We start from the raw sequence: 72089 nt of genomic DNA, 5'->3' as shown, positions 1-72089 counted from the left end.
CCTGTCGCACTCTCATATTTCACATTTAATGAGACTTACGGTTTCATTTGTCAAAAAAGTTAATGTGACATGGTTTCAAAGTGTATACATTATTAGTACTCGTTACCGTACGCCTGGGCGTTGCTCTTACAGCCAATCCACTTACACCCGTATCATAAATATTTTTCTTAACTCTACATTCTCTCTCCAGTGAGCATCCCAAAAAACACGTCAATTCGTCGCTCCGTTTTGTCGCGAAAGACGGACAAACAAACAGTCAGACACACACATACACATTCGCATTTATAATATTAGGATGATATTAATAAACTAATCTCAGCTGAGACTGCCCTCAAAATCATGCTCAAGTTCCTGTTTTAATATTAAGGATGGTATTAATAAACTAATCTCAGCTGAGACTGCCCTCAAGATCATACTCAAGTCCCTGTTTTAATATTAAGGGTGGTATTAATAATCTCAGTTGAGACTGCCCTCAAAATCATGCTCAAGTCCCTGTTTTAATATTAAGGATGGTATTAATAAACTAATCTCAGCTGAGACTGCCCGCAAGATCGTACTCAAGTCCCTGTTATAATATTAAGGGTGGTATTAATAAACTAATCTCAGCTGAGACTGCCCTCAAGATCATGCTCAAGTCCCGGTTTTAATATTAAGGGTGGTATTAATAAACCAATCTCAGCTGAGACTGCCCTCAAGATCATGCTCAAGTCCCGGTTTTAATATTAAGGATGGTATTAATAAACTAATCTCAGCTGAGACTGCCCGCAAGATCATACTCAAGTCCCTGTTTTAATATTAAGGGTGGTATTAATAATCTCAGTTGAGACTGCCCTCAAGATCATGCTCAAGTCCCGGTTTTAATATTAAGGATGGTATTAATAAACTAATCTCAGCTGAGACTGCCCGCAAGATCATACTCAAGTCCCTGTTATAATATTAAGGGTGGTATTAATAAACCAATCTCAGCTGAGTCTGCCCTCAAGATCATGCTCAAGTCCCGGTTTTAAATTAAGGATGGTATTAATAAACTAATCTCAGCTGAGACTGCCCTCAAGATCGTACTCAAGCCCCAGTTTTTATATTAGAACTGTCATGTTGACATAATCTTGAGGGCAGTCTCAAAGCTGAGATTAGTTTATTAATACCACCCTAAGAACTGTCACAATGACATTATCTTGAGAGCAGTCTCAAAGCTGAGATTAGTTTATTAATACCACCCTTAGTATGGAAACAATATTCATGAGAAATCAACCCATTTCCCACCTCTTAACTAACCCCATTCGTACTAAGCTTTCAATATTATTTTTTAATCTGCAAAGTAGGCTGTCGGAACGGTCGTTTAGGTTCAAACCCGTCCAGACCTAATGAAATAAGCTATAATAGATACAGGGACCCACTCGACGGTCAAAATAAATTAAGGACGATCACGAACGAAAGTTGAATAAAAAGTATAAAAATGAGTTGAATTTTTATGAAAGTGGATTGACGCCTATAACGGCAACCGTGGTCCAGTGGTCCGCTCAAGCGTTGGTTCGAATCCCGGTAGGGACATATCACAAAAATCACTTTCTGATCCCTAGTTTTGTTAGGACATTACAGGCTGATCACCTGATTGTCCAAAAAGTAAGACGATCCGTGCTTCGGAAGGCACGTTAAGCCGTTGGTCCCGGTTACTACTTACTGATGTATGTAAGTAGTCGTTACATGAGCTATGTCAGCGGCTCAATAGTAACCCTGACACCAGGGTTGATGAGGTTGGTACTCCACCTCACAACCCACACGATAAGAAGAATGATCAACGCAAATGGAATTCCATAGTCTCTGTTTCTGCTCTCTGCGGTGGGAAGTAGGCGTGACACGAACGAAAGTAAAGCCAAGTAAGTATTGTAATTTAGAACCATGTCGCATTAGCTTCTTTGACAAATTGAAACAAAGTCTATCTAAACGTCAAATATGTTAAAGCGTCAGGGTTCTAAACAGTTGTAAGCTTACTCTACTAAGTCTGTAGGTATACTTGTGTTCGTACATTTACTGTATACACAACACGTGCTTTTGTTGTAACGTGACTTATGGTAGATTTGCCGCAGAAGGCATTAACTACTTGGCCGGACAAATAGGGAGCGCTGAAGGTACAACATTTAAGACAACAGGCCTGAGGGCGCCCAGTTAGGCGCGAACCACGGCTCAGGGCGTCGTCTGAGAGGAAAAATATTTGAAAGAATTAATCGACCCTTGCGGGTTGATAGCGATAAGCGCTGATTGAGGGAAATTGTCGACCACGCCGGCGGGGTCGGTATCGGATTTACCCCGCCTCCGCTCGGTTTTACTTTAGAATTCAATCGTATGGGCGTTAGACGTCATAAACACAGATGCGCGTGGTACGATGACGTGAATGTGTAGTGTCTGTGTAAAACGAGGTGCTTTGTAGGAACTGTCCCGGGTATTCTATCGGCCTCCGTTGTAATTTTTTTTCGACTTATGACCCCCACTCCAAATCTAAATCCGTGCCTGTGCAGAGGTCCCACAGCAATAACAGTTTTAATTACGTTAAAAATTACGCCGGGAACTTTCCCCTATCTTCCACTCCATTCCGGTTTACGATTATGATTATTTCTTGGTACGGATCGCCGCCATTTTTATAACGTACACTAATTGATACACCCGGATTCGCTTACGTGAAACTGCTAATTGTTCGAGAAAGAGACGTTGAAGGTTGTCTTATTAAACCTTGGCGCTTCGTCCCCGCTAAGCGACAGCGGCATATGTCCTCGGGGACATCGGACGACGTTGCCAGACTGCACCCATTTAATGAGGTACTTTGCAGGCCACATTCCGTAATAAAAATATAGATGGCGCTGCATAACGCTGCCTTCGTTTAACCTTCTAATTTCATGGATTTCAGACAATTTTTATCTTTGTTTAAAAGGATGACCCTTGTTATTTACACAACACATCTTTCAACCACTATTCTGATAAAAAAAAATAAAGGTAGCAAAATAATGAGGGACTTTCCAAGCTCTCTCTCTCTCTCTCTCTCTCTCTCTCTCTCTATTTAAGAGCTGCGCTCTAGTCGAAGGAGTAATCGCCATTACTCCATAGATAGGCGTGTAGAACGGTGGTTGCCCCAATCGCCTTCCGTTCCGCAGTACACCGATCAATTTCTCAATCGATGATGTTCTAGCTAGAGCCCTACCAGAATCCATTTCCTCGCTACTTTCTTAGGGACGGTACTGAAAAGTATCGGTCCTTCGGCCGCAATATACGATCCCGACGACCCGATTACTCTAGCCATAGAGGCAGCCAATCAGCTCGCGACACCAAACACTTCAGGACCCCGATACCGACCCCGCCGGCATGGTCGACGATTTCCCTCATTCAGCGCTTATCGCTATCGACCCACTAGGGCCCATTAATTCTTTCAAATATTTTTCCTCTCAGACGACGCCCTGAGCCGAGGTTCAAGCCCAACTGGGCACCCTCAGGCCTGTTGTCTTAAACGTTGTACCGGGTGAGAGCCTTCAGCGCTCCCCATTAGTCCGGCCAAGTAGTTAATGCCATCTGCGGCAAATCTACAATAAGCCACGTCAAAAAAAAATCGCTACTTTCCAAGCTACGTTCCTCAAATCAATATAGATGGCGTACGCAAAATTGCGTATCTCCAGGAATGCCGTGTTCATCTATTTGATGACTGAAATTTATTTACTTACTACTTTTTCGAAGAATTGGGAAGCGCTAACAGTTCTCAGTTTTTTTACCGGCTGAGAACTGTTAGCGCTTCCCATTCCTTAGAAAAAGTAGTAAATGAACGCCAGTCATGAAATAGATCTAAAATACTCAAGACTATACTGTCAAAATATTATCTCCCTTGCATTATCCCGTTTTTCACAGGCTCCGTTTGCCTAACCTGAAGATTTGACAGGTCCGGTTTTTTACAGAAGCGACTGCCTGTCTGACCTTCCAACCCGCGAAGGGAAAACCAGCCCAATACAGTTTAGGTCGAGGTATGTACCTCGGAAAATGCATTTCTCGGGAATGTGGGTTTCATCACGATGTTTTCCTTCACCATGTTGTCAAAATATACTGTCTATGGTTATTTCATTTGTTTTATAAAATACAGGTATCGATGCCTCTGAATCATACCGAACAAGTCTGCAATCTTCGTATCAGGGTTGGTACAAGAAGGCCATTAGAGACAAGATTACCATCTGAAGCGAGCCACGTGCCAAATTCCAGTTTTTAACGTAATTTCCGGCCCGCAATGATCTTGGCAGGAATACCGACGATACTGCGGAGCTATGTGCTCTGCCTTGTAATTTAACGTGTATTTTTTTAAAATAATTATCATTAGTCAAATCAGTTCTTCAGTTGAGGAGCTCGGTGGCGCAGCGGTAAACGCGCTCGGTCTGCGATTGTTGAAGTTAAGCAACTTTCGCAAAGGCTGGTCATAGGATGGATAACCACAAAAAAAAGTTTTCATCTTGAGCTCCTCCGTGCTTCGGAAGGCACGTTAAGCCGTTGGTCCCGGCTGCATTAGTAGTCGTTAATAACCATCAATCCGCACTGGGCGCGCGTGATGGTTTAAGGCCCGATCTCCCTATCTATCCATAGGGAAGGCCCGTGCCCCAGCAGTGGGGACGTTAATGGGCTGATGATGATGATGATGAGTCAAATCAGTTACTTTTTACGAAACGTCAAAACACAAAATCACTATGGAATTTGTATGAAAAAGCGACTGTGTGCGCATATACGCATCCAGTGACCACGGAAGCCGTATATGATTGTCCCAGTTGATACCAAGTGCTAACGTAGGTGCTAACCGTATGGTGGGTGAGGTATGTGAATACTTTCATACTATTGCATACGTTCTACTTTTGGTCCTGTCTTGTACAGTCCTGTCCGGCCCGACGACTGAACGCTTCCTCAAAATAACATTAGTAAGGATAAACAGTAGCACACAACCATTGTATCTCTATAAGTACTTTATAATATAATGTCCATATTGTCCGTCAATTGGTAAAAAATAAAAAAGTATCAAGACGTTTTCATCCAATTACCTGAGTGTTGCTTACTATAGAAATTTTATTTCCCCATTTGCCATCAGATTCTGGTACACCTATAGTCAATTCCATGCCTTCTGACTATCACCAAACCGCTGTTGATGACACTCGAAGGGCCAATGTTGGTGGTGGTGTTAGCTCCGGTAAATAAAATTCCTTCGAGACGGTGTTAAAGTGGACTGTAATGGAACAAAAACTATTTTTTTTTTACATAATTTAAAGAGACAATAAAAACATGCCTAGTCGCCAAAGTCCATTGCGTAAGGTAATAATATATTGTCACGGCAAAATATAATATTACTATAAAAAATATATAGGTATTAAAACTTTGATGTTGCCAACACCCGCTCTGGAGCAGACGTGGTGGAGTATGCTGTAAATCCCCTCCGGTTAGTTTAGGAGAGAACTGTCCTCAACGCAGTGGCACGTATATAGGCTATTTATGTTTATGTATATGTATGAATGTTTTACGTTTATAAATAGCTTAATAAGATTAGATTTATTAAACTTGTCATGTAGTTATTTGAATACGCGCTTGTCGGGTGATATATGGCTTGAAACAGAATATTTAGTTAAAAATTTCTACGACTCCACAAACATTCTGAAGAAAAACACACACGCATCTTGGCTTACGAGTATATTTTGACACTGAATTGACTTTGGAAGCAATATCAAGTCTCAAGAAGTAAAATTAATAAGCCCAGGGATAAAATACGAAATTATAAAAGTTCTTACGTGCTAAGAGCAGGGGTGGTCCGAACTTAGAGGATGACACCCACAGGTGACACCTGCGTCAAAAATCTCTTCCAGGCAATCTTTGGATAGAGGAGATATTTAATATTATGACCGTATTATCCATGCTATTGTACCTATGTAAATACATAGGTAAGATGTGTATTTATTGTGTCCTATGTATGTGACCTAACCTGTATTGAGCTGGCTTTCCCTTCTCGGGTTGGAAGGTCACACAGTAAAAAACCGGACCTATCGAATCTTCAGGTTAGGTAAGCGAACCCTGGGAAAAACGAGCTGACGCTTATTGGGATGACGGGGTGACACTCCAACGTCTGCACCGGGTGACACCCACTAACTCCGTCGCTTAGGTGGAGCTAAATCCGCCGATTCCGTGGAAAATTAACTTCCTTCGGCAACGACTGTTAATTGTAGATAAGTTGGGAAAAGTTGCGCATGTTGATTGTTTCTTGATGGAAACTCGTTTGGAGTTTATCACTCGTTCGACTTGGTGTTTAGGACAAGATGAGACATTATGCGTTTTAGGTATATATAATTGAAGAAGACGTAACGACCTCCGTGGTCCAGTGGTTGAGCGCTGGGCTCACGATCCGGAGGTCCCGGATTCGATTCCCGGTGGGGACATATCACAAAAAAATACTTTGTGGTTCCTAGTTTCGTTAGGACATTACTGGCTGATCATCAGATTGTCCGAAAGTAAGATGATCCGTGCTTCGGAAGGCACGTTAAGCCGTTGGTCCCGGTTACTACTTACTGATGTAAGTAAGTACTTAGTCGTTATATGAGCCATGTTAGGGGCCTTTGGCGGCTCAATAGTGATCCTGACACCAGGGTTGATGAGGTTGGTACTTCACCTCACAACCCACACGATAGAAGAAGATTGAAGAAGAAATAACGCTAGAGAGATGATGATGGTGAATATTAATGCTTCATTGTCACTTAAGCCCCCTGGGGTCTAAAGACCACATTGAAGCAATGAGGATAAAAACTAGAAGCTCAAATGTAGCTAAATGCGGCAGCGCTGTTGAGTTTTCCTAAATTTTGACAGTTCTCCATACTGTTCAGCTAAAATGAGGAGCGATATGGGACGTAGACTGTATCCCGTCTGAAAGCTGAGTTACAAAAAGAAAAGCAGCTAGTTAGAGAAAGGCAGTTTTGATTGAAAATAAGTTTTTCTAAGCTTTCTTCTTCTAAATACAACACTATGATTTTGCAGCTAAACGCTTTACAAAGGGTTATAGTGTAAAAATATTACCAAAACAATATGTTTCTGTACTCAAATAGTATTGGGAACTGTAAAAAATTAAGAAACCTCAACAGTAGCGACACCTGAGGAGAAATAGGCAGTTTTTATCCTCATTTAAAAGCAATATTGCAATTTGATATTTGCGCACACGAAAGTAAGCGCGATGTTAATAAATAATGGCGCTGATTCCTGTAGACACCTTCTAATTTTATTTTAAGTTATACCTATCATTTTCTTATCCCCCGAAAAGAAAAGAGACGGATAATCGACAGGTATAAAATTTATAGAACACAAATGAATTACTTATAGAAAGAAATTTAAACTACCATCTCAAAATTTTACTGTGGCCAAATAACCCTACAGAATTAAGTTGGCAGCACACGGCAAACGAGTTGCATATCAGCGAGATGCCTATTTTGATTCCCCCGTTTTACGAGTATTCATTCATACACTCATTCCTTTTAACATTAACAGCAGCTGTCAATCACTGTCACTTTCATCGGATAAAAATACGACGAGTATAACTTAAAATAAAATTAGGAGGTGTCTGCAGGAATCAGGGCCAATAAATAGCAAAATTGTTTCACGCGGTTATTATCATAATTAAAACACATAATGGTGCTAATTCCTGTAAATACCATCTAATTTTATTTTAAGTTATATCTGTCATTTTCTTATCCGCCGAAAAGGAAAGGGACGGGTAATAGACAAGCATAAAATTTATGGAACACACGTCAATTTTAAGCACAAATCTAAACCAACCGTCTAAAAATTTTACATCAGTCAATAACCCGACACATTCATTTACTCATTCTTCCTAAAATTAAGAGCTGTGAATCATCCGTCCCTTTCCTTTTCGACGGGTATGAAAATGACGGATATAACTTAAAATAAAATTAGGCGGTGTTTGCAGGAATCGGGGCCAATAACGGGTTCTTACCGCGTTTAAATGGGGATATGAGACTCCCGATATTTCGACACTGTTGCAAGTGCCATGATCACGGGATGACTGATGAGATTGGAGTGGAGTAGGTAGATCCATAATTTTCTACGGGCAGACATATCTGTCTACCCTCTTTCTTTGCCTCTTTCTTTCTTTTCAGTCATCCCGTGATCATGGCACTTGCAACAGTGTCGAAATATCGGGAGTCTCATATCCCCATTTAAACGCAGTAAGAACCCGTTATTGTGTGTTTTAATTAGAATTGTTTCAATGTGGTATTTTGAACCCCTAGATATAGGTACGTATTATGCCTTAGGTCAGTGGAGATACTGCCCGTGGATGGCCAGGTACCCTCATAGCATGTGTGGTTCTGTATACACAGAACCACCGGAACGAGCAGGAGTAAAATGTAGTTATATTTCCGTGTCGACGTCTATAACTTGCGTCAATCGACAAAAGTTTCTGAAGAGCATGTTAATTATTGTAAATTCTCAGGCAGTTCGTCTTCGCTCTACGTAAGTTTTTTAATTCTTAGACTCACAAATGAATTTTAATATCAAGTCAAGTTTGATTTAAGGGAAGATTTAAATGTTTTAATTTTAAATAGGTAGACACTTTTATAATTTATACAGGGTATTAGTAGCGTAAATTTTGAGGGATGATGCAGACTATGATTCTGAGTTGATTCAATCAAGTGGAATTTTCCGTCGCCAAAATATGGTACTGAAAATAATTAAATAAAAGTGTATTTTTTCATAATATTTATGTCTGTAACCTGTTACGTGTGTGTATTAAATAAATAAAATAAATAAAGCACTAAAATTTCCATGAATTTTCTGACGGGAAATTCCGTTTGATATCAACTCAGAATCACGTTCCGAATCATACCCCTCAGTATCGATGTCACTAACACCCTGTATACAAATAATGGATTAGATTTGGATTATTCATGTAGGAAAGTGAGAATACTAGGAAGGACAATGAATGGGAATTTGATTGTTTATGGTATGAAAGAAGGATGGTTTATGAATGGGACGTAAGGCAGTTTTTTAAAAAGTAAGAGAGGCGAGTCGATGGTACAATGATTTGTGTAAAATATAAGGAGTAAAGACATTTAAAATATCCCGTGTTATTTCTTTATCCCACATTCATCCAATTATAAGCAAAGACATGCTTATTTATGACCCTACAAAGGACGGGATTCTATTTTAAGGATCACGATCTAGAGGTCTGGGGTCGATTCCCGATGGTGACATAATCACAGAAATCAATTTTGAGACTGTCCTTTATTTGGCAATGGCATTTCATAAATCTGTTCCATTCGTCTTCTCTCATTTATTCTCTCCACGTGCTATGAGTTCATCATTATTTATATTTTATTGTACTATGGAAGGCACGTTAAGCTGTTGGTCCCTGTTACTACTTACTGATGTTGTTAACCTTGCGGCTCAATAATAACGCTGATACCAGGGTTGATGAGGCTGGTCATCCACCTCACAACCCACACGATAGAAGAAGATTATTATTATTTGTAGGGCGTTTCCATATCTATAATGTGTATAGTTATGTGTCTATTTCTGAGCCAATTATGAAATTTTTAATTACATTTTCAGTCATATTCATAAGTACCACAGCGACAATGGAAGTGGAAACTTGGGTGAAACATTGTCCCAAACAATATCCAACTTTAACTATGGCGGTCGTATTAAGCTACGTTCATATTGCACCAAACGAAAAATAATATTTTACATATCCTAACAAATAATGACGCCTGTATCCTCAAAGGAGTAGGCAGAGGTGGATATTAGAGGCTTATACTCGTCGACAGTTATGTTTCAGTCCCATGTAAAAGGAGGCGATTCTATTGCCATTAACCGGGCATAATGCATGGGAACTACGTGATATCAATTATATATGATCCAAACATGGATTTAAACTTATAAAGTCGTGCTCAGTTGTTTAACCAACACCATCATAAATACGTAACACACGTTCCCGACGACCCGATTACTCTACCCATAAAGGCAGCCAATCAGCTCGCGACACCAAACACTTCAGGACCCCGATACCTACCCCGCCGGCGTAGTCGACGACTTCCCTCAATCAGCGCTTATCGCTATCGACCCCCTAGGGTCGATTAATTCTTTCAAATATTTTTCCTCTCAGAAGACGCCCTGAGCCGAGGTTCGCGCCCAACTGGGCACCCTCAGGCCTGTTGTCTTAAATGTTGTACCGGGTGAGAGCCTTCAGCGCTCTCCATTTGTCCGGCCAAGTAGTTAATGCCATCTGCGGCAAACCTCAGATGGCATTGACTACTTGGCCGGACAAATGAGGAGCGCTTTGGTGTCTTAACACAGCGTCACGCTATTCCCGAAGGGTACGGAAAGGGACACTCCATACAAAAAACCCCGTTTTACACAAACTCTACACATTGATGTTATCGTACACGCGCATTTGTGTGTGTGATACGATTGAAGACTAAAGTAAGACCGAGGAGAGGTGAGGTAAACCTAGCTCAGCCGCTGGTGGGGAGCGGAGTGTTGCCGTTATATATGTAATTTTATTCTTTATTCCATGCTAAAGGTATGTGCAAAAAAATTGTATAATTCAATTCTAAATTCTACCGTACCATTAAATTTCAACAATGTGTAAGGAACTTAACCTTCCGCGGTGATAGTGGGAGTCAATTTAAGTTGGCAACTTAATTTATACAAGTTGTCCGATACCCAAGTTGCCTGGGATAGGTAAACATTGTATCTGTTTACCTATTGGCCCACTAAGCAAGCTGGAATAACTTAGACACTTACGTAAGTAAATCAATAGAAGATTACAATTGATTACATACATACATACACAAACAGTCTATATACGTCCCACTGCTGGACACTGCTGAATAATTTGTGATCCCTAATATAGTTTGGTTAGGACATTACAGGCTGATCACCTGATTGTCCAAAAGTTCCGTGCATCGGAAGGCACGTTAAGCCGTTGGTCGCAGTTACTACTTACTGATGTAAGTACGTAGTCGTTACACGAGTTAGGTCACGGGCTTTTGGCGGCTCATTAATAACCCTAACACCAGGGATCACAGGGATGGTAATCCACCTCACAACCCACACGATATAAGAAGAAGACTGCTGGACACAGGCCTCCCCAACTTAACCGAAGGGGGTATGGAGTATACTCCACCACGATACTCCACATATCATGCCATTCAGCCTGTAATGTCCTATCCAAACAAAGGGCAGTCTCACAAAGTAATCGCAACTGGACCTTCAGATAGTGAGCCCATCGCACTCACAACTCGACTGTTGAAGATAAAGATATTATCATTATGGCCTCGCGTTTTCTCCAGTGAGGTTGAGTGGATTCAATATTTCGATCGGATTATTATGTTGGCAGTACAATATGCTTGACTCCAGTGAGTATGGTGGTGAGGTATGTGGCCTAACTTGTATTGGGCTGGTTTTCCGTTCGCGGGTTGGAAGGCCAGACAGCGGCAGTGGCTTCTGTAAAAAACCTGACCTTTCAAATCTTCAGGTTAGGTAAGCGGACCCTGTGAAAAACGCGAAAATGCTAGAGAGATATTTTGACAGTATAGTCTTGAGTATTTTAGATCTATTTTATGAATGGCATTCATTTGCTACATTTTTCTAAGGAATGGGAAGCGCTAACAGTTCTCAGCCGGTAAAAAAACTGAGAACTGTTAGCACTTCCCAATCCTTCGAAAAACTAGTAAGTAAATGAATTAAAAAATAGGATAATGCTAGGGATGATGATTTGTGAACTATATGATAATGTATGTTGTGTCCTTTTACAAGTCTTAGACGTATTTTTTTTAACTTAAAATACCAAAATGCTCATCTGAGGCCAAGTCGAGTGGAGGAAGTTTCGAGTCTACTCTTAGTCCTGTGAATCCAGGCTCACGAGAGCAATACCTCAAATATTCAAAAGGCAGTTTTCAGATGTGGAATGAAGGCTGAAATCTAGTTGGGCTGAAATTCTGTTGGTATTCTGAAACCTCCTGCGGCAAACGAGCCCGCTGCGTTTTGTTGCGCTTCGTATAAAACGACATCTGAGAGCATTGTACACCGGACCGTAATAAAAAAATATAAAAGTACTTACCTATTTCAAAAAAAAAACACGCTTTTATCATGCACTAGCCACTGGACCTGCATTCGCCTGCTTCATGGAGAAGTACATATTATATTACAATGGAAATCTTTAGTAAACACCGTGAGGTAAGTGAGGACACCCACATATCCGAGAAATGCACTTTCGGAGTTGTAACCTAACCTGTATTGGGCTGATATTCCCTTCGCGGGTTACAACCCAAAATCAATCAAAATGGGAAGTGCTAAATCAAATACAAAGCGACTGCCTATCTGACCTTACAAGGTCAGATAGGCAGTCGCTTCTGTAAAAAACCGGACCTGTCAAATCTAGGTAAGCGGTCCCTGTGTAAAACGAGATAATGCTAGCGAGATGATGGAAACCTTCAGTAGACCTCTCTTTTATGATAATAGTAAGACCGGGGTGTTAAAAAGGTCATATCGAAGCAATTCATCTAAAAAAGCAATATTTCAATTTGATATTTGCGCATATAAAAGTAAGGCTGGCAGAGGAAGACCTGGAAGGATGTACGTTGACCAAATTGGAGATGTCCTGAGAAGAGGCTTAGTACGATCTACTTTGAATCCTCTGAAAGTTTACGTATGTGTGTAGTGGTTGAGCGTTAGGATCACAATTCAGAAGTCCCAGGTTCGAATCCTGTTGGGGAAATATCACAAAAATTACTTTGTGAGCCCTAGTTTGGTCAGGTCATTCCAGGCTGATCACCTGATTGTCCGAAAATGGGATGATCCGTGCTTCGGAGAGCACGTTAAGCCATTGGCCAAGGTGAATACTTACTGATGTAAGTATAGTCGTTACATGAGTCATGTCAGGGGCCATTGGCGCTCAATAGTGGCCCTGACACCAGGGTAGGTGAGGTTGGTGCTCCGCCTCACAACCCACACGATAAAAGAAGAATAATAGTGTCCATAGTCCCGAGACATGGAAATGAGAAACATAATAATTCGTTCAGAGTTATGTCACCATCACATTTAGAATAATATGCCTCTAAGGCGCTAAGGCAACCTTGAAACACTAAAAGGCCTCCAAAAAGAAGAACGTAAAAATCTCCTGGTGTAACAGGAGGCCGGGGGGTCGCGTCTATCGGTCTGTCACATGCACTATCAGGTGAAGTCACTTTTTTACCACTTTTTATTTATTGCCAATCCGTATGGACATTCCAAGCGCACCAGCGCAGATGAAATTTGTGATACTAACCGTATATTTTAACGACACATTTGATGTCTTTTGTTCCTTTTGGGTTTTGTAACGGCCTCTGTGGTCCAGTGTTAAGGCTCACGATCCGGGAAATCACCCCCTAAAGGGATGAAAATGATGGAATGAACGTGCGCAGCGCAGGACCGATCGTCGTGGAGATCCTTGGGGGAGGCCTATGCCCAGCAGTGGGCGTCGTACGGCTGATGATGATGATGATGATGAACGTGCCGCACGCGATTTCCCAAGTCCATGCTGACAAAGTTGCGGGCGGACAGGCAGAAACTAATAATAGGCTAGTTTACAACTAGTCAAATCAGTTACTTTTTACTAAACGTCAAAACACGAAATTACTATGGAATTCGCGTGAAAAAGCAACCTGTGACGTCATAGAAAATCGTGACAAAATGTCGCACATATTATTACATTTTTCTTTATTAAAATTTATAAATAAGTTAAATAGACAAAGAATAACGTTTTTTGTTCACCTTTAGATCTGTCTTTATTTATCAGAATTTTATAATTTGTCTTTGACCAAGGATACTGCGTAATTATGTGCGAAAGTGATGTCGTTATATTTTATATGAATTAAACTAAATTACATTAACAATACGTACTTATAATGATAAAAATTATCTGGCACAACTCAAGTCAAACAGGTACAAGCATAAAAACAATACATAATTTATTCAGATAATACCTTTAATTAAGTAGGTATCTACACAGATAATTTGGCCATTATCTATAAGTTTTAATGAGGACCATATGTGAAACGTCTACTTAAATCAAGTATACAAGAAAAACGCAACAAGAAATTTGAAATTTTATTTAATAAATTCTCACGTCAGACAGAGTACTGCGGGGCGGAAGGCAAGAGGGAAACCACCCTAAAAAGTAGCATGGAGAATACTACATCGACAAGAGCGTGGCTCTTAAATTAGTGATAATGATTTAAAAAATATATCTATATAAAAAGTACATCCGTCCCACATACTCGGGAAATATGATTTTGTTTATGACCTAACCTGTTATTTGGCTAGTTTTCGGGTTGAAAGCTCAGACAGGCAGACCCTTCTACAAACATCGTACCTGTTAAATCTCCAGGTTAGGTTAGCGGGCTCTGTGAAACGGAATAACGGGAAATGATGATAATCTTTTGAGCTTGCTTTTCCATAGTCATTTTTGATTTGGTCTTAAGAAAAAAATATATTCAGAAAGCTCGTTGAGATGTGTTCATCTTGCGATGGATGTACTTCTGACTACCCCAATGGGGATTATAGTCGTAAGCTTGTTGTGCTGATTTGTCTATTTAAACGTAGATATAGATATCGTAGTGCAGAGGCTCTCCCCTGTCGCTCTTCATACGCAGTTTAACCATGTTGGCGCCGATGCCTCCTTCCGTTACGTTGACCGATGCACCGGAGTTGGTCATGTCGTACGCCATGATGCCCTGGAAGAACAAAAGCGAAATTTTAAATTACATTTCCTATTTTAAGGTCGGAAGCAGTTTTAAGGTTGGGGCGGAACGCAAGAGGGAAGCCACTGCCCTATTTTTTCCCCTAAAAGTAGCATGGAGAATGCTTCACCGACAAGAGCGTCTCTTAAATTTGTAATGATGATTTTAAGGTCACTGTGGTCCTGTATACCAGCTTGCTTGCTCAAATGGGGAGCGCCGGTTCGAAGCCTGGTACTGGATTCTATCTACATAAATCAGAAATAAACGTAATTACGTCGTCATTTCGCAAGGTGTTATGGCGCGGGGCTGAGGAGAAGAAATGACAAGAAACTGCCACAGCCTCTTTTAAATCAATGAGGGTATACATTACAAGTTATTTAATAACTAGAGGAACACTCAATACCACACATACTACTTAGCCTATATCCATCCATTGCTGGGTATAAGCCTCTTTCACGCCATGCTTTTCGGTCCTGTACAAGTCCCATCCATTGCTTTCTGACATCATCATCACCAGCCCATTAACGTCCCCACTGCTGGGGCACGGGCCTTCCCTGTGGATGGATAGGGAGATCGGGCCTTAAACCACCACGCGGGCCTAGTGCGGATTGGTGGTTATTAACGACTGCTAATGCAACCGGGACCAACGGCTTAACGTGCCTTCCGAAGCACGGAGGAGCTCGATATGAAAACTTTTTTTTTGTGGTCACCCAGCCTTTGCGAAAGTTGCTTAACTTCAACAATCGCAGACCGAGCGCGTTTACCGCTGCGCCACCGAGCTCCTCGTTTCTGACATACTATACAGGGTGTTAGTGACATCGTAACAAAAACTTTGAGGGGTGATTGAGGCCATGATTCTGAGATGACATCAAGTGGAATTTTCCGTCGCAAAAGTATGGAATTGAAAATAATTTAAAAAAACACAAAAAATTCAGGAATATTCAGACTGAAAATTCTACTTGATATCAACTCAGAATCATGGTCTGAACCATCCCCCTCAGTATTCGTTACGGTGTCACTAACACCCATACCTACTTGTATGGCTACCGTATGTACTTGTGTGGGGTGTAAGTGACATCGTAACGAATACTGAGGGGGATGATTCATCTGATTATTCTGAGTTAATATCAAGTAGAATTTTCCTTCGCAAAAGTATAGAATTGAAAATAATTAAAAAAATAAATAAAAAAAAACATGAATTTTGCGACGAAAAATTCCACTTGATATTAACTCAGAATCATGGTCTGGATCATCCTCCTGAGTATTCGTTACGATGTCACTAACACCCTGTATTATATTAGTCCATCTGTTGTCTTTCCGATTTCCCAAGTGTCCTGTCCATTCCCACTTAAGCCTAGCGATTCTTATAAGTAGTACCAACATCTTCTTCTATCTTCAACATTAGTACGCTGCCGAATTTCGACCGATCCGGGCTTGCACCAATGAGTTGCAGTCTTCACTAACACTGTTCGCTCGACCATAATAGATGGCGATAAAACTCACCACCTATCACGTTGGTCTAACAGTAAGCTCGGTGAGGTGTGGGTACATAGTTCATCTTGCGATGGATGTACCTTTGACTTCCCAAATTGGGATATTGTGTGATTATGTGTTTTACGACTTGGTGGGCAGAAAAACCAAAATAAAATAATGTAATAGAATTGCAAAAGCGGTTTATAAAGCAAAAGTTGATGGTAGGGTTGGCAGAGGAAGACCGAGAAGGACTTACGATGACGATGTATGTATGGGCAGAAAAACGTCATATAAAAATCGACAAAGGCTTCGCCTTCTTAGGCGATGTATATTTGACGATAGAGATCACAATCAATATCAATGACATTTCATTTTTTATATCCATCTCAGGATTTCAAATCAAAAGTAGTCACTTGTATGTAGGAAAGTGAGAATACTATGGAAGGATAATGAATGGGAATTTGATTGTCTATGGTATGAAAGGAGGATGGTTAATGAATGGGACGTAAGGCAGTTTTAAAAAATAAGAAAGGTCTTTGGTGCGATGTCGGTCGGGTGAGAGGATTTTGGTTTTAATATAAGGTGTGTGTGAGAAGGAGTAAAATATATCCTGTGTTATTTCTATATCCCACATGTATGGTACCTAATCACCCTATCCTGCTCACCCTATTAGGGATTACGGGCGTGAGTTTATGCATGCATGCAGATGTTCATTGGCAAATCAAAAAATACTCAAACACATACCTGGATGTATCTTTGTTGATTCGGTATACTGGGCAGAGTGTATGTAAAATATTCTATCCTCTTCCTGAACACTTGAGCGTGGTACTTCACTTGCTCATGGTGTACCAACGGTCTCTGTACATTTGTACCAAGAAACACATGCGTACATTCAACAAGTACCACTGAGACTATCAAAAATAGAACTAGGAATTTCATGTTGAAAATTTAAAAATAAATTAAAACATTAAGTAAGCGTGTGTTTCGATTTCGGCGTCCAAAATTGTAATGATTACTGAAATGGAACGCGAGTATATTTTTCAAATTATGTTTTGAATAAGTTATCAAAATTTGTTTTATATTTTGCCTAACGACCTTTCCTTGTTATTGTGTATAAATAGTTACTTAATGATAAGTAATAATTTGTAGTATCAACATAATTATTAAATAAAGTAGGTAGGTAATTAAGCTAAATGTCTTATCATATCAAACGACCTTGAGGCGATGTCATTGTACATAAAATATCAGAACTTATTTATATTGATAACTAAGTCAATATACATTTAACTGGTCAAATGGGACAGGGGAGAGTCCTTGCACTACGGTATTTATATCTAAATTTATAAATCACCAAATTTTACTAAAAACCAAAACAAGAATCACTATGGAAAAGTATGCTCAAAATTGCATCTGCCGTTATTCCGTTTTTTACACAGCGCGCTTACCTAACCTAAAGATTTGTCAGGTCCGGTTTTTACACAAGTGCCTGAAACACGAAGGGAAAACTAATCCAATACAGGTTAGGTGAAGTTAGGTTAGGTTAGGTCCGACGCATTTCACAACAACAACAATCTCACTGCACGGCTTTGCTTTTGCCTTTCATAACATAACATAAGCTCACGACTTTGTCGCAATATCGGACTACCCCAGTAGTCCAATCAGTTTCTTGCAAAGTAATAAACTAACTGTTTGCACTTAAGACCTCCTGGTTTCGTTTCTGTAATAGACCAAAAACATAAATTTTATAATTATGACAACTAATGCTTCATAATTTCACAACTGTTTACAAATAATTCGCTGGGCTCAGTGACTGCACTTTTGCTCTTTGATTGTGCATCCATCGCAAGATGAACTAACTGCCCACACCTCACCGAGCTTTCTGTCAGACCAACGAGATCGCCGTCTATAATCGTCGAACCAACTGTGTTACTGAAAACTTTTTTTTGCCTTTCCCCAAGAAATAAGTGAGAAATCAAAATTTTATTTAATACAAATACTTTTTACGTCTTCCTGCCAATTGTTTGATATTCTGCGTTGAAAATTCGTCCACATTCGTAACATATATCAGTGGTGTGAAATATGGCAGATTTGCCGTGGACCGTAGAAATCCGTATTAGGTAAAATCTGCGACCAATTTCGAAATATTTCACATATGTGACATTTTTCTTCGTACTTACTGAATAATGTACAATGCAATAGTGCAGAGTGAAATATTTTATGCTTTCACATAAGTAAGCACATGAAGAAACTGGCATCCATAATAATAATTATCATGGGACAGCCAGAACCGTGAATCTTTTGCCTTTTTTGCAAATATGCCAGTTAGAACTTATGTATGACGCAAATTTACGCATTTCACGTTTATCTATTCGCTTGGTAGGTGACATTCACATTTAAAAAATAAAGAGACTAGATAAGTAGTAGTAGTTTCAACACGATAAAATCCAAGATTTCAAGTAAGTACCCATAACAAAATTCGTCCTACTGCTGAGTATAGGCCTTTTTTCAGCCGGATATGGGTCATACAGCACCACGCTGCTCCAGTGGAGGCATTTGGGCTAGTGGGTACAGGATCAATGGTTTAACGTGCTCTGGAATCTTCTTAGTTTTTTCAGACAACCAAATGTAATGTCCTAGCCAAATAATGCACAGTCACGCAAAGTGATTTTCGACAGTGTCCTTGTGTGATTTTTGAGTCGAAACCGGACCTCCAGCTCGGGAACCCGATGCTCAAACCACTAGACCACGGAGGCTGTTAAGTACCTGCTGCAATATATCTCCTACGAGATGTAATAACCAGGTCAAGTTGTGAAGTCCCAAAACCCACATACTCCTGTCAATAGACACATCCGGCGGTGGTTTTGAGTCGAGACCTCTCAGAGGACCTCTGAAGAGGTTATATCCGTCTGTCGCTTACTTTATGAGCTTTCAGAGCATGTTCTTGTCAACATCTTGCATGCTCTTTGGCACTTGTCTTTTGTTTTCAGAATAAGAAGTATTTTGAATTTAATATTAATTCCTAACATCCTGTCCAATCACTAATATTAAAGTTAAGTTGGTTTTATATTTGTTACTGTGGTGTCCCTTTATAATAAACGTTTCTTTCTTTCTTTCTTCTTTCTTACTTGAATAAAAAGACTATTGGATAATTATCGTTAAATGATGAACCACATCCGACATATTTAATATTTTATGGTTACAACTGTCAAGTAGCCAATTAGACGAAAAAGATATTATTTATCTGCCTTAAACGTAACAAAAAGAAAATGATACCGTTGAAGCCGTGGTAGCCTAGTTAGTAGAACGCTTGCCTCTCACTATGAGATCGCAGGTTCGAATCCAGCACAAGCCTAAACTAATTATTGTCGAATTTGTTTTCGAATTCGTGTTTGGATCATAAATGATTATCACATGATCAGCGGTGAAGGAAAACATCGTGAGAAAACCCACACTCCAGAGAAATGCATTTTCAGAGGTATGTGACTTAACCTGTATTGGGCTGGTTTTCCCTTCGCGGGTTAGAAAGTCAGACAGGCAGTCGCTTCTGTAAAAAACAGGACCTGTCAAATCTTCAGGTTAGGTAAACGGACCCTGTGAAAAATGGGATAATGCTACGGAGATGATGAACAAAAAGAAAATGACACTCGTACCTACATAATAAATAATGATATTAATTGGTTTTGCCAAAGAAATCGACACTATTTCTTATATACACTCCTTCGAAAAAACCTTTTAAAGCGCACCCAGTTCGTTGAAATTCAATGATTATTAAAGTCAAATTAACATAAAAGCCAGCAGCTTAATGTGGCGACCTCATCGAATTACGCCATCTTTGTCGGACAAAATCTATGATTATCACAAAAGACCCTCGGGGCTTTAAAATCGTACGCTTAATGTTATTAGCTGAGAGAATTTTAAAACCTCCAGGGTTTCGTTTTACATTTAGATATTATTCAAATTCAAATTCAAATTCAAAAATATCTTTATTCAGTAGGTAACATAGTTACACTTTGAATCGTCAATTTTACATAACGAACGTCTCATCCGCCTAAAACTACTGCAGCTTCTCACAACCTGTATAGCCGGGGAAAAGAAGCTGCAAGAAAAACCTCGGCACAGGGCCCTAGACGTTCTTTAAAAAAATAAAAATAAACATAAAACATGAAATATTGGTATACATTAGTAGATAGTACCTATGTGCCGTTACCTGAACCATGTTAGGGACCTTTGGGGGTTCCATAATAACCCTGTCAGGTTTGATGAAGTTGGTTATTTAAATTACCTCACAAACAAACACATACGATGCCGACTGAGGGATTGTGTCGCTTTTTAACGTTATGACTATATCGCACAGATGCGATTATTTATTTATTTATTTATACACAATTTACATAGTCATTACAGGCAATCCCAATTCAACTATGTAATGCAATTTTACTTAAATATTATAAACTCAAGAGTTTTACAACTAAGTCTGTGAATTTCGTTAACGAACACGTAAATAGATCGATGTCAGTATGGAGTACGGAGATAGTATTAATTAATGGTCTTTAGTGCGCGCGCTACTGGAGCGTAGCTGCCGAGGTTGGTGCGCGCAGTGGGCACCGCAAACATTCGGGAAGGCCGTCTAGTTTTTCGAGCGTCTAATGGCACTAAAAACTGCAAAGTGGACAAAATCTCCGGATTGTGAATTATTCCCCTGAACACTTTATATATGTACAATACTAAGGCAGTCTTTCTCCTCACCTCCAACCTATAGTATCCGACCATACCTATGACAAATAGAGACGGATACTTCAGGGGGTACAAAGGATACACTTCTTCGAAGTGTTACGAAGCAACACTTAAAACATAATTACTGTGTCGTGAACAGTATGCGGTAGCCATGTTACGGCTGCAGGTCGATAGGCTGATCACTTCTCTGTCACTCTATACAAAAATGTAATTCTTACCGTGACTCGCTTAACACGTTTGGTGTCGCGAGCTGATAGAGGCAGTCAATCAGCTCGCGACACCAAACACTTCAGGTCCCCGATACCGACCCCGCCGGCGTGGTCGACGATTTCCCTCATTCAGCGCTTATCGCTATCGACCCACTAGGGTCGATTAATTCTTTCAAATATTTTTCCTCTCAGACGACGCCCTGAGCCGAGGTTCGCGCCCAACTGGGCACCCTCAGGCCTGTTGTCTTAAACGTTGTACCGGGTGAGAGCCTTCAGCGCTCCCCATTTGTCCGGCCAAGTAGTTAATGCCATCTGCGGCAAATCTACAATAAGTCACGTCAAAAAAAAAAAAAAAAAAAAAAAAAAAAAAAAAAAAAAAAAAAGCTTAACACGTAAGTGCGAGCGAGATAAACAGTTCGCGCGCTCTCTCCCTTACTCCTTAGCGGCTAACGGCTTAAGACTAAAGTAAACTGGGGGGTTAAAATGGCCACATCGTAGCAATTCATCTAAGAAAGCAGTGCTATTTGACATTTAACTGCATTGCGCACTTACTTTTATATGCGCAAATGTCAAATTGCAATATTTCTTTTTTAGATGAATTGCTTCGATGTGGCCATTTTAACACCTGAGGTGAATAGGTCGGCGCCCGATTCGATTATGTGTGGGGTCCCCCCGGGGAGTGTACATAATCGAATCGGGCGCCGACCGTGTTACCGATCTATAAGTAGTTATGATACTTTATAGCTACGGTTCATTATATTCGTCTTATTTTATATCAAAAGTGGATGCAAGTTGTCTTCTGATTACTTGGAAGCCTGCCCACGTAATACGGAAAGCCAATCCTTTCAAGGTATGTAGGTAACTAATCAACTAGAAGCTATTCTGTTCGAATCTAAATTAATTGTGACGAGGGTAACCGAACACAATTAGCTAAGCACAACTGTCTTACACTAATTAATGATTAAACGAACTTACCTGTATGTGAAGTTCTATCATAATTATACGAGCTGCTTCGTCCGAAGAGATTAGCATAAGATACATGTAGTAGCACATACGGTGTCGCCTTATCGCACTGTTTAGTTGAGAAATATAAAACAAAAAATGTCAAAAAGTGGCGGGTAGATTGTTTCCCGCTCAGTTAGTAATCCACATTTCGTCATTTAGTTAAGAGAGATAATAGTAGGGTATTGGTGATATTTCACGCACTGGGGTAGAACATAGGGTGGGTGGGATGCTAATCTCTTCGGACGAAGCAGCTCGTATAATTATGATAGAACTTCACATACAGGTAAGTTCGTTTAATCATTAATTATACTCGTGCTTCGTCCTCGAGATTAGCATAAGATACATGTAGATCTTGAGAGATCACGTGAAATATCAAATAATAGAAATAAAATTCTATCAATTATAATTTTAATTTCTAACAACATAAAATGACTTCTTGTATAAAAGGAAAACAACAATATTTTTTAAATGAATAAATAAATTAAGCTAATTGTGCTTAGGTAAATTATAATTTATATTGTAAATTAATCATTCCTGATTTATAAGTTTAATATAATATTAGTGTAACGAATCGTTATTTATAATAGATCTAGCAAATAACTCATGATCGATTATGTCCCCAACAACTCTGTTGTAGAATCTACCAAACACATTAGAAGATCCGCTCCACCCAGCGGTCTTCCTTATAAGATCCAAATTAACTCCTAGCTGGTGCGCCCTAGAGGTCGCAGCGTGTCGCGTACTGTGTGCCGTGAACACAGACACGTTTATACCGCACTCGCTAAGAGTGCTTTTTACCCACCGACTAAGTGTTTGAGATGATACCGATTTATGTGGTTTTTTAATACCGATAAAGAGGTAATGATTATTGCCTCGCAAGGAGTCAGTCATGTCTAAGTATCTAAGCAATACATTAACAGGACAAACCTCTGGTCGGTCTCGAAAATAAGGGAGGACGAGTACAGGTTGTAAGGAGCCAATACGAGACGTCTTAATCAGGTCAGGGATTTTTATTATTACCTTATCAGGAAATCGTTCAATATTATTAATATTAATCTTGGACAAGGTCTGTAACCTATGAGCGGTTACAAGAGCTAAAAGAGTTGAAATTTTTTTTTGAAAGTTTATCGAGATTTAAATTTTCATTAGGATACCAGGTAGCCAAAGTGTCCAGAACAGTTGATGTGTCCCAGGTCACGTTATATTTGGGTAAGGGTGTACGGAGTTTAAAAACACCTTTAAAAAACCGTTTCATACGGTCATCGTTACCAACGTGAACACCGAGTATCAACGACAAGGCTGATCTACAACTATTAAGGGTCCCGTATTGAGCACCTGCTTCAAAAAGTTTCGTTAGAAAATATATTACGTTAGGAATTGATGCTTCAAAGACATTAAAATTATGAGCATTACAAAATTGATACCACTTCCTCAAACACGTGTCGTATTGCCTGACCGAACTGTCAGAAAGTGAGGCTAACATAATCTGGATGGATGATGGCGGGACTCTACGCCTCAAGAACGATTGGCGGACAACAGCCCGGCAACCAGGGTAACTCGCTGGTGGACGGCTCGGTTGCTGCAATGAGACAGGATTAAATTTCGACTAGGTTCGAATATAATCGGCTTGGAAACAAGAAGTTTTCTGAATAATGGATACCACGGCTGTGTGGGCCATAAAGGGACAACGACTATGCCTGTGGCTTTATCTTTTATTATTTTCCTAATTGTTTTTAATACCATAGTAAATGGCGGGAAAGCATATAAATAGAAATCTGACCATGATAACGTAAAAGCATTTATGGCATATGCGTCAGGATCTCTGTGCCAAGACACGTATTTGGTACATTTCTTATTGATTCGACTAGCGAAAATGTCTATTTCGGGAATCCCAAACTTATTGATGATCTTTTGAAAAGCAAAATCATTTAGTTCCCACTCAATATCTGGGTGGTTCTTTCTAGATTCTGCATCTGCAATGACATTTTCAGTCGATTTTATGTACGATGCAAATACAATAATAGCCCTAGACTCGCACCATTGCCATAAATCCTTCGTTACTTGTGTGAGGTGTGGGAACTGAACGCCACCCATACGGTTTATGTACGATATGGCTGTGGTATTATCAATTCGAAGAAGAATTTGACAATTTTTCATAGATTTGGCAAAGACTTTTAACCCAAAAAATGCTGCAAGAATTTCAAGATAATTAATATGCATCGTTCGCTCCTGCTCTGACCACGAGCCACTTGCAGTGTTATCCCCACATGCTGCTCCCCACCCCGTAGTCGAAGCGTCACTGAAAATTTCCATGCAATAGTCATCATATTTAATTTTATTTGCCGGCAGTAAAATAGCCTGTAACCACCAGTCAAATTCAGCAGAAAGATATGATGGTAAGTTCATGAATCTGTCATAATTCTCCGGGTCATCCTTTAGATTTAAATATTTGCATCTTTCAAAAGCCTTTGTGTACAGCCAGCCGTATTCTACGGCTGGGCAAGCAGAGTTAAGCATACCTACAAGACGAGCAAATTCTCTTATTCTGCAATGTTTCAAAGATTTGAAGCGATTTAATTCGTTCTCAATTTTTGTGATTTTGTCATCAGGTAGGCTAACTTGGAAATTTTCAGTGTCTATTACGTAACCTAAGAACTTGCAACGCCTACTAGGTGTGAGAGAGCTTTTTTCGGTATTGATAATAAAGCCTAAAGAAGTTAACAGTTGCTGTGTAGCGTAAATGTTGGCTACGCAAGCGTCATACGAAGAACCGAGTAAAAACATGTCATCTAAATAAACCGTAGATAGATATCCACAGGAGCGAAGCAATTTCACAACAGGTTTCATTACCTTAGTGAATACAAAGGGTGCAGTATTTAGACCAAACGGTAACACATTGAATTCATATAACTTGCCATCAAATATAAAACGAAGATACTTTTTTGAATTTTTGTGAATTGGAATTAAAAAGTATGCATCTTTCAAATCCAAAGTGCTCATGAAGTAATTTTCAGACACTAGTTTCAAAGCCGTACGAAGGTCTTCAAGCTTAAAATGTTCAGTATCTATGAAATCATTAAGGTTTTTCAAATTTAAGATAAATCTGTGTTTACCATTTGGCTTCGGTACTAAAAATATACTCGATATGAATTGACCCTCACATGGTCGACACTGAGATATTGCACCCATTGTCAAGAGGTCTGTAATACATTTACCTATTTGTATTTTTTCTGTACTAGAATAATTGTGATTCATGGGAGGATTACTTTGTACAACTGGCCTTGAAAACGGAATTTCATATCCAGCTATCCACGACAAAACTACAGTATCACTGGTTAAAAGTGACCACTGGGTAAAATACTGAGAAAGCCTGCCGGCGTATCTCACCGGGACATCTAGCGGCGGTTGTAATTGGTCTGCGATGCCTGCGCCGGCGCTCGCTGCGATGGTCGCGAGGAGTTCGCGTGCTGGTTCCTCTGAGCAGGCTCCTTCGCCCTCTGAGTCCCCTGTTGCCTGCGACCCGGGGGAGGAGCCTTCCAGTTTAAATTATTCCTGGTATGTTGTCTAGATGGTCCTGGATTTTGTTTGTTCTTGGCCGGTTGTGTAGATTTTATTGTAGATGTGGTGGGAACTGATTTTAAATCTGCCCCCGATTTAGATATTGATTTTGCAGTCTTAATTACCTCCACTACATCAGAGCCAAATAGAAACTTATCAATTTTTGACTTCACGAGGTGTTCCCTTATGTCCTTTTTTATGTTATTAAGGACAAAATTACGCCGCGTGACTGAATCAGCATGTTGACAATCACACAAAAGTCGACTTCCATCCATTAAGAGTTTGATAATCTGTGTGTCCTTATTCTCTCGAGATAACAATATTGTTAAAGCTTCACTAATACATGAAATTGCACAACCGACTTGTTTCTGTTTCGCTTGGATGCTTCGGTCTCTTTTATATATAACATCGGGTATAGCAGCCTTAACTTCAAGATTAAGTTCAGGAGCGCCAACACAATTACAATTACCAGGTGGTAAATATCTGTCATGTAACTCCTTCCGAATTTCTTTGGGCATTCCCTGAGTAAGCAGGTGCTTAAGCCGTAACGCCAAGTCCGCCTGAATGTCATTTCCATATTCCTTGACAACTGATAGGTCATCTCCTAGTATCGCTAAGATTTCATCGTTAAGCTCTGGACCCGGCAGCAGCTCATTAGGAAGATCGGCGGGCGCCGGTGCGGTGCCGGCACTCGTTGATGGTAATGGTTCGTCATCAGAAGCAGTTGTTAATAACGGCAATGTGTCTCCGACCTCATTATTGCTAGGTAAGTTCGATCGACTCGACTCCAGTACTTCTTCCTCACTAGATATAATATCATAATTGTTTCCTACAATCGGTGGACCGTCTGTAAAGACAGAAAGTAAACAAGTAGGTATATGGATTTTTTTTTTTTTTGTTGAAAAAATATATATCTTTTAATAGATATCTTAATTGTAAATGTAATCCTCTCAAATACAATTATTTGATGTTATAAAGTGAAGTGACAACCCGGTATAATTGCCCGCAACACTAAAGATCATTAAAACGATCGTAGCATAAAATAAACTGTTACATTCTGCACTCTTATTGTGAAGTGACAACCCGGTATGGATGCCCGCATCACGTTTACGAGTTCACGCTGATTAGAAAAGTGACAGCCCCTCAAACTGCCCGCAATTCCAACTTATACGTGATATAAACTGCGTTTACATTCTTAAGTGGTAACCCCTCGAATTACCCGCAATAAGAATACATAACGCCAATGCACATAATAGTACAAGCAGATGTAACTAACCTTCTTCGATTGACGGTGCATTCCTCGATGATGTAGAAGACGTATCACTATGATTCTTCCGGGCTTTTTTTAATTTCCTTTCGAGTTTCTTCATTTTTTTCTTAATATAATCGTAATCGTCGTCACGTTCACGCTTCCTTTTTCCCATATTAAAGAACTTTACACTATTTAATTATTGGCTTGAAAGAATTAAAGTAATACGTGCGAACCGGCGGAGCACTGTACTGTGAATGACGAAATGTGGATTACTAACTGAGCGGGAAACAATCTACCCGCCACTTTTTGACATTTTTTGTTTTATATTTCTCAACTAAACAGTGCGATAAGGCGACACCGTATGTGCTACTACATGTATCTTATGCTAATCTCGAGGACGAAGCACGAGTATAATTAATATTGCTCTTAATAGGTATATTAGCTACTAAAAACGTTTCGTCTGTGTATTAGTTAGGCGTCATCCTGTCCATACGAATACGTACCACAGTATGTAGCTGAATATTTGAACGTTTAAATCTTGAATCTTGCCCACGTAGGTAAATCCAGGTGGAGAGGGCGTCACTCGAGCGAAATTTTATTTAATTTTTTACGTGACTTCCCTTGGAAACGCTCCATTTTCGCTGTTTCAAACGTTTAACCGTCTTCGAATATCAATTGGATATATTTAAGAAATCTTTTTAAGAAAATAGGATTACAAATATGCATTAGCGAACTGCCAAAAAATACATAAAGTGTTAAAATTAAAAACTGGATGAAGCGCCTACTAATTTTATAAAGCAATCACATCAACCGTCCGAAACGCTTATTGCTCTTCAAACTCCTCCAGGCGCTTGGGACCAAATTCACCGCATGTGGTCAACAATAGAAGTTCACTAATGTGTTTAGATGTTTCGAGTGGTTGGTTTTGGGTATCTAACCGTTAAGGGAACGTTATCTGTTTGTCATCAACTCAACGTTTCCACCCCGTTGACTCGGGTTCGTTTACTACATGCAAGTGTTTATAAGTTTGCCAGACGCGGATTTGGCATAGAGCCAAATTGGTGCCAGGAGTCGCTTCATGGCATCAGAAAGTAAAGTAACTGCCTTAACAGCTTTATCTATTACTATGCCAAATATCTACATTCTTTCTTTCGCATTAGTCATGGTTAATTTAGAAGTTTAGCGATCTGAGATCCTCTTTTAGGCTGGCGAATATTATTATAAATACCTACCTAAATAAATATAACTTACTCCTACTTAATAAGTCAGTGATTCGCATGGCAACTGCAGGAGTATGTATCTCTATAGGTAATGCATCTATTTTTCATACTAGTCTATTGAGATAGGTACTTTTATTTACGCCCTGAGCCGAGGTTCGCGCCCAACTGGGCACCCTCAGGCCTGTTGTCTTAAACGTTGTACCGGGTGAGAGCCTTCAGCGCTCCCCATTTGTCCGGCCAAGTAGTTAATGCCATCTGCGGCAAATCTACAATAAGTCACGTCAAAAAAAAGAAAGGTACTTTTATGAAATGTCAAAACAAAAAAGAACTATGTTTTTGAATACGCCGTCGATGTTAGTCAAATCGTAAGTAAATAAAATTCAGTTTTTGTACTTTTAATATACACAAATTATTCAGTACAATTCAGTACAAATCAGATTACGCCCCTGTAAGATTGCCTTTGTACGTGCTATTAAGTTCTATAAGCTACTTAATAATGTAGCAATGTTTACAAGCCGAAGATAATATCCGCTTCAAATCGAACCATTTGAGAAGTGAGTGGTAAGTCCTTTACAAGTATCTCACTTGAATTATATATTATAACGTTTTGATTAGTATAAGTGATGTGCCATCTGGTTATATCGACACAAGACGAGGTATTGTGATGAGTGTACCTACTATTGTGTTCATTTATTGGGTACTTACTTATTTATTCAAATAGCAATATTATTGTCAGCTATATAATTTTAGATAGGTAACTTAGAGTGGTATAAATAATAATTTCGATGCCGTTATGGGACGAGAATGCGGTGGAAATTATGCTTACGCCGAGAGCAGCAAACACTGCGTTACCGTGTTTCGCAAAGCGTTAGTCCAGCTTTGTGTGGACGACTCTGTGTTAGGCCTCGGTGGGTCTCATGAACGCAAAGAATGTCACATTTTGTTTTGCGACAGAGGTCAGCGAGAATCTCTGATTTATTTTGAGAGAACCCTTCCATGTTTACCGATATCACACACAGAGCCAGCTTAGTCAGCGGACTGTTTGCAGTTTGGTTTTCCATCGTGGTGTACGCTACGGGGAGGGCCCGAGCACAAGAATTGCTCTGGTAGAAGGCTCACTACACACCTGCACGCAGGAGGATCTGATGAGCCCTGCAGATAGCGCCATACGTTTTGTCAAGTTCTGGGCCGATGCTATTTAGTTCGCCATCGAAACGATAAGAAGAAAAGAAGTGGTATAAATAAACAAAGTTATTAGCTTCGAGACTGACCTCAAGATCATGTCAATGTGACCGCAGTTCTTTTATATAAAAACAGAGACTTAAACATGATCTTAAGGGCAGTCTCAGCTGAGATTAGTTTATTAATACCACCCCTAATTATAGTTTCAGCCAAAAAGATTTGACAAAATAGGTACGATTATTACTTATTTTTTAATGAAGTAAGTACGTCTTTCAGCTATAGTTTGTACCAGATTATCTTACCTTATTAAATCTGGTGGGTGGTTTACTTTTTAAAGAAAATAAAAAAGTAATATAATAAGTATTTACTTATCTATTTTTAATTAATTAGAAGGCTTTATAATTTGTATTTTCTTTCTAATAAGGCCAGTCATTAAACAATTTTTCAACAACAACAGTTTTTTTTAATCTTCTTAGTTGAAGATTGATAAAAAGTAAATAGGTACCTACCTATTATATTCTGTTAGAACTACCTAAATAAGGCGGGAAGAGCTTTCAAGTAGGTGCCTAAAGCTCGCAACATTTTCTCGTAACTTTTGGGAACGAATTATTTTTGTTCGGATAAGTACGTCGTCGGAGTTTAGTGTTAACTTTCAGTTGGCTGTATGTGACTGCACCCCTTGCCTCGCCCTCGCTTTTAAATCACGTCAGAACTGATACAGTGGCTTGCGAATAAAGTAACATGACTCATACAAGCGCGCCCCATCTGGGGTTGGTTTAATTTCTAAAACAAAATGCTTGCAACACTACGGGTGTTATTCTGGTTCCTGGGTAAATAAGTTGCAAATGATTTCGAAATTCGAAAAGCGGCAGTGACAGTGATAAAATATATGGGACTGACATAAGGTGATGTAAGCTAACATATCAATCCCATTCTATTTTAACGGCCTCCGTGGTCCAGTGGTTGAGCGCACGATCCGGAGGCACCGGGTTCGAATCCCGGTGGAGTTATATCAGAAAAATCACTTTGTGATCCCCGGTTTGGTTAGGACAGTACAGGCTGATCACCTCATTGTCCAAAAGTAAGACGATCTGTGCTTCGGAAGGCACGTTAAGCCGTTGGTCCCGGTTACTATTTACTGATGTAAGTACGTAGTCGTTACATGAGTCATGTCAGGGGCATTTGGCGGCTAAATAATAACCCTAGGTAGGTAGTAGGTAGCTGAGGTTGGTATTCCACGTTACAACCCATACGATAGAAGAAGATTATACAATACAATACAAATATACTTTATTGCACACAACATACTTACAAAACAAGGTTTACATACATAGACGAAAGATGTAGAATCTTAATACTAATGATCCAACACCTAAGTAAATATCCTCGAACCCAACATCAACCAGAATTAGCGGTCCGAAGGCACTTTACGGGCAGACGATAAATAAAATGTAAAACAAAGCATTTCGTGGCGAGTATCCGAATATTTCCGCGCCATAACACGTCCTATGCGTGCGTACAGCCCACATAATATATATCATGGCGGTTCACACATGAAATACTTCACAATTTACTTGACTACAGTGGGTTGGTCTCAGATTGTCTAGATAGCAACGTTATATCGATAAGACTACATATCATATAAGTTTGAAAACTATAACCCGACTAGGGAAAATCACGCTCTAAAAGGTATGAAACAAGAAAATATTCTCGATATAATTATGTACCTATTATTTATATTCTCGAATGCGAAACTGTTCTAAGAGTTTGCTTACCACGGCATGCGACCATAAGTATCTGCCAAACATCACTATTCAGAAGAGTTTCAGAGAATATTTTCTGGTTTTAGTTTTCAAACTTATATTTTTATTATTGAATTTGGAAGACCGACTGTATGCACTGAACTATTGCACCTTAACAAAAAGACGGACTATTCATAGTATTATATCTTATTTTATACCATTGGCTAACCCAACCCCGAGCAAATCTAATCTAGTGTCCAATAAACCTATTGGGAATAGGTATAATCTAGAATTTTAGATAAGATAATGATATCAGAGTCTAAAGTCTGATAATACTGTGATATACTTTATACATATTTTCTAACAGAGATTTATTTTATTGTAGAAGATAGGTCTCTAAAGACAGTATAGCGGAGTTGGAAGAAAGTTTGACTCTCACTGTGAAGTCGCAATTTTTAGTTCCACTACGGGCCTAAATCAATCATTATCGAATTTATTTTCGACAAAAAATAAACAAAAGTATATCGCGTTCATGCGTACGTTTTAGGAAGTTGCGTAAGTTAAAATCAATTGAGTACAAAAATCTTCCAAGCACATCAACTCAACCAAGACTCGTCCACCCTGGCCGCAAACTAACTTCATTGGGTTAGACTGCGGTCACATAAAACTCATACCGGGTGGCCATAATCAATATTTTTAAAAGATTTAAATAGGTATTTTTCGGTGGCCGTAAACTAATCGAAAATTTCCGTCCTTCGGAAGGCACGTTAAGCCGTTGGTCCCGGTTACTACTTACTTAGGGTTATATCAGAAAAATAACTTTGTGATCTCCGGTTTGGTTAGGACATTACAGGCTGATCACCTCATTGTCCAAAAGTAAGACGATCCGTGCTTCGGAAGGCACAGTAAGCTGTTGGTCCCGGTTACTATTTACTGATTTAAGTACGTAGTCGTTACATGAGTCATGTCAGGGGCCTTTGGCGGCTCAATAGTAACCCTGACACCAGGGTTGATGAGGTTGGTAATCCACCTCACAACCCACACGATAGAAGAAGAATATTTTTTTTTGTATTTTGAGGGGCTGAGGGGTGCCACATTAATGTCTCGCACCACCTAAATATTTTGCTAGGGTCACCACTGTAGCTACTTACTTAAATCAAAACAATTTGTATCGTTTAGTGTAAATTACTAAGTCTTCGCCTTTACGTTTTTTGAAAACAGTTGTGGTGGTCGATGATTGCACTGAAAATGAATGAAATTATAACTTAATTATTTAACAATAATGTTGATTCTAATCTTTTCTTGAGCAGATGAAAACCACAGATCTAAATATTACCATAGATACCTACACAACTTTTAGCTACCTAAGTGGTTATAGGTGTTTGGGACTTATGCGGAGTGTAAATATTTTAAGTATTATACTGTATTGTCATTATTTGATTATGGTCGGGTTTTGTTATTATTGACATACAAAATTACATTTACCATCAACTTAGGACTGAATACCTTCCTATTGAAAATTATTTTTAAGGTTAATTCGTGTCCTACAGCATTATTTTTGCAATAAGTACATAAGTAGATACTGGTTATATCTGACCTTTTATAACATAACATACCTAAACACATCCCATAATATACATCCCACTGCTGGGCACAGGCCTCCCCTCAATCAACCGGAGGGGGTACAGAGCATACTTCACCACGCTGCTCCACTGCGGGTTAGTGGAGTTGTTTTTACGGCTAATAGCTGGGACCAACTGCTTAACGTGCCCTCACGGAACCAAAACACATCTTACTTTTTTCAGACAATTAGGTGATTCAAGCCTGAAAAGTCCTTACCAAACAAAGGACAGTCTCACGAAGTGATTTCGACAATGGCCCCATCGGGAATCGAACCTGGTCCCGGATCGTGAGCCTGACGCTCTAACCACTAGACCACGGAGGCTGTACAAGACCTTTTATAAATATAAATAAAATCAACACTTGCCTGTAGGTTCCCGGACAGGTAAAAAATTCTTCCCATTTTCCTTTTTCATCTGTCTTCTATTTCTCCTATAAAATCTCGCCAAATTCTTGGACCCCAGGGTAAACGCCAGTTCGAATTTATTGAGTCTATTTCTCAATATTCTACTAGACAAAATTATTCGTCGCCATATTTTGTGAGCGCGACAGGCCGTACGTAAAGCCATGTCGTCTAAATACCTAAAAAAGAAAGATTTCTTCATTCCATAATCATCTCCATTATCATCATCTCATTATCCCGTTTTTCACGGGGTCCGCTTACCTAACCTGTAGGTTTGACAGGTCCGGTTTTTTGCCTGTCTGACCAGCCCAAGCCCAATACTGTTAGGTCATATACATCCGAAAATGCATTTCTCGGGAATGTGGGTTTCCTCATGATGTTTCCTTCACCACTGAGCACGTGATAATCATTTAAGTATGATCCAAACATGAATTCGAAAACAAATTCCACAATCATTGGTTTAGGCCTGTACTGGATTTGAACCTGCGACCTCAAAGTGAGAGGCAAGCGTTCTACCAATTGGGCTACCACGGGTCCATAATGTATTTATTTTTTATTCCATTATATGTTTTTTACGAACCTACTTACATAATGATTACCAATATTATTTACTTACACAGGTAAGTACATAAATATCTTGAAATAAAACAATCGATAAGACAGTAAATTCTTCACTAAGGTTTTCACAGAATGATAAAGAGAAAAAAGGTACCTATTTTACAATTTTATTAGGTATAACTTTTCTGAAATTTACTGCAGCAATTTTCATTTACTATGTTAAGTATATAGTCTACTGACTAGAATGGGTTTGCTATCTACTTCAGTTTTTATGCCTTCTTGTAAGCATAAATACATATCAAATGCCAACTTGTTCTTCAGTTGATAATATTTCGTTAAAAGCATTTTTAACATAAAAAGCATAGGAAAATAGCGAATTTACTTTTAAAATATGTGGCAAAGGACAAAAGTTACTCACGAAAATATTTTCCAAGATAGCTCCAGTGGCAAAGAAGATAAAGCATCCTGCTTTACGTCGGGGAATATTTTAGAGCCAAATACAAAAATGCCGTTGTCATTCATCACTGTTTACAAAACATTATTTTTCTTCATTTGAGGGTAGATTTTACAAAAAGTATCCTAAACTATATATTTTTTTTGTTTTGGTTTTCCCCGAAGTGTAAGGCAAAGGGAACTATGCCCATACAGCCATGTCTTACGTATTTTTTTTTCTTGATGATTTCTTGATATTTTTTTCTTGAATGAAATGATGAAAGGTGATGACGATGAATGATGAAACCTAAGCCCCCACCCTCGGAACAGACTCCTACTCCAAACCTCAAACGAATTTACTCATAAGTCCGTATAAACTTTCAAGTTATGAAGCGGCTTGTTGGCACGAAGCGAAAATATATAGATACACTTTGTTTATTGAATATTCCGATATAATAACACAGTCGCGAATGTTTTCCGACTAACTTAATGCGATCATTAACCACAAAACACAACTTCGTATTAATTATTTAGATTATTCAATGAAGAAAGCAACTGTCCCGTTCCCGTTCCCGCCAAAAAGTCCGTATCCATAACTATCATGGTGATCGCCTTTCTGACTTTGACAGTTCTGAATTCTTGGCGCCTATTAAAAAAAAAACAAAACATGCATATCTAATCTCCTATATCATAGCGCATATTATAGCTCCTATACAACGAGACTATTATACAACAACAATGTGCCCAAGTGACGTGCTAATTAAACTTTTTAGAGTTTAGTATAGAATAAATAATAAAACTACGCGTCTAATGTAATTTATAAGAAATTCCTGCAGAGTAATAAAGCCGCCAATAGGCTATTTCCTACTAGTCAAATCAGTTACTTTTTATTAAACGTCAAAACGCGAAATTACTATGGAATTAGAACTTATAATGTGAACACTGTCATCTGTATTTATATTACTCATGTTTAAGCAAATAAATTATCTTTATCTTTATCTTCATCTTTGAATTTGTATGAAAAAGCAACGTGTGACGTCATAGAAAAACGTGACAAAATGTCGCACTCATTAGGTATTACATTTTGCTTTATTAAAACTGACAAATATGTTAAATGGAAATAAGAAAACGTTTTTTGGCACCTTTAGGTTTGCCTTTATTTAGTAATCAGAATTTCATAATTTATCTTTAGGAAACTACCCAATGTAGAGTTATCCTGTGAAATGAAAATATACTTCGTACTTAGTACGCTTTTTAATACAAATACATCAAACATGGTTTTATCTTAGTCCTTTAACTTATAATTATTTACAATAATTATACATGTCGTTTACATTTACTGACAAAAATCTTTCTACCTCCTTCAAGTATCGATACTTATTACTTAGACTATCTAAGCGTTATTTATTAAATTACCATGGGTAAACATTAAAATGCATTTTGAGGTACTTAAGGTGATTCGTTTTCCATACAAAAGTTGATGCAGTGCTACAGGAAAACGGATAGAGGAATATTGTTATAAAACCGATAAATAGTAATATTTTGGTGTATTATTTTCGCAAACTAACAAAAATTTAGGGTCCGAATACGAGAAGTACCATATTTCAGACCCTCAATTTTGATCAATTCTACATTTGTAGTGGTGCAGATTACAGTGTATTTGCTGAGCGTGTAGAGGTGTCAATGTTAGTTTGTGTGCGTGATAGTTTTTTTTTTCTAAAGGCTTTGACTACTTGACAAGTGTAATAGAATGTCAGTGACAATTTATAAAGAGATTTTGTATGAAGAGAATAAATATAAATAAAAAACTAAAAATACTACAATCTGAGAAAAGGAATATTGGAAAAATATTTTTGTAATAACGTATCTTATTTAAACATTTTTTAAATAATGGGTAAATACCGTGTTTTAAAACAGGACATTATATTATAATAAAAAATCAATACATAAAATGAAATGGCTGTATGGGCATAGTTCCCTTTGCCTTACCCTTCGGGGAAAACCAAATCAAAAAAGATGTTGTTGCATTTGCCGGCCTAAATAGTAGTCATTTATAATTAATTGTTTTTCCATCCAACATACAGATTTATTTATATTCTCTTTGCCGCGGACTTTTTGGTGGGACCGGGAACGGGAAGGTTGCTTTCTTCATTGAATAATCTAAATAATCAATACGAAGTGGTGTTTTGTGGTTAATGATCACATTAGTCGGAAAACATTCCTGATAGTATTATTAAATCGGAATATTCAATAAACAAAGTGTACCTATCTATTTTCGCTTTGCGCCAACAAGCCGCTTACTTCGTTTGGGGTTCGGAGTAGGAGTCTGCTCCGAGGGTGGGGGCTTAGGTTTCATCATTTCATTAATCATCATCAAGAAAAAAAAACACAAGACATGGCTGTATGTTCATAGTTCCCTTTGCCTTGCCCTTTGGGAAAAAAAATAAGATAAATTTTGAAATTCTTATGTATAATAAACAAACATCACAGACATCATGACAGATCTAAAACTAAATAAAATCTTTTTTCTTTTTTCTATTTGACTTATTTATGAATTTTAATCAAGAAAACGTGATAATAAGTTCGACAGCAACCAGTTCAGGTCCCCGAAACAGCCCATTTCAGGCCGCGTATATATGGAAATACTACTTCAATACGTCCCAGCCTCGTCTTTTTTTAACGTCCACGTTATAAAAAGACGTCCTAACCTGAACTAACTAACCTAACAATAAACACCACGCGTAAATATATGTCCAGAAATGCGCTGTGAGTCGTCTGGACTGGGCGCGAAAACAACATAGAATTCGATTAGGTGCTAAGTGTCCCGCATGCTATCACCAGCTGTCACTGACATACGTATGAAGTCCCGCGGATTTTATTGGAACTAAATGACAAGTCATAATAATTATATGCGGATACTGCGACATCAGCGCCGTGCTTGCGGGACGTCCTGAAGCGCTATTACATCTTTCAAACGCGATGCGACAAAGTTTGAACCTACGCAATTTAGGAAAAATCTACCTTATTATTACTGTACTGTGATCGTTATTTGTAAAATCATACAATACATATACACAATTCTTTATACACAATATAATTATTATGACATATTGTGGACTTTTCGGTATACCTACAAAAAAGGAACAATTCAACCATACGTTGTTTTGTTATATCTCAATGGGCTCAGGCAGCGTTTTCGCCGAAAGCTCCAAGTCGGCTATATTTGTAACGATAATTATGTTTGACATTCATCATCATTTTTGAACCATTTTATACAAAAAAAATACTTGTATAAATTATAAACCCTAAAGCACGCCCATGAATCACTCTACTCATTGGTGAAAACCGTATGAAAATCCGTTCAGTAGTTTTTTAGTTAGCCGCATGTTCACTGATGCGATTAATGCCTGTTAGAATTTTACAAAATAAAAAATACGGAAATTACGGAAGGTACTTTAGTGCAAAGTAAATTATTGTAGGTATACTTAATTATAATATTATTGGTAAAAGTGATACTTTTTGAAAATTCCGTAACAAATAGACGGGTTCGCCAAATTCAATTGTAAAAAAAAATACAAAAAGTAAAAACAATTAAAACATGCAGTTGGGTTTGAACCGTGAACCTTAAGAATGGCGGCTACTGCTTTACCAAATGCGCCATTTAGAATTTAGAAGTAGACTTCAAATTATGCATCTCTTTTAATAGCTAACCTAGTTCGCATGTGTGTGTGACAGCTTCGTGTTTGTACACAAATTGAAATGACACCAACTTTTGATGCAATGTTTCAATATGATATCTTCAGTAAATACTTCAAAATTGTAGCTTAACTTAAAGATAATGTATGTAAGATTTCGCCACCTAACATTTCACTGGGTCAGTACTCAACACTAAACGAATAAATGGAAAAAAATACGAAAACTGCAGAAGTAACGCCATCTACTGACGCAGCGTTACCTAGCTGACTGAAACACATCACCTTAAGAGTTGAGGATTCGTAATACTTCATTATAATTTAGATTTTTCATCAAAATCGAACTGGAACACAGCTTTAGCCATTTCTTGGATCGTGCCCTGGCCTGCTTGCATAGACACGGTTCCTTTTACTAGAACATTCCCGGCCTCATTCCGAATGATGGCTTCCATTACCGGCTGGTTTCCACTCTTCAGAGGATACGCTTCTATTGTTACTTTCTCGCCTTTCAATGCTGATTTGAGGAAGCTGTCGGAGAAAAACATTAGTTAAAGTTACGTGGCGTGTTATTATAATAAATAAATAAAATCTGTATTGCAAGTAATCATTGACTCATATATGTGTTAGTAAATGACTTATTTCCAGTGTTAGTATAGAATAAAAATAAAAAAACAATGTCAAAAGCTTATGATGCATTTAGGCGCGTGCAGCCCATTGCAGTGACGTAGATAGGGGCTCTCGTCCACAATCGAACAAACAGTAAAGTTGGGGTATGGGTCTTATTTGAAGATTTGTTGTTGTTGTAGTAACAGCACACAGGTTCCGGCCAAGATTTTTTTTTCTTTTTTAATCAAATGGGTTTGCTCTTGACACCATTCTTCCTCTTAAACTGGTTAAGAAAACGTCAACGATGTACAGTACAGAGCTTACCTACCCAGAAGTTGCATATTCAATTAAAACAAAAATAAAATGAAAAAGTTAATGTCATATGCGGCAAATCTACAATAAATCACAAGTCACGTTAAAAAAAAGTTAATAGTAAGATCCGGACTTGCGAGTGACTCGAGTAATTGCAAAGGTTCCGCACATTTGCTTCCATGTTTAATTAGGTGTTTTATTCTAAGTAGGTAACATAAACTGCTTATACTATACGTCCCACTGCTGGGCACAGGCCTCCCCTCAATTAACCGGAGGGGGTTTGGAGCATACTCCACCACGCTGCTCCACTGCGGGTTGGTGGAGACTAAGCATTTAAGTAGGTAAAGCTAATAAAAATAATAAAAAACAATGACATACTCCAAACTCACGTTCGTATACCCTAACGGGAAGGGCAGAGCCACAAATATACAAAGAAAATACTGCATGTTAATGCTATGTGCAAGTAGTTAGGTAAGTATAATAACAAAAGAGAGATGTTTATTTATTACACCCACTCACTTTTTAGTAGTAATAGGGGAAGGCCGGGCATAGTGGATACCTTAAGGTATTTAAGGTTATAGCAGAAAAGGTTTACAATACAAAAACAAAATAATTATCAGAAATCAATCTTTATTTATTGCTCTTACAAATACGAACTTCAGTAACCAAGAATATTTAAACAATAATCAACTGCAGTTCAAATAAAAAAAAGTACGATTGTATTCGCTTTGCCCGGTATCCCGGGTAAAGCGGATACAGTACTTGGGCAAAGTGAATACCCATAATCAGACTCTGAAAATATAGAAATAACTTTGATTAACTGAAACAAATAACTTTTATTGACCATAAAATTATAAAATTAAGATTGGCAATTGTCACAGGTATACCCTTATGTGCCATCAAAAACAGAACAATTTTCGTGACACCATTGTTGACAAATGTCACATCGAATCCAATTTTCAATTAGTTTACCGTCTTCTTTTATATATATTTTCTTAATCTTCGGTGAAAACAGTTTTTTTTTAATATTTATTCATCAACTGAAACTAGTAAAAGACCTTTTTAGATAATAAGTCATCAGTGGATATGGTATCCACTTTGCCCTACTCACTTTGCCCCACTAGGTAAATTTTGAGGTTAACACATTTCATGCAAAAACGAATAATTCTGACTTTCTGTTAATTATACCATAAAAACCTACTTTGGTATGCTACTGAATTAAGACATTCCTAAGAATCAAGAACAAGTAATATAGGAGAATTAATCAATGTACTTACCGCGTAAAATCAATCTTTTATTTACGAAAACACAAATCTCCACTCCGCGGATGGGACACGACGCGGCCTCTCGCTTCTATGTTTGCCGCGTATTAATCCAAGATGGCCCGACGTAACAGTAGTGGTGTGTTGAATTAACATCTAATATTTTAGGAGTAGTGGAGAGTATTCGCTTTGCCCGGGGTATTCACTTTGCCCAGCCTTCCCCTACTGCTATGTAACAGAAGTCGAGCAGCCTATTGCCATTAATCGGGTACAAATCAATAATAATGAAAACATAACACTCTATTGCACAAAATGAACATAAAGTACAAAACAAAGAACAACAAAAAAAAGCAGATACAAAAGGCGGCTTTATGGGTATACTCACTTGACGTGCATACTCGTCGTCCAAGCCAATTTCCCCTTCTCGTCACACACGTAAGCATACGCTGCGAATGTATCTACTAGAGCTGTGATATACCCCCCGTGCATAGCATTCACGCAGTTGCACATGCTAGAGTCTACAGTAAACGAACCGCGTAGATGGCCGTTTGATGGAGACGACAGTTCCATCTAAAATTAGAAAAGATTTTCAGGTGCACCTCGTCTTATTTCCTGACTTCTGTGACGAGACACACACGTCAAATACGTGAGATATTTACTTACAGAATATACAGTAAATAGGGCCTACACGTGTGACACTTCGGCCCGAAATTAAATGAACACCTTCGACAAGTACCTACATCATCGTTAGGTTAGGTTATTAGCCTACCTACTGATATCAGCGCGTGTAGAAATAGAAACATTAAAAACTTGTCTAGGCCCTCAACAAAACTACAGTTTACCCAAAAACTTAAACAAAGTGCTACACAAAGTACCGAGAATTATTATTATGGGGATGTAGTCAATGCGATTTTTTTTAAAGGTCAACCTTTTCTGAACTTATGAGCTAGGACCTCGCTAGAACCGAAAGTACCGATTTATTTTATTTATTTTGTTCATTCTAATTTTATTTTGATCATATTACAAGCTTACTTTCACATTTGAATGAAACGAAACGTAAAGTCGATGATCTGTCAAAGTCACATTGTGGAAATCCATGGTGGAAATCTATAGTATTATACATACTTGGTCTTTGTAAATACAACACAAAAGAATTCCCGGGTTCACACTGGCAGAATGGTAGTGTAGGCCTCAGAACAATAACTAAAGCATAGAAGGAAGGCTAAAATAGCAACAGAACTCTATAATTCTGCTCTACTTTATCTTACGGAACCGGCGTAATGTTAGACAAAGACGCATATACAAAAATTGTTTCGTAATTTCGTAGGTTGTCACAAGTTTTTCATTGCCTAGTGTTGGGTGTCACTTTAGTAATATGTCGATAAAATTAAATTTACTTACAATTAATGTCGATAATTTTTTTTTACAAGATTTCTTTTTGTAGGATGCAATTATCTTCTTCTTGATGAAAGGAGACTCTGTCTCTGATAGGTAAGTATCTAACCATTTTTGGATTATATTGTCTGGTTTATATTAGTTTGGAGCTGCAGCTCACATTCAGGAAGGAAAGAAAATAGCCAACTGTTATCGTTTCATCGGTAAGTATTTTGTAATATTCGAATTTATTTATGATGTCATCCGCCGTGCACTGGTGTCGATCGACGTGCCGTGCAAATTGGAACCGCCGCCGCCGGGTCTAAGCCGCACAGACGGTAAGAGGCCCGATGGGGTCACGCCATAGACATAGAAAAGAGTATGGACTGGAAATACCTACAGAAAAAACGTGCCACTCTGTAAACATAAAATGGCGGTCTTTACTAGGGCTACAAGCTGTTTCAATACTAGGATACTCGTACCTACTAGATATAGCATTATACTTAAAAAAATACGGCATACAAGTATTCATAAGAGAACAGAAAGGGAAAGTAAAAGGTAGGTAGGTGGTGTACTGTATCTTTCGTGCAAAACTTGTAAGTATTGTATGTTGTGTGCAATAAAGTATATTTGTATTTGTAAAGGAAGGTTTAGTCAAGATTTATCTAAGTCGCTTACACAAATCTATAACATTCATTACATTCTTTATTGGGCGCAGTTCGTATCAACCTGGAGTGTTGGAGTAGGAGTAAATAAGAAAAGGAGGTAATATGAAATATAAATTAGATCGTAAATCTGTTCATTAGCAAGTATTTATTTCACACGTTATTAATTATGTACATTATATTTACAATAAATACAAATTTATTAATTTCTAAACAGTGTCAATTTGCTTAGAAACTGTCTTTGTGACACCCTGTCACATTGTTTTTTTTTTTTTTTTTTTTTCATTAAGTCGTTTGATCTTGAGGCGGGACTTGTTCAGCTTTTCTTTTACATTTTTCATCTCGTCTTCTTGAACTGACTGAAATAAAGTTTAATAATAATGTTAAAATAGTATATGTACAAAATAATCTATAAAAATAAAAGTAAAATATATCTGATTTAAGTGCATTGTGCAGCTGGTTGAATTATACACTCTAGTGATGTGACGAATGTTGGATTTTTCACATTCGCGAATGCGAATGCGATTGCGAATAATTATCTTCAACATTCGCGAATGCGAATACGAATGCGAATATTTTAAAATGTCAAAAAAGCGCGCTTAAAATGTTTGATAGGTTTGACGTTTCGTATAAGTTTCACTTGTCACGGAATTACCAATAATTTTGAACGAAAAATGATTGTATTGAAAGCAGAAGTATTCAACGATGGGCGACATACAGGAGAAAATATAGCGGCAAAGTTAGAAACTATGTTGTCATCGTGGGGAATTCCCAAAGAAAACGTATTATGTATTGTAAGAGATGGTGGCACTAACATGAAAAAAGGTATTTCTTTATTGAGCATTAAAAACATTGATTGTTCATCGCACCAAATCCAACTTGTTGTTAAAGAAGGGCTTAAGTCACAAGAATCAATCATTGCAGCCATTAACAAATGTAAAAAGAAAGCGACACATTTTCACCACTCTAATATAGCTCAAGATGAACTTTCGCTAAAACATTCGCTAAGTATTCGCATAAATTTTGCGAATGCGAATGCGAAAGCGAATATTCAAAAATTTGCGGATATTCGCGAATGCGAATGCGAATGCGAATATTCGTTACATCACTAATACACTCTATATATCTATATCATGTTAAAAATATAAAAAAAGAAAATTATTTGATATACCTTTTCATGTAAATCCAGTCGACACTTTTGGATTTAATATCTGAAATCAAAGATAATAATAATTTACTTATATAAAACGTGTACAACTCATAATTGTTTAGACATAAAACAACTACAGACTTAGTATATATACTAAGTTTATTAAGTACATAATAATATGTAGTTGAATGATAGATAGTATAAACGTGTTGTGATAACATGATACAAATATCTTATCTATCTATCCAGCAGTGAGATGATGCAGGCTAGGCTGAAATTTAAATTTAAACACCATTTCATCTGTCTGATCTATAATGTTCAATGTAGGAATAGCATCGTCTCGAAGACGCCTCCACTTTGAATTAGGAACACACATAAATGAATCCGCAGTAAAATGTTTCGAGCAAATACGGCTGTACTTATTTGGAATCCAATTTCGTCTATTAATGCGAATTATCCATTCTTTCTCTTTGTTATCGTCTACAGGAAATCTAAAAATTAAAAGTATCGATAATTTTAGTACATCACTATGGACAATCAACATAACCTCAAATCAATTCCGTATTCATCGATGAAACGTATAATATAATGGATATCTCAAATATTTTATGCTACAAATCTATTCAGCAAAACATATTACTTTCCTAAAATTGTTCAGCAGTTCACATTTCACTAGAAAATTACAAAAAACTTACCGATGAAACGACAGAAGTTGTTGGCTATTTTCTTTTCTTCCTGAATGTGAGCTGCAGCCCCATACCACACAAGACATAATATCACACAGTCGAGACACTCAATTATTTGATATAAATAAAAGTTTCTTTCCATTTATTTGGAAAAATATTGTTAAATTATCACTTAAAACAATCTGAACACAAGACACTCGTAAACACAGTTGACGCGACCGTGTCAAATAGTTCGATAAATATAAGTAAAATCTTCTTATGTATGTTACTATGTATTTGGCCGAGTTAAAATGAGTCCAATAGGTCCAAATGACATTTCATGTTGTGACAACCTCGGAAAAAATGAAGCAAAGAGCGAATCATTTGTCCTTTTCTCACTCATAGTTTGTGTCGTAAGCTAGAAGAGAGCCGGTTTATAGTTTCTGAATTCTTATTTTAGCCTTCCTTCTATGCTTTAGTTATTGTTCTGAGGTGTAGGCCTAAGCGACCCATTACCATAACCTAAAAAAGTAAGTCCCGGGCTACGGCGGCGCTAGCGTCGCAATATCTGCATATTATTGCTTAGCAGGGCTGCCAGATGTACGATTTAAATCGTACTCGTACGATTTTTTGGCATTTCTACTCATGTACGATCGCAAGACTACGATCGTACGGAAAATGTACGATTTTTCAGTACCTGGCAACATTTCGTAATAAAACAAATGTGTTACTCCGGCAGCTTTGATTTTTTTTAACGTTGCAGGCATTTTTTAATCACAAGTGCAGAAGAAATTAAAAAAAGATACGATTTAGATGGCGCCATTCTATCGGAACTAGACTGTCTTGAACCTACCAATGCTGTTTCCAGTAATTACAGTAAAAAGTACTGACGTTACTGCCACTCATGATACTGGTTCCAAGAATAATAAAACCCGAGGACATGCAAGTGATGCAGGCGATAGATGACGAATAGCGCAGTTTTCCGAATAAAAAAAAAGAAAATTAACCTCAGAAAATTAGTATAAGTCTAATAAACAGTTTTATTGCATTATTTTTCTGATTCTTAACGAATTATTCTCATTTTTCATAAAAACTTTGAACTTTTAAGTTGTACTATCTTTTCATTTCAAAATTTCCTTGGAATACGATTTTTTTGTAGTTGACGTACGATCATGCCTTTTTTTCATCTGGCAGCCCTGTTGCTTAGCTATCAATCAGTTCCAGTCCAGTCCAGTCGTGTAACCGATAACTCTAGTAGGTAATATTAACGTAAGTAACGGTAGGTACATAAAATAATTTCGTTTTCTCGTCGTCAATGTTGACCCCTGGATACTATAGTAAAATCAAAAGTAAAAAACTACATATCGAGGCACTATTATACTTCATTAAATTTCATTATAATAAAAAACGGATAACATCATTATAATCTTTTTGATAAGTGATGTTGAATAGGTACAAAGTTCACGTAATTACAACAAAAATTAAAATAGATCTAGGTAAGTTTTCGTTTCATCTTACCTTATTAAAAATATTCATGGTATCAAATCTGTCTGGTTTCGTTTTTACATAGTGTTCAATCGCTTTCAACACTCGTAAACCCCGAGTTGAAGACATGGTTAGACAAAAACGAAAACACCCGGAAACGTGTTATTTACTACAACATCGCGCGTTGACCGCACCGCACGTCATTCATATCGCGCCAATTTTATAACTAGGTAGGTACTAATAGGTACATAGGTTAAGTGATCGGTGTTGCTAACTCCAATAAATCTGAGTCAAGCTAGGAAGAGTAAATAATATCAAAATTCTATTCCATAACTATGAGCACATGAAGTCATGAAGCCTTGTAAAGCCAATGGCGGGCTAATATAAGCTGTAAGTTTTGAAAGCTTCGGTGGACGATTCCTGAGATTGATCGGGGATCATTTTTTTAAGTTATTCCTGTATATGGTGAAATTTACAATAAAATGTTTTTAAAATTTGATATCTGGGTATGTATTAACTGGATATTTAAATTGAAAAAGACAAAAGATTCTAAGATGTTTTATTGAGTTAATGGCTTGGAGGAAGGTTAAATGTAATGATAATGATCACCGGTGTTTGAAGATACTAATACTAAGATCCACCCATTATTGCCCTGAACTACATTACATTACTTTTAGGGTTATGATTTTTATACACCTATACATTATTTCAAAAAATAAGATTGTTCGATGGAAACACTTTTATTTTATTTCTACCTAAACGATCCATTATCTAAAAACTGTTTTGGTCTGATAGGACCTCGTTATGACATGGTCAAATAAATCGCTAAGTCATTTTTACCGGCAAAACTTTTGTTTGCGACAAACATAGAGCAACACGGACCTCCGCGGGCGATAAATATCTTAAACTGGTGACAAAGTCCCTAAATTTAAAGTAAATATAAAATGTATCTTCTTTATTACATGTTGGTTTATGTAATATATTTTTTAAACATTATTTCTGTATTTTTCATTGAAAGGGATTAAGGGAGGTTTAGAAATTAATTGGCAACACTGGTCAGATCAACAAGCGGCCTCTTCGCAGAATTTTTTCGCAAAATCAAGAAAGTTTATAGTTCCTCAGTTATTTCCAGTGCTATAATCCTTTGACATTCTTCTTTCAATCGTCCTGTACTTTGTGCATACTTCATTTTCCTATTTACTTGTTAAAAATGCTTGTTGTTGCGATTTATTCTGAGTGACAGATGTTACAGTGCTAAATTGCGCCAGTTTTAGTGAATTACTACTAAATTCTAGCGTTACTTATGGAGGAGTCCAAGAAAACAACCATTGAAATGGATTCTGATCCTCAGGAAATTGGTACGTATCATATTTTCATAATAATCTTCATCTATCGAGTACCGTTTATTTGACGTACATTGTGTATTATCCGAATAAATCAAGAATGTTGTCATGTAACTCGTGACACGGTTCTTATTTCAGAGACTTTCCTAATTTACTATATTTCGTACATTATTTTGGGATCGAATTTTTATGTCTACTTACTGTAATACATTTCTGTATACAAATAGTTAAGAATATCGCCTTTAAATACGTCTTGTCTTGAGATGTAAGCTAGACGTTCCAATTGTATTTTTATTTGGTCGGGTTGTAATCCAAACATCAATACGACCTGCCTTTCTGTATTATGTGTGTTATTTACGTCGATAACATCGAAATACCATCGTTTATTTCGATAAATCGATGTAACTACTGTAATTTCTGCGTATTTATTAGTAAAAACAAATATAATCGATAATATACGTACTTTATACTTGACATTGAAACATGAGTCTTATGTACGCACCACAAGTTACAATATAAATTCGCGGCTATTGTTAGGTTATGGAGAAAGTTGCAATTTTTAGATTTCTGATTGGATTGGGATTCTGATGGATTTACTATGTTTCATACTTTGTATATTATTTTTTATCAATATTTGCTTCTTGTTTACTTCAATTCCAATAACATGGATACCTATCTGTGAATGAAAGATTGTTAAATTCAGCTTTCTTTTCTTTTAATGTGTATTCTTTTTATACCTACAAAATGACCAGATAATAATACAAAATCAAGTGTTCAATACTCGGAATCATCCCAGGAATCATGTTTTTTTCTAAAATTATGAAAGTATACATACAATTCCAAATACAATTCTAAAGTAGGAAAATATACCTGTTCTATAAACAAAATAAAAAATATTGTTTAATTTTCAGTACAAGACTCCCAACTGATCGGAGCAGGGGATGGTTTGACTAAAACAAATGGCAACACTTCACAAACTCTTTTCCCGGATAGCCCCATTTATGAACCTGATGAGGTATTTATTAACTTATCTTAGAAATATTATAAGGTTAGTTATCTAATTATTTTGATTATCTATAATTTAAACCGGACATAGCTTGTGAAAATCAAAGAAGTAGGTTGCATTTATTCAAAATGTCCTTCATCTCTATCAATGTAATGAAATCTTTTAATATCCAATCTCCATTGTTTAACTATTGTGTCTGGAAATCTTGGTCTTACAAGGTAAAACCTACCCATAGGAGCCTCAAATAGTAGATATACAGGGTGTAACGGAACGGGGGTATCAACCCGAAGTGTGCCTACTCTGTCACTATCTACAAATCACATGCGAGAGTATTGGCCGCCTAAATTCATATTTGCATTAGTTATGAGCAATTGAATTCCAGGTCTTCATGTAATAAATTCAAATTTGCACAACACTACGTAGCAATCAGCTGTTCAAGGTATTTAACTTTTGAGTGAACAGCTACCACCTCTTTTATTTATGCCTGCCCTAGTAAAGGGTAAACGTGCCAGTGATGGCCATATTAATCAATATTTTTTAAATTGTTTTGTTTCATCCTTGTGAGGCCAAGATTTCCAGACACAATAGTTAAAAAAACAATGGGCATTGGTCCCGGTTACTGCTTACTGATGTAATAAGTAGTCGTTACATGAGCCATGTCAGGGGCATTTGGCGGCTCAATAATAACCCTCGCACCAGGATTGACGAGGTTGGTTATCCACCTCACAACCAATAGGATAGAACAAGATGTGAACTTACATAAATCACGGCTTTATCCCTAATGGACCAGACAGAGCTACAAGTAATTACACATATCTAATATCACACTTACTGCGCTACTGAGATGGGCAGAGTCACTTTGTTGTACAAGTTTTGTCCAAAAATGTAGTCGATTACCTACATTAATAGTTGATAAAGAAATGTACTTTACAATGCATCTCGTCTCCTTGTGTAGTATGCTTTATTTTATGATTACGTAATATCAGGCTCCCTTAACACCGTCATCCAGGTCAAATGGGCATCACACTAGCGGCGAATGCGTTCATGGCTAGCTAGGTACGGGACAGTTTCATTAGAATACTTTCAGAGTTTTGCAGGCCCTAAACAACTACTACTACTCATACACAGTTACCACCAATCACTGACTAAGGTGTGCAAATACTAACACCTCACTTTACAATGGATCAAAGGACACAGTGATTCAAGAGGTAACGACGCGGCGGACGAGTTGGCCAGAAGGGGAACGGGAGGTAACAGCCATCGGTCCGGAACCGATATTGCCGATCTCATTCGGACAGGTCCGCTCGCTGCTACGAACGAGAGCAGCCAACAAACACACCTTTTTTTGACGTGACTTATCGAAGTTTTGCCGCAAATGACATTAACTACTTGGCCGGACAAATGGGGAGCGCTGAAGGCTCTCACCCGGTACAACGTTTAAGACAACAGGCCTGAGGGTGCCCAGTTGGGCGCGAACCTCGGCTCAGGCGTCGTCTGAGAGGAAAAATATTGAAAGAATTAAACGACCCTAGTAAGTCGATAGCGATAAGCGCTGATTGAGGGAAGTCGTCGACCACGCCGGCGGTGTCGGTATCGGGGTCCTGAAATGTTTGTTGTCGCGAGCTGATTGGCTGATTCTATGGCTAGAGTAATCGGGTCGTCGGGATCGTATTACATACTTCGGACGCCGATGCTATTCAGTACCGTTCCTAAGCGGGATGTATTCGGAAGCCGCAACTACCAGGGGATTTGGTTGGTGCGGAGCAGAATCAAAAAAACTAATTTGAGCCATTGGGCAATGGTTGGCAGACTTAGGTCAATGTGCAGATTTTCATTGCGATGGAACCACGAACGATTTTGTATTTCCTGTAGACGGTGGATTTGAGAGAGACTCGCGTGAGCGAAAACTACCCCTGCATAGGTCATGATCGGACGGATGCAAGTCGTGTAGATTCCAAAGGGATAATTTACTACGCTTGTTAAGGAGACAATGAACACGGCCCATTACAAACGTGGCGCGATCGCGCACACGTTTGATATGGGCCTTGAAAGTAAGACGTCTATCTAAGACTACGCCGAGATATTTGACTTGCTCCTCCCAAGGGATCGGCTTGCCAGACATCTTGATGACTTAAGTTGACAGCGTGACCGTGACGTATTATAATAGCCCTTTGAAAAGTACACCGCTGCACTTTCTCCGGGTTTACCTTGATTCTCCATTTGCGAAACTACTTGCCCAAGGCATTGGCGCGTTGGAGAATTCCGGTCATCATAACTCGACCACGGCACGATGAATAGATGGCTGTATCATCCGCAAATAAAGCTAGTTCGGTATTAGGGTATTTGGGAATGAACAAACACACCAGACTATGAACCACCGTAAATAAATGCAGGCAGGCTAAGTTGGCACTACCCAACATCAATAGTTGTCTCTCCAAAAGAATTCTAAATGTGAAGAGGTCTCCACTAATACAGGTAACAGCTGCAGGTAGCAGGTGTAGCTGTGTGGTCACGGTGATATCAACAAACATCTGTTTACACTAGGTGTCACCGACAAGCCCCTGTGCAGAACCTGCATGGACGAGACAGCGGCCCATGTGCTACTGGAGTGTGAAGGAGCCGCCAACTACCGGGTCCGGCACCTTGGCCAGACGGGGTGCCTCCCTGAGGCGACCGGCAACGTCAGAGGCTTCTTAGAATTCCTTGGGGATTTACAACATAGTAAAAGCAAAATAAATTTCTCAAGTACCGTTGTGACTGCCTACCCCTTAGTGATACGGGCGTGATATTATGTTAGTATGTTCTGATTACTTATGGCTCTGCCCACCCCATTAGGGATACGAGCAGCTGCAAGTGATTGTGTATCTTATTAACGAGACATTAATGTTACGTTTACAACATAGTAAAGACAAAATCAATTTCTCAAGTAAAGTACCTACCTAACATAACTTTACTTTTACTATGACATGGTAAAAGTAATCTTAAAATAAGTACTTTCGTACAATACAATAATACTTTATTGCGTACAAGGAATTAAAAACACATAACAGTATTTTTTTAAATCTTTCTATCGTGTGGGTTGTGAGGTGGATTACCAACCTCATCAACCCTGGTGTCAGGGTAACTATTGAGCCGCCAGAGGCTCCTGACATGACTCATGTAATAACTACTTTCTTACATGAGTAAGTAGTCACCGGGACCAACCGTGCCTTCCGAAGCACGGAATTGTAAATTGCATTGGGACAGTTAATGGGATTTATACCCTGTACCAGGATGCCAGGGCTCGCGAATAGAAAAAGGCACGCTAGTGTTTCAAACTATCGATAGTTCAGTATCGATTATCGATCATAATCATTTTCAACTACGATTTTGATTGGTAGAAATAAAAAAATAGCTTTTCAAAAAATCTAAATCCATGGACTTTTGAGTTATTGAAATTCAGTTTAGACAATCAGCCCACTCAAAATAACCATACTATCGGAGTGTAGCAATACTACTGACTGAGGGCAAAATTATCGATAGTTTGTTATTAATCCGCAACGATACTATCGATTGTATTGCACTTAGGTAATAAAATCGAAAATGTTCCCTCTTTCCGAGTTATCAATAGTCTTGCTATCGATCGACTCTCGGTCGGGATAGATTATCGATAGACATTTTTTGATCGGCAAGCCCTAGTGCACCCGAAATTCAAAATGGCGGTGCTGTTAAGGGGAAGTTATCATTAACCATGATAAAAAATATTTTTTTTTTTGTATTTTTTTTCCTTCCTAATTTGTAGTCGTGTATTATCCAACAGTGAACAATAACATCACGCCTTTTTCCCATTGGAGTAGGCAGAGACTGCGGAATTTCACTTACCACTACACGCTCGTATCGCTACATGCCCGTACCAAACATACATACATAATATCACGCCTTTATCTCTTATGGGGCAGACAGAGCCACAAGTAATCATAACATAGGTACATAAATAATTATCATGCTCGTACCGCTAATGGGATGTTCTTGTGACTCTGCCCACCCCATTAGGGATACGGGCAGAGTGATAGTATGTCTTATTATTGACAGATTAATTTCGCCTTCTGCTATTGCGCGGGATATTTGCGAAGAAACGTGGCAATTCTGTGTTAGTGCCAGAGTGTGAGCGCGGGTGATCCTTATTAGATAAACGACTTTTTTACTTTTCTAGGTTCAAAGTAAAATACGTACCTACTTTCATAAAATACAATACATTCATTCATTCATTCAAACAATACCATAAAAATATTTTATTGCGCACAAAGAAATAACACACCCTTAAGTACCAGGATACTAGCATTCCAAAAGAGATAGAAACATGCACACGAAAGTAAACTGTCAAATTATTTGTCAGTGCTTGTTTACTATCTGTGGAGTGAAGTTCGAAATTTGGATTTGTTGTGATAACTGTGATCAGTGATAGTTCGAGGTGTCTTTGAGTAATGTAGGTTATTATGAAATGATGATGTGTGTGGGTGCCGGCGATGGCAACTTAAGTGAAGCACGGAACTTGTATCAGCGATTCATAGAAGGTAGACCAGCTGATGAAGCCAGGCAACTGCCTTCACTGCATTGCTTCAGGAAAATGGTCAATCGCCTACTGCATTTAACGGGCTCTTTCCACGCGTCATCCGAGACTGGCCGCTCGGCGACCCGTGATCCGGAGTTTGAAGAAGCCGTACTAGCCGTGCAGCCAACCCAAGGACTACCACGCGAACCTTACCACATGCAACGTACGCCCGAGCTAATTCCTGCTGATTATTTACCTCGTGTGGCATTCTGAGAATGGTACCGAGTTCAAGTGGAAAGCTCACCAGACTTTGCTTCGAAAGTGTTGTGGACAGATGAAGCGGCAGGTCTGTGCATCGAACGGGGATGACGACATTTCGAACCTTTCTTGTAAAACGTAAGTCTAATTATTAATTACCTACCTACTTACCCACACTTTCACACTTTTTTTCCTATTTACTATTAAATTAAATACCTTACCTAAACAAGTAGGTAATTTTAACTTATTTTACACGTCATAAAATAATGTGAGAATAGTTGTCAAAGCAAAATGACTCCAATTATTAGATGCTTTAGTGTCATTCTTGTTTGTTACAGTCGCCGACGTGCCGCCGACTCGGATTGTTCCAATCGGCCGCCGACTCCTTTTGACGTTGCCGCCAAAGCCGCCGCCCGCTCGAATTTCGTACCTATCGCGGCCGTGCGAGCGCCGCGAGTACCAGGCGACCAGGACGCGCTAGGAGATTTGTGTAGTGCCAATATTTGAGTGGATTAAGAACAGTGACCTCAATAGTGCTGTGCCGTGTTTTTTACATGCTGGAAATATTAAAATATTTTTTTAACTGAAATTGAAAAAAATATCAAAAGTGTTTTTTTTTAATTGAAATTTTGCAGATAAGATCTACATAAGGTATAGTTTTGTCCCCTTTCGGCTTGATACCCCCCTTCCGTTACACCCTGTATAATTATAGAACAGGATATATGGTAGTCTGTTAACGGACTAAGGAACATGTCCTGACATGTTTGTAACTGCCGCTTTTGTCCGTTAATGTATTTTAGTTTTTATAATATTATACACCATGTAAGTATTAGCTATGTTGTTGGGCTAGTTTATGGCGTAGATATAATCAATATGTTGAATCAATATTATTGTTTATTGATATTTCAATACTTTTTAATAAAGTATTCAATAAGAGATCTATGTGTCTTTTACCCTTTTGTATAACTTTATAGATATTTTATAAATTTAATACTATGCAAATTTCAATTTTCAGGACATCATCAATGTATCAGATGATGGTAAAAATTCATTATCATCCAGTTCAAAAGGTAAGAACTGACAATTCTTGGTACAAAGAGAATACAATTTAATTTCAAAATTGATTTGAAAAATATTCGAAATAATTATTAGTACTAATTTTATTACTTTTTGTAGATGATTTTAATATATAATTTTTCAAAATATGCATTTCAGATGATCAACCATCTAAGAGGAAGCTCTCTGACGAACCATCTGAAGGTAGTGCTAAGATTCAGAAACTGGACCTGTGTGGCGACGAATTCACTGTGTCTTCACAATCTTTGGATGATGAGGTCTCGAAAATCATTGGAACAGCTAAAATTAAGGCAGAAATCGCAATGCCGTCTACATCGCGTGTTCGCACTCCAGTCAAAAGTACCCCTAAGAAGAAAAGGAGCAATAGTACTGAAACTGGCAGGCGCACGCCAAAAACACCTAAGTCGCGATCTGCTAGTGCTGACATTACTAAGTCAAGAAAAACACCCAAAAAACTCCAAGGTGTCAACGACAAATCGTCATCTGATGATATCATGGTCATCTCTGATAGCTCAAGTTCCCGCCCAAGTGTAGAATTCGTCAAAGAAATTCGTCCACCGATGAATGCTCCCGACACCATTGAAGAGGAAAGTGGGTCAGAGCTGAATGACTCCCAGAATATCCATTTAGTCTTATCACCAACACCTGATGAAGATGGTGATGAAAAAAATAAATTGCCAGCTCAGAATTGTAGCAGTGATCCGGTCGTGGCGAAGGATCGAGAAGAAGTTTTGGATCCTGGTAAGATTCATCAGACAAGAAGCGAAGGGTACAACTACTCTGACCTAAGCAGCAACTTATCGCAACCGAGACCAAAAGATTTTGGGAAAACCACAGACCAGGAGAGTACTGACAGTGTCTGCTCAATAAGCATGGAGAGTCCTGACCATGTACCAACTGTTGCCTCGAAATTAATCTCTAAGTTATCTAATGGAGACTCTTCAACACCCACTGAAATTGCTGCTAAAACTGATGACAGTGACAACACGCCTGATATGACGAAATTGAACAACAAGAAAGGTAGAAAGAGCAAGAACGAGTCCTTCAGAGCCAGTACAACTACTACTCCATCGACGATATCGCCGCTACAAAATGGGCATTCTCTACCTGTGAACACTCCTCAAATCCCAATTTTCGATGTTCACATCAGTCATAACGAAGATTGCGAGTTTTTATCTCTAGTTGTCGTCCGAACTGATAATGACCTTGGAGTGGATATCTGCAAGGAATACCAAAGAGTTTCTAAGAGATTCACGATTGATCCCTACATGGCTGATGTTTCAGTTAGTAACTCACCTTCAAGCGTCACAAGCGGAGGTATGATTAATTTGCCGAACAGAACATCGTTCGCGTCTACAGTAAGTTCTGCCTCAACCTCTAGCAGTAACAGAACGAGCGATGGCAATTTCGTCGTGCCCCCACCACCTCGAAAATCCGTCTCCAATCCTACCATTTCTGTCAAAGGATATGATGGCCTACTGAAAAAGTTGCAAGACATATTTTCTCATATCAGAGATTCTACTGTAGATGAGGGGAATCGATCTGTTACTGAAGACAAGGTATCTGTTGGTATACAGGCGTCACTTAGCGATGTTTCGCCGATGAGTAACGGCAACGCGAGTCCTGAGGAAGTGGGCAAGTGTGACAAGGCTACGCCGAAAAGCTCTTTGAAGAAAACAAGGGTGAGAGGACGACGGCATATTGCTGGAAAGACTAAGCGCGCTATATTGCCGACGCAGCCCGAGGAGCCAGAGTACATGCACGGTATGAATTCTCCAGAAATGGTGCCAACTAATGGGGAAAACGACAAGATGTCGCTGATGAAATCTCCTAAAGACGAGAAGCCGCTGTCTTCTCTGGTGGCAACTCCGAAGTCCGTGAACAAGTTGAAGCAGAAGAAGCGGCCAACATCGCCCAGACCGGCGACTCCAGTGGAAAAGCCCGCAGTGAAATCCGAATACCCTGGTTATGCTCCGGATACTGTTGTATTGGCGAAATGGGTGGACAAGCGTTACTATTCTGGCAGAGTGCTAGAAATAACGGAACCTAACAAGTACCTGATTAAATTTGATGATGGTCAGAGTAAAGTTCTGCTTGACGACTTCATAATATTTGGAGATATTAAGAAGTTGCCGCTGCAAGGGCAGTCGGTGTACGCGATGGTTGATGAAGAACAGAATTATGAACCAGGGTTGGTGCTTGAAGTTGAAGAGAACGACAGTGGTACTGTCACATACCGATGCACTACAGATGGGTATGTTAAAAAAATATTTATTTTTAGACTTGTTTACGCATATAAAATTTTCGCGGTTACTTTGTAAACTTCTCAGCGGGACTGGGAGTACGGAAGAACCTGATTATCATCCTGAGTTTGTCATAATCAGCAAAAATCGACTTACTGCCTCCAACATTAAGAATTAGATACCATAGATATTGGTGACAGGGTGACAGGTTTGGAACCTGTCATCATAGGATTCTTAAGATTCCAATATGAAGAGAAGCTGTATCCTGTCTTCTGATGCTTGTGGCTCTATCCATTCCGATGATGATTTTAGACGTACGTCTGTCTGTCGTTTTATGAAGTTTACGTACACTACTGTTTCGAATTAAAAAACTTAAAAAAAATAAAAAGCATAGAACATGTTCAGCTGTTTGTCTTCCCGAGCATGTCGTAAAAACCGACAGGGATTGTGTCGTTTCTAACATAATGGACAATTTTTATAGGCGTTAGGTTCATCCTTTATCATTCGGCAAGCTATCTTTGATTACTTATGCCTCTGCCCGTTCTTCTTCTCTTCTTCTTCTAGTGCCTGTCCATTACTGGACCTTGGCCGTCAGCTTTGAGAACTCTTCTCTGTCAGAAGCAAGACGAAACAGCTGTTCTACGGTTGTAACGCCGGTCCATTCGCGGATGTTCCGCAGCCATGACTTCTTCCTCCTCCCTCGACGTCTTTTCCCTTCAATTTTGCCCATCATAATTAATTGAAGCAGCTGGTATCTTTCATCCCTAAGAATATGCCCCAAATACGCTACTTTCCGTTTTTTGACAGTTTGCATCAATTTCCGGGACATACCGACGCGTTGGAGAACCTTCATATTGGTGACTTTCTGGGTCCAGCTTAGTCGCAGCATGCGACGGTAGCACCACATCTCGAAGGCATCGAGACGCCGTCTAGTGTCTTCCTTAATTGTCCATGCTTCACAACCGTAAAGCACCACGGGCCATATGTAACAGCATAAGATTCGGACACGTAGTTTTATGTTCAGCTGACGACAGCATAGCACCTTTTTCATCTTAGCGAAGGAGGCACGGGCAATTTCAATCCGAGTTTTTATCTCCTGCTCAGAGTCCCATTCTTCATTTACCCAAGCCCCAAGATACTTATATTGTCGAACACGCTCTATATCCTTTCTGTCCATTGTTATTCTTGGATTCAGATTTGTGTTAGGGGATATTAACATAAATTTATCTTCTTAATGTTAATGGACAGGCCCGCTTTCACACTGCTTTCATTGACCCTGTCAACGATCTCTTGCAGGTCCTTTTCTGAGGAAGCGACCATCCCATTAGGGACTACGGGTATGAGTTATGTATGTCACCTATCACATTGGTTTAACAGATTGAGGCGTGGGTACCTAGTTCATCTTTGATGGATGTCCCACTGACTACCCGTGTGTGGTCGTGAGCTCGTGTTTATGTATGTTTATGTTTCAGGGACACCCTAGTAATGGTGACAGCAAGCGAGCTATACCTGACAGAAGACCAGGCTCGCTCCATCAAGGAGTCAGTCCGACCACGATCGCCCTCGGCGCCTGCCACGCCGCGCCGACGACACAATAGGGAACTCGACCTTGACAACATTATACAGGTGCACTTTTTATTGTTATTTTTTTTACTGACTTAGAGAGGGTTACTTTGTAAGGAGTGAAAAAGCAGGTTTCTGGTATCACGGAGCCAGTAAGAGATGTGATACAAGCTTGCTCAATGTAAACGGCCTCCGTGGTCCAGTGGTTGAGCGTTGGGCTCACGATCCGGAGGTCCCGGGTTCGAATCCCGGTGGGGATATATCACAAAAATCACTTTGTGATCCCTAGTTTGGTTAGGACGTTACAGGCTGATCACCTGATTGTCCGAAAAGTAAGACGATCCGTGCTTCGGGAGGCTCGTTAAGCCGTTGCTCCCGGTTACTACTTACTGATGTGAGTACGTAGTCGTTACATGACTCATGTGTGAGGCCTTTGGTAGCTCAATAATAACCCTGAAACCAAGGTTGACGACACTGGTAATCTACCTCGCAATCCACACAATAAAAGATAAGAGGCCGTATTTTTAGAACCTACCACTATCATATTTGACATTTAATGAGACATACGGTTTAATTATTTTTGCATTAACTACAAATTGTATCAATACTAACGTTTTAAATACTTGCATTATGATGTAAAGGGCGTGTGAAGGTGGTCTCTAGCTTTACTAAACTTCTGGATTACTTTATAAAGTTATAAGCAACATCGGGCCCATATTTCCAGACCTGACCGACTTACAACTAGTTTGACCTACGACCTATTTATTACAATGTCACAAGAAATAGATTGGATATTAGGAGAAATGCAACTACGCATGACTTTGCAAAATTCCGATTTCTCCAAGTTCACATAGGTACTCCAAAAATAAGTGTTTGTAAACACTCCTGTATGAATGGTTTTACGCGAAATCGTCTTATCAAACAAATCGGTGTTGGAAACATGCCAATCCCACCTATGGGTCAACAACCCCTGTGACGTCAGTGTCTCAGTGCGCAGACTCCGAAAAACTTGTTGCTGGTGGATGACATCAAAGGGAAAGTTACCTCGAATCGCCGCTAGATGACGCAGTGACGAGATCGTCGTATTAGTTCCTCTAAAGTTCCGTCGGATGTCGCTGTTCCGTTCACTACATTTTCTACACCGCGGTGTTAAGATTTTCGGGCGTTTATAGACTATCCACTTTGTCACCGGTTTTAAGCATACTTACCTGGCACAGGGGACACCGTGATCAAGAAGGCGGTTCCCCCAGGGCGAGGCCTGTCCATTGCACTGCGGACGGGTTGACCCCTGCGATTATCCCTAATGTGGATAACTCGGGTGCGTTATTTTTGGTAGTGGGGACTGCGTACGCGCCGTCCCCTTTATTAAACTGATGTAATCTAGAATCTAGTGTATCTAACTGATAAATTGAGTACTCTCAAACTACTGGAGGCAAATATCTGCCTTTTTTGTGTATAGATTGAATTAGCACTAACAACAGAAGCAAACCAGTGCCGCACAGAATTAACAAACCGCTAAGTCGTACTTTTTGATGTGATTGGAATTTGTTTTTTTTTCAGGGTCCCCGAAGCGCCCGCAGTCGAGACAAAGGCAGCTCGAGCGCACGGAAACGTGTCGCCTCTCCCAAGAGCCCCAAGGCTTCCACTTCAGGTAGTGTGTCGTGACACTTCAGTAATTGTTCTTGCAACTCGCTAAACGTTATCGGCGTTTGGTTGTGGGCAGAAGTGTAAATACACGAACATTAACACGTATACAGAATCGATAACGCAGCTAAAGGCCGACTGCTTTGGTATACTTGGTTTTAGCACATTGTTTAAGGTCAAAGCCCACTTGCACGACTCTGCTCCTACACCGTTCCCACTCAACACCACCCTGTACTAAAACGACTGCTGGCGGTCAACTACCGAGCAGTCTGATGGCGGAAAGCTTGCTGACACCAATCTGCCTGCTAATTTATGTTGTTAATATAAACTATATCAAAAGCCCATCATCTCCTTAGCATTATCCCGTTTTTCACAGGGTCCGCTTTTTTACAGAAGCGACTGCCTGTCAGACCTTCCAACTCGCGAAGGGAAAACCAGCCCAATATAGGTTAGGTCACATACCTCCGAAAATGCATTTCTCGGGAATGTGGGTTTCCTCACGATGTTTTCCTTCACCGCTGAGCACGCGATAATCATTTATGATCCAAACATGAATTCGATAATCATTGGTTTAGAGGCCTGTGCTGGATTCGAACCTGCGACCTCAAAGCGAGAGGCAAGCGTCACCAACAGGGCTACCACGACTCACCACGACCACGACAGCCCATGATAGATATTTTGATAGTCGTGTGGTAGCAGAGTCGTGTAAGCGGGCTGTGACCTTTACCTGCCACCACCGTACGACTGAATTCGTAAGAAAACTCGTGCAAAATGCGACCAGCCTAAATCGTAATATGAAAGTTCTTTTTATGTATATTTGTATAAGTTTGCAATTAGATGTTATTTTATTTTAATTTACACATTTTAATAAATTGTTACTGTGGCGGTATGGGCAATCTTTTACAATAAATATTTCTTTCTTTTTATTTCCTTTTTTATCCTAATCTGGAGCCGTGTGGTGGAATATGCTCCATACCTCCTTCGGTTGATTGAGGGGATGTATGTGATCAGCAGTGGGATGTATATGAATTGTTTATGTACCTATCCTATTCTAATCCGACGAAAAAGTTGAGGAATTTATTTTGTTCTGGAGGTGACAATAGGGTTTTTTTTTTTTTACTTTTTAATAAACGTCAAAACATGAAGTTAATATGGAATTTGTATGAAAAAGCAGCATGTGACGTTATAGAAAAATGTGACAAAATGTCGCACTTATTATTAAATTTTTATTAAAATTCATTGTCACCTTTAGATCTGTCTTTATTTAGCAATCAAAATTTCAGAATTTATTTTTGACCCAGGAAACTACCCAATTGTATATTGTAGCGAAGATAATTTACTTCTTCAAAGCCCATTGTGCGCCGAACGTAATGAGGACGTGCAAGGAATTTTGGGAATTCGTGGTACGGTCAGTACCCCAACGTAAGCGACTTCTTCCCTTCACAGTGTCCCAATTACTATACGTAGCCGGTCTCAAAGTTCTGTCACTGGCACATTATTTTTAATTTTCGAACATGATTTTTAAATAATTTTATTGCATTCCATTTTTGAATGTTTGACAATTATTTTAAAACAAATAATGGACATTTGCCACGATTTGTCACGATGGAGTGGACTGTGAAAGAAAACCGAATAGCAGTTTTAGCGTTGCATCGCTGTGGGCACTCACCGAGTACCATTTTCATGTTGCTCTACACACATTCTAAGGAGTTTTTTTATAAAAAAAAGCGTCCGAACCGTGTTGTAAATACGTATTTTTTCTTCAAATTCTTTTATGGCTGTTCAAAAAAGTCGGTTGTACATTGTCGTTCCATGCCGTCGCTTGTGACAAGATGCGCCGCGGACACTTACAGAGATTGGTTGTCTACTTGTTATACGAGGTCTGTTATTATTATTGCGTATGGCAGACAAAAATAAAATATCCTGCGTGGATCATAAATCCAGCTTCAGCCTAACCAAGTCTCTGCCGCATCCGTCACACAATGCAGCCCGGCTGTACCACCTGGGAACGAGGTCTGTGATAGGCACACGTCGTTTACAGAACATTCCAGGGTAAACACAAACCTGCCGCGTACGACAACCTAAGTACATTCGATAACTTATGTAAATTCAATAGAACTATTGCTACTGTTAGTTCTCGATAGTTCTACGATCGAACTAATGAATGTAACTAGTGAGAACAAACGGAAAGATCTGCTTAACAGCATAGTAATTTAAATTTCCAGGTGTGAAGACGAGTAAGAGCACGCCAGCCAGTCGCAAGCGCTTAGCGAGCGAAAGCAGTGAGATGAGCGAATCCAGCAACTCTGCTCCGAGCGCCAGGATCGAGGAGGTGGCGGGGGTGGAGCCTGAAGTACAGCGCACACCGCGCAAGATTGACGGAATCAAAGGTAGAGTAGAGTTGTGTAGTTCTTTTTCCTTTTTGTATTCTGCTACTTGGCGTTCTGTTGTTCAACAATGATACAATTTGAGGTCTGACTTCTGAAGTCTATTTTCTTTATTTAGAAGGGAATTCGGCAATGCCACCTCTATTTCGTGATATTGTGTATTGTAGTAGAAAAAATGCGAATCCAACTATCTCTTAAGCCACGTATCCACTAGGCAACAATTAACGCGCAACACGTAAAGCTTAACATGTACGACAACGTTGCATAACAACGCGCGACGTTGCCAGCTGAAACGCAACATGTTGCGCGTCTTGTTTGTTTAGAGAACATCCTTAGTTGAGCATCAATTATTGTCGAGTGGGGACGCGACGCGCCACAATACTAGTTCCTCTGGCAACGTGTTGTCGAATACGGACGTGTAGTAAACGCGTAGACAGACAACGTTGTTAAACAAAAGTTCTGCGCTAACTTTCAACGTGTTGTGCAATATGTTGCGCGCCAAATGTTGCCAAGTGGAAACGCGGTTTTAGAGATAAGCCTACGTTTTGTCTTTGTTAACTATACTCAATAAAGACTTTATTTTATAATTCATTACTTATTCTTGTCCGGCACAATTTCACACAAATGTAGTGTAATTCGCGTCAATTTTTTTATTTGTAATTTATAAATATTATTTAGCCGTAAAAACACCTCCACCAACCCGCATTGGAGCAGCGTGGTGGAGTATGCTCCGTACCCCCTCCGGTTGATTGAGGAGGCCTGTGCCCAGCAGTGGGACGTATATAGGCCGTTTATGTTATGTTTATGTAAATATTATTTAGTAATTGAAACATTTTTTTAAGTTTTTTAAATTGTACCACCATTATAGACGGCGATACGGCTCACCACCTATCACGTTGGACTTACAGAAAGCTCGGTGAGGTGTGGGTAGTTAGTTCCTCTTGTGATGGAAACACCTCTGGCTACCACTGGATATAGTCGTGAGCTTATGTTATGTAAATGGTAGCTGTTTTTGTAAATTCTTCTTCTATCGTGTGGATTGTGATGTGGATTACCAACCCCATCAACCCTGGTGTCAGGGTTATTACTGAGCCGCCATAAGCCCCTGACATGACTCATGTAACGACTACGTACTTACATTAGTAAGTAATAGCCGGGACCAACGGTTTAACGTGACTTCCGAAGCACGGATCATCTTACTTTTGGACAATCAGGTGATCAGCCTGTAATGTTCTAACGAAACTAGGGATCACAAAGTGATTTTTGTGATTTGTCCCCACCGGGATTCGAACCCGGGACCTCCGGATCGTGAGCTTTCGAACGCTCAACTACTGGACCACGGAGGCCGTTTTGTAATTAAATTACGACATTTGATGGCGTCAGCTCTAAAAGATTAGCTATTTAAATATTAATTTATTTCTAAACAATTCCAGCGGGCCCCCTTCAGCTGAAAGGCGCGGCTAAGCAGAACATTGGGAAGAAGAATTCTAAGCTGACGAAGTTTGAGAACGACGAAGACACGGTGTCGACTCTCGGTCCTATCCCCAGTGGCGATAGCAAACTGTTCGTCGGACTACACTTCCTACTGACTTGTACTGAGCCCCCGCGGCGGACGCGGCAGGAGAGGCCGATTCACGCCAACCCTGTGGCTGTTAGTGAAATTTCGGTAAGTAAATGGGACGTTCTTCTTTTTTATCGACAAAAACCACACATATATGTTGTGGCCAGATCTTAGAATCGATCATATCATGATGTGTTCGACCATTTCATGAAAAAAATGAATGAATGAATTTGAATGTTTTTTTTTTATGTATCGAGATAATGTCTTTTTATTGTCGATAAAAAAGAAGTACGATCCAATTAAATTAAATAATACATAAGGGATTCTTATTATGAAGAATGCTACACCGACAAGAGTCTCTCTAGCATTATCACGTTTTTGACAGGTCCGGTTTTTTACAGAAGCGTCTGCCTGTTTGACCTTCCAAACCGCGAAGGAAAAACCACCCAATACAGGTTAGATCACATACCTCCGAAAATGCATTTCTCGGGAATGTGGGTTCCCTCACGATGTTTTCCTTCACCGCGATGATCATTTATGATCCAAACATGAATTCCAAAACAAATTCGACAATCATTGGTTTAGGCCTGTGCTGGATTCGAACCCGCGACCTCAAAGTGAGAGGCAAGCGTTCTACCAACTGGGCTACCACGGCTCCACCGACAAGAGTGTGGCTCTTAAATTTGTGATGATGTAATACTTAAATGGCATATCGTCGCCTCATATGAAAAACCACGTAAGCGCTTTTTTGAGAAATTTAATACTACGGGTGGTATTAATAAACTAATCTCAGCTGAGACTGCCCTCAAGATCATGCTCAAGTCCCTGTTTTAATATTAAGAACTGTCACATTGACATGATCTTGAGAGCAGTCTCGAAGCTGAGATGAGTTTATTAATACCACCCTAGATCAGTATTTCTTTTCTTAATAAAGTGAACTTAACTTCTTTAAATTCTATTGCAGTGCCAAGAAACCCGTCACTATTCGTCAGAAGAGGATGGTGAAAGCACATCGGGGATGGTGGGAACCGACACAGAGGAACTGGAGTTCTGCGACCGGCCCTTCAACAAGGAGCGCCTCAAGGAACAGCTGGAGGCCGGCGGCGGCGTAGTCTACAGGTAATCATTAGGATGTACAGAAATAAACCCACGTCAGTGTGGCTTCCGACTTTTCCATCGCAAAAGTATCATCACATCAGTAATTTAAGAGCCACGCTCTTGTCGGTGTAGCAATCATGCTACTTTTTTAGGGAAAAATAGGGCAGTGGTTTCCCTCCTGCCTTCCGCCCCGCAGTACTCTGTCTGACGCAAGTGGGATGGCGCCCAGAGTAGCCTCTGCAACCGTTGAGGTCTTCACCCTTATCCCTGGGTAAGGGTAAAAGTATAGAATTGAAAATTAAATTAAAAAAAAAAAATTCGGACGGAACATTATACACAAAATAGGCACAAAATAGGACGGAAAATTCCACTTGATATCAACTCAGAATTATGGTCTGAATCATACCTCAACATTTTCGTTACGATGTCACTAACACCCTGTATAGGACACACTCAAAGCATTAAAAGAAAATAAACATACAATGACATAATTATAAGATATACTCATGTGGTGGTGGTGGACGTCGTGAATAAAAGGACCTCACTCAGCATAAACCGAGGCGTGGGCCACGCGTGGCCCATGACGTTGGTATTTTGTATATACCCTGCTGCCTAACAGACCTTATTCAATTTCACGCAGTCACTTCGACGACGTACCTAAAAACAAGTATTCCGTGACCAAACTGATCGCCCCGCGGCCCTGCCTGACGGCGAAGTACATCCAATGCTTGGCGGCGGACATCCGCGCCGTGTCTCACGCGTGGGTCATCACCAGCTGCGGGAACAAGGCCTTAGCGGACCCCGATGCGCACGCGCTGCCTGCCGGCTGGGGCATCGTTAATAAATGCTTCATTAACTGGGTGAGTGTGATACTATCGGTGAGTGGGAGCGTCCATCATACATTGATAGATATTATATAGCTATTTGGCAATAAGGCCGCCTATCTTACTCTTTCTATTTCTCTTTTGTTTTGTGTGTAATGAAGTATTTGTTATGATATGTTATATTGGTACGGAGCCCTGACAATAACCAACTTACAAATAAAAAATAAACCAGGGATGAACGAGGGTTTAAGTATTTGACAGCCAAGCAAAGTTCAGTCGAATTGTATGATAGGAGGAGCTCGGTGACGCAGCGGTAAACGCGCTCGGTCTGCGATTGTTGAAGTTAAGAAACTTTCTCAAAGACCGGTCATACGATAGGTGACCACAAAAAAAGTTTTCATCTCGAGCTCCTCCGTGCTTCGGAAGGCACGTTAAGCCGTTAGTCCCGGCTACATTAGCAGTCATTAATAACCATCAATCCGCACTGGGCCCGCGTGATGGTTTAAGGCCCGGTCTCCCTATCCATCCTATGTAAGGCCCGTGTCCCAGCAGTGGGGACGTTAATGGGCTGATGATGATGAAAAGTTTTGTTATGAACATATTTATTATTTGCAGGTCCCCCCATCAGGCAAACGCAACACATCATTCTTCAAGGACAAGTTGATCCTACTCTGCGGCGATCAAGACACGTTCGTCAAGTTCTGGCAGCGAGTATGTTCGCTAGCGGGCGCCAACACTAGAGTGATACACGAAGATGACCTCAATATGACCGGCGCACTTGCTCTGGTCACTGAATGGGACTGTCCGCATGAGGTAAGACTTATTATTTAATTAATTATATGCCTCGTTCATAAATTATTATCACGTGCTCAGCAGTGAAGGCTGAAGCACGGATCATCTTACTTCTGGACAGTCAGGTGATCGGCCTGTAATGTCCTAACCAAACTAGGGATCACAAAGTGATTTTTGTGATGTGTCTCCACCGGGACTGTCCATGTTACCAGTTACTAAACAATAACTGCCCACATTTTTCCAGATACAAAACAAAGCAAACCAGGACAACATACCACTGGTTTCCACGACCTGGGTGGTCCAATGCCTGATCGAGGGCCGCGTGATCGCGCCCACCAGCCACGACAAGTTTTCATTCATGTATACAGAACCAGAATGATCCTGGGACTTTCGCAAGGTGCTCATCATACGTGAAAATTGACACTCTGTGCCAGTGACAGTTTACGTGCAGTGCCGCGAGTGACGATCACCATAAGTGACGAAGGATTGTGTGACAAAAGTGACACATTGTGACAAAAAAGTGATTGCTGAAATGTATACAAAAGTATGTGGTATTCTATAGGTGTTTTTATTGGTAAGTAAGAGAGGAGTTGAGTTAGAGAAGATTCTTTGCATTTTGACATTCCATCCTGTTATTACGAGATGATATTGCTGCTATAATGTTTCCTTTTATAAAATGTAGATCATTAAGTCAACTTTGTACTCAAAACTATTAAACTATGAGTACCTACGTCATTAAATTGTAATTGAAATGATTGTAGTGACATTTTTCTATCATGTGGGCCGCCATAGGTCCCTCCTCACCGAACAAGGGATGCAAAAATCACTTTGTGAACCTGGGTCTTCCGGATCATGAGGCTAAACGTTCAACCACTGGACCATTACTTGACTTATTAAACTTTTTTACATAATACGCTACTTGACCTAGTGAAATGAGATACTTTTTACGAAACGTCAAAACGAAAATTTTCTTTGGAGTTTGTATGGAAAAACTGACTGTCTGATTGTTGAAATTTAATTCTGTGCAATAAAGTATATTTGATTTGATTTGAAAAACTGTCCTGTGACATCATCAATAAAAGCAATCAAACATTGTACTCATTGTTACTTAATTCATATGTAAAATTCGAAAATAAATCGCAAAGTAAAATGAGATTTGATTTTGGAACATCTTTGACTCGCTTCTATTTCTTGATTAGCATTTTATAATTTATCTTTGACCCAGTTAAAATACCTAATTATTACTCACTGCAGTAGATTCTCGATATTTCCAATCCAATATGATAGGTGCTTTGTATATTCTCTCTCTTACAACTTACCTCCTCTCTCTACCACCTTGCCAAACTATAATTGTTGTTGTAACGACATATTAATGTTTCCTTGTATCAAAGAATTGCTGGTTACATGTTGAGAATCAAATTCAATATTTAAGTGTAGCATTTGTGTAAGTTTAGATATAGTTACTGGGTAAAATACCAAATGTTAAGCTCTAAGTTCATGTAGTAATCGTACGTTATGGACAGCTAGACGTGGAGGCTATCACTTTCAAAGAGATGGTATAAAATGAGGGACTAAAAAGACCACATTGATGAAACTCATCTCAAAAGCAAAATTGCTATTTGATGTTAGTGCAATTTTTAAAGTGTGGTTTCCAGGATCTGGCTCGCCCCCTATGACATGGGACTTAAACATACCTGTCGAGGCTCACAGGCATTTGCGCATGTAAAAATAACTGCGCAATGTCAACACGTGTCAAATAGCAATATTGCTCTTTTCAGTTTAGCTTTTTTAACCCCAAGGCTATTTATTTAATATTTGATAAACAAAGTAATGTTCTGTTTACATTCCTCCTTTCGAATGGAGATATTGATGCCTGCATATAGTTGAGATTTACCTTCAAGTTGGTTTGAATCTGTAACATTTACTGCCATCGAACTGTTTCATTTAACTGGCTCTTACAACTATTTCAAATGCCAAAAATATCTATAATAAGGCTATGTATCAGAAATATCATGACACCATTAAAATATATTATGTCATCTCCTTAGCGTTATCTTGTTCTTCACGGGGTTCGCTTACATAACCTGACGATTTGTCAGGTTTGATTCGACAGAAGCAACTGCCTGCCTGATCTTCCTACCAGAATGGATTACCATCCCAATTACGGCTTCAAGTCACATACCTAAATTTGTTGGATATGTGGGTTTCCTCACGACATTTTCTTTAACTCCTGCGTACACGATAATCATTTAAAATCCAGGAATCATTTGTCTATGCCCATGCTGGAGTTGAACCTGCAACTTCGTTATGAGAGTCAAGCGGCCTTCCGACTAGGCTGCATTGACAAATATAACTCAGCACGGTTATTTGAATGTATTATATTGGTGCTAATTCCTGCAGACGCCATCTAATTTTATTTTAAGTTATAAGTTAAAGGGACGGATGATTGACAGCTCTTAATTTTTAGAAAGAATGAATAAATGTATGGATAACCCGGACGAATCAAAAAGATATCTAACTGGTATGCATACCATTTGGCATGTGCTGTCGACGTAATTCTGTTGGGTTATTGGCCTGTTGTTTTAGATTTGTGCTTAAAATTGACGTGTGTTCCATAAATTTTATGCTTGTCGATTACCCGTCCCTTTTCTTTTCGGCGGATAAGAAAATGACAGATATAACTTAAAATAAAATTAGATGGTGTTTACAGGAATTAGCACCAATGTACAACTATAATGTTTATCATAGAATTATCTTGTGAAACTTATGTGTAATAGCCAAAATTGACGTGAAAATTAAATGTGGTTAGAAATAAAATGTATATAAATGTGATTTATGAATATATGTCTGATTACACTAGCTATTTATAAATGTGGTGTCACACTTGCATAAATCTCATAAAATTTAGTTTCACGTAAATGTTACATAGTTATTAATAATAATTTGGCTAATAATGAATGCAAGTGATATAGTCTTAATATTAGCGTGTGTATGACTGTTGTATATTTGTGTATTTTTCTATTTCTTTACAAGCTTTTTTTTGGTAATCAGTATTGTTTTTTTTTTTGTAATCGGATGAGAATTTGATTCACAAATTAGTTTAGTTATAAGAAACGCTTATTATTTGAGTAATATTTTAGTTATTTGATTTTTTGTTGACATTTTAAAGTCTGCGTTAAAGATCTCTATGCCAGCTTCACAGACAGAAATGTGTTTATTACTTTGTCATTTAATGGTAAAGTTTCCTATTAGTTCTCAATACTTTTTTTCTTTGTAATTAGTTGTATCAGTCGTTAGGTATTTGGGAGTCAAAAATTGACCGCAATGATGCAAATGTACAAATTAACATGAAATGAAGTAACCATGTAGTTATATCAGATTTATAAAATTTTAAATGTCATAGAATAAGTAATTGCATTTTACACCCACAACTATGAATAAGATTAACAATATTTCTTGTAAATACAATATTTTAGTCAGGAATATTAATTATACCACAATGAGTAGTTCTTTTGTACTGTATCTGAATTGGCGAAAAACTAATGAAAACTCCATAGAAACTGTTCTAACAGATCAATGAACATCTAATTATATTTGTTGGGTAAGAAGTTAGAGGAGTTTACACAGGAAGTGACAGAAACAGCCCTTTTTCAACCGTCACCACAGAGTAAAGAATAATACTACGTATAGAACGGACACTCCGCCCCGCACCAATACGTATACGGCGCCGATCTAAATTTACCTCACCCCCGCTGGGTCACTATTTTAGTCTAAATGGCCGTGAGCCGCTAAGGAATGACGAAGCGCGCGCGAACTGTCCGTCTCTCTTGCACTTACGCGTTAGGCGGCGGTTTGTATGAAGTGTCCGGACTGCGGAATGAGCCCTCACGCTGCAATGGTTCGTTTCCATGGATTTGCCATAAGGCTGCGTTTATTGAGACTCGACACATCACGCCGTGCGTCAACACTACGTGAACACTCCTATAACAACCCATATGTTTGATTTCACCGCGCGATTCGCTGCGTCTCCGTAAACTCGCCTTAGTATTTATAATAATTATTGTCAACAGTCACATCACTAGTCGCAAGATATCTCAACAGTGTATAGAAATAAGATCTCATCTGCGGTATTTTCTTTTTCCAAACGTTTGGTCCAATCAAAATTGTATATCTCTGAATCTTCACTGGAATGCGAGGTGTAAATAGTAAGTTAATAAGTACTTTGACGTAAATGTTAGTTATATGAATAGGGTAGTATAGAATGGTTATTGTGGGAACTAATTTGACTTTCCAAAGTGAATTCTATTCAACATAATAAAGTGATATATTATTTTCAAAGGGAATGAATTGGAATTTGTAATTTAATAAGTCATTTTAGTTTCTAAATGAAGAACTTTCCAGGCTACGTTCCCCAAAACAATATAGATGGCGCTGTACAGCCTTCGTTTAACCTTCTCATTTCATGGATAACAGATGTATACATCTTTTATCTTTGTTTTTGGGTATACATGATTGAGGAGCTCGGTGGCGCAGCGGTAAACGCGCTCGGTCTGCGATTGTTGAAGTTAAGCAACTTTCGCAAAGGCCGGTCATAGGATGGGTGACCACAAAAAAAAAAAATCATCTTGAGCTCCTCCGTGCTTCGGAAGGCACGTTAAGCCGTTGGTCCCGGCTGCATTAGCAGTCGTTAATAACCATCAATCCGCACTGGGCCCGCGTGATGGTTTAATGCCCGATCTCCCTATCCATCCATAGGGAAGGCCCGTGCCCCAGCAGTGGGGACGTTAATGGGCTGATGATGATGATGATACATCATCATCAATTTAAGAGCCACGCTCTTGTCGGTGTAGCATTTTCCATTCCAGTCTATCAAAGGCCAATTCCTTGACTTCCCTATAAGACACGACGTTAACCTTTTCTTTAATCTGTTCCATGTAAGCTCTTCTTGGTCTTCCCCTTCCTCTCTTTCCTTCTAGCTTTCCTTCTATGATGTTTTTAATGAATTCGTCGTGTCTTATTAGGTGTCCAATCATCTTGCCTCTTCTGTCCTCAATAATTCTCAGTATTTGTCTCTTTTCCCTTACTCTTACTAGCACTTCCTCATTTGTAACCCTTTCTGTCCAACTTATTCTTTCCATCCTCCTCCAACACCACATTTCAAAGGCCTCGAGTCTCTCTCTGTCCTGATGATGATACATAATTACCCTTATTATTACACCCAGCCACGACACATCTTCCACACATTATTTTTCTGATCAAAATAAAGAGGAGCAATATAGCGTAGTAGCGTGCGTAGTGTACCGTTCAAAATCCGTAAAAGAATTTCACACAACCCATAAGCACTTCCTGACTAACAGAGTAGTAGCAGCGTGGAACGGGCTGCCCCAGAACGTCTCCGCTTCTAGCGCCAACACCTTCAAAAACAAATTGGACAATTACCATAAAACAGAGAAAGGAAACCACTACTGAATAGTCGAATACAGGCACTTATCAGTGAAAACTGCCTGCCTGAGTTTGAGAATAGTAATAATATAGATAGGTTAGATATCTAGTTCAAGTACAAAGCAACAATTACTTTTATACATATCTCTGTCATAACATTGTATTTTTGAATAATTATTACCCGAGCAATGAGAAAATAGGTCACGCCATCTATTTTTTTACCGACTTCAAAAAAAGGAGGAGATTCTCAATTCGACCGTATATTTTTTTTTTTAGGAACGTAGCCTGGAAAGCCCCTCATTAGCCATTCCAAGTGTGACTGGTCTGTGGTAAGTATGTTGTGTCCTAGATTAGGTTCTATGGTAAAATACTGGCCCCGATTCCTGCAGACACCTAATTTTACTTTAAGTTACACCTGTCATTTTCTTATCCGCCGAAAAGAAAAGGGACGGATGATTGACAGCTCTTAATTTTAGGAAGAATGAGTAAATGAATGAATAACCCGGGCGAAGCAAAAGGTATCTCGCTGGTATGCAAACCGTTTGACGTGTGCTGTCAACTTAATTCTGTCGGGTTATTAGCCCCTTCGTTCTCATAATATTATATTCTCAAAATATTACATTCGCAAAACATTACGTTCGCAAAATATTATATTCTCAAAATATTACCTGTACAATGAAACAGAAAATATGTAAAAAATAATCATTCTCTAGTAACGAAAAAAAAAATCAATTAACTTTCTATAGCTATCTGCGGCTTGAGAAGACTGATGCGGGTTTGTGAGAAGTATGCAGGTGGCCACGGTTTAACATGGAAAAGCCAGTTTAAGTATCTGGGGCACATAGTTCCAATGTCATCCTGCAGATGATCGGCGATAGGCTGGACTGTCCTTATCTCCGGCATTGCTGCGACAGACATGTGCCTGTATCGATGCCGGT

At 39.0% G+C, this 72089-nt stretch overlaps 4 protein-coding genes, 1 long non-coding RNA gene and 1 other non-coding gene across 6 annotated transcripts; 2 read left to right on the top strand and 4 right to left on the bottom strand.

Annotated features, from left to right (window-relative positions):
- Positions 1-14564: 14564 nt before the first annotated feature.
- On the bottom strand, positions 14565-17321 carry LOC126370630 (uncharacterized). The gene is made up of 2 exons (XM_050015598.1): positions 17001-17321; positions 14565-14777 (listed from the first exon to the last, which is right to left on the bottom strand). The coding sequence occupies exons 1-2, from the start codon at positions 17193-17195 to the stop codon at positions 14637-14639; spliced, it is 336 nt and encodes a 111-aa protein (XP_049871555.1). The 5' UTR covers positions 17196-17321; the 3' UTR covers positions 14565-14636.
- Positions 17322-35416: 18095 nt separating this feature from the next.
- Positions 35417-45582, bottom strand: LOC126370624 (acyl-coenzyme A thioesterase 13-like). The gene is made up of 4 exons (XM_050015590.1): positions 45416-45582; positions 40429-40613; positions 38155-38391; positions 35417-35625 (listed from the first exon to the last, which is right to left on the bottom strand). The coding sequence occupies exons 1-3, from the start codon at positions 45509-45511 to the stop codon at positions 38178-38180; spliced, it is 495 nt and encodes a 164-aa protein (XP_049871547.1). The 5' UTR covers positions 45512-45582; the 3' UTR covers positions 35417-35625; positions 38155-38177.
- Positions 41573-44376, bottom strand: LOC126370640 (uncharacterized). Its single transcript, XR_007566902.1, has 3 exons — positions 43928-44376; positions 43254-43293; positions 41573-42441 (listed from the first exon to the last, which is right to left on the bottom strand). It is a non-coding gene; the product is annotated as an uncharacterized LOC126370640 (long non-coding RNA).
- Positions 45583-46443: 861 nt separating the features above from the next.
- Positions 46444-71555, top strand: LOC126370520 (TP53-binding protein 1-like). Its single transcript, XM_050015396.1, has 12 exons — positions 46444-46740; positions 47637-47740; positions 53536-53590; positions 53736-55851; positions 57313-57466; positions 58964-59054; positions 61273-61437; positions 62868-63100; positions 63960-64114; positions 64734-64953; positions 65533-65730; positions 65954-71555. Exons 1-12 carry the CDS (start codon positions 46686-46688, stop codon positions 66086-66088), a joined length of 3681 nt encoding a protein of 1226 aa, XP_049871353.1. The 5' UTR covers positions 46444-46685; the 3' UTR covers positions 66089-71555.
- On the bottom strand, positions 56415-56884 carry LOC126370631 (uncharacterized). Its single transcript, XM_050015599.1, has one exon. It carries the CDS (start codon positions 56745-56747, stop codon positions 56415-56417), a length of 333 nt encoding a protein of 110 aa, XP_049871556.1. The 5' UTR covers positions 56748-56884.
- Positions 58604-58766, top strand: LOC126371047 (U1 spliceosomal RNA). The gene has a single exon (XR_007566941.1). It is a non-coding gene; the product is annotated as a U1 spliceosomal RNA (small nuclear RNA).
- Positions 71556-72089: the final 534 nt, after the last annotated feature.

Source organism: Pectinophora gossypiella, chromosome 11 (assembly GCF_024362695.1).
Source record: "Pectinophora gossypiella chromosome 11, ilPecGoss1.1, whole genome shotgun sequence".
In the NCBI taxonomy this organism is placed as follows: domain Eukaryota; kingdom Metazoa; phylum Arthropoda; class Insecta; order Lepidoptera; family Gelechiidae; genus Pectinophora; species Pectinophora gossypiella.
Note: the sequence above shows the minus strand (reverse complement) of the source record. Positions and strands in the feature narration are given on the sequence as shown.

Excerpts from the sequence above, each read along its gene's own strand:
- LOC126370630 (XM_050015598.1), bottom strand. The coding sequence starts at position 17,195 with ATGAAATTCCTAGTTCTATTTTTGATAGTCTCAGTGGTACTTGTTGAA. Across the intron at positions 14,778-17,000 it reads ATCAACAAAGATACATCCAG|GGCATCATGGCGTACGACAT; the intron begins GTATGTGTTTGA and ends TTGTTCTTCCAG.
- LOC126370631 (XM_050015599.1), bottom strand. The coding sequence starts at position 56,747 with ATGTGGTGCTACCGTCGCATGCTGCGACTAAGCTGGACCCAGAAAGTC.
- LOC126370520 (XM_050015396.1), top strand. The coding sequence starts at position 46,686 with ATGGAGGAGTCCAAGAAAACAACCATTGAAATGGATTCTGATCCTCAG. Across the intron at positions 55,852-57,312 it reads TACCGATGCACTACAGATGG|GGACACCCTAGTAATGGTGA; the intron begins GTATGTTAAAAA and ends TTTATGTTTCAG. Across the intron at positions 64,954-65,532 it reads ATAAATGCTTCATTAACTGG|GTCCCCCCATCAGGCAAACG; the intron begins GTGAGTGTGATA and ends TATTATTTGCAG.
- LOC126370624 (XM_050015590.1), bottom strand. The coding sequence starts at position 45,511 with ATGTCTTCAACTCGGGGTTTACGAGTGTTGAAAGCGATTGAACACTAT. Across the intron at positions 40,614-45,415 it reads CCATGAATATTTTTAATAAG|ATGGAACTGTCGTCTCCATC; the intron begins GTAAGATGAAAC and ends TTCTAATTTTAG. Across the intron at positions 38,392-40,428 it reads ACGACGAGTATGCACGTCAA|CTTCCTCAAATCAGCATTGA; the intron begins GTGAGTATACCC and ends TTTCTCCGACAG.